The sequence below is a fragment of the Meleagris gallopavo genome, chromosome 29 (assembly GCF_905368555.1).
Source record: "Meleagris gallopavo chromosome 29, MGAL_WU_HG_1.1, whole genome shotgun sequence".
Taxonomy (NCBI): domain Eukaryota; kingdom Metazoa; phylum Chordata; class Aves; order Galliformes; family Phasianidae; genus Meleagris; species Meleagris gallopavo.
The window spans coordinates 1-58,780 of record NC_139432.1 but is presented as its reverse complement, the minus strand read 5'-3'; the positions used below and the strand labels follow the sequence as shown (position 1 = coordinate 58,780).

Below are 58,780 nucleotides of genomic sequence, written 5' to 3'. Positions count from 1 at the left end.
TTTTTGGACCAGAAGTTGCGTGGGGTTTTTGTTAGTGAATGTATCACTGTGTCAACATCCAACTGGAAAGTTATCTTTGGAAGTGGAACACAGCTGATGGTGAAACCTGGTAGGTAGAAACACAACCTGAGTGAGAAGTGATGGAAAAGTCAAATTCTCCTTGCTGTGTGAAAGCTATTCAAATTCTGCTGTCCTCTCATTTTGTGGATGATCAAAAGTCAAGTTTGACCTTGAGTCAGGAAGAAAATATCTTATATAGCTGAATAGGTGTTTAGAGGTAATGGGAAAGTCTTATAAGAACGTCCAGTTTTCAGTTTTTCTGTTCTATTGACAGCTAAATGCTTTGTTTCGTTTGCAAATATTCAAAACAAGTTTAATACAGGTTACTGAGCAATGCTTTTCTGGGAAGCCTCTACTAATGCCCATTGTCAACTGCAGGACAGAGAGCATCCATCCCAAAGGTCTGCATGCTGGATGTTTCTTTTTCTATAGAAACAAATCAGTTACAGATTTTTATATGTATGGAGAGGAGTCCCATCTTCCTTACTGCTATCCTTCAGCACTTTATGTTCCTCGAAATCTCAGGAACTCCAGGTACCCTCATTACCCTTTTATTTCCATTCTCCAGAACCTTGTCTAGATTAGAAGCTGAAGTTTGTGCCCCTGCTGATAAACAAAAAGTTTACAAAACTAGTGGATTGTAAAGGAAGCAAAATGGAATAAGCAGGGTGTATTTTGGGGCAGATCAGAGAATTGGAATCAGGAAAGATACTTGGAAGGAATGTGCAGTGTGCAGGAGGGCCATTTGAAGGTTGATCTGATGTTGAAAGTGCAGTTTGCTAGTAATTCTTGCATCTTTTTGTTGTATGGATGAAGGAGAAAATGCACGGTTAGTGGCGGTCTCTGTCAAAGTTTAAAGGCCAAGCAGGAACATCTTCAAAGGAAATGTATGATGAATTTCTCAAGGAACTCACTTGGGAAGACTGCATGTTTGTCGTTGTTGTTTGAAGCCACGTAAAAAAAGAAACCTCGAGGTTTTTGTTGTGAAAACAAATACTGTGTGAATTCTGCCTATGGAGGAAAATTCACCTTCATAACTGGAGTTCAACTAAGAGTCAAACCAAGTAAGTTTTAAGCCACTTTCTGCTCAGTGATGAATAACTTTAAACAAACAAACACACACACACAAAAACCTCACCAACCCCTAATTTACTGTTTGTTTGTTTTTACATTCTTTTAAAAATATTAACAATATATGCTTTTGATTTTGAGAAAAGATGCAATAAAGTGGAATCACAATGATTCAATTCTATCTATTCTCTAGCCACGTAGAACAGAAAAACCCAAAACACCACTTCTAGAGAAAAAGCTTATGAGCGGTGGCCATTGCAACCTGTGACATTTGGGCTGGGTCAGATGGCTCTCTCTCTAACAAGTTGGGTGTGGATGGCCTTTGCACTGTTGTAGAATAGCCAGAACAGTCATGCTCTTCCTTGAATGCAATCCTCTTCCCTCCCATAGATGGGATTCCCCAAGAACTAGTGGTAAGAGTGCTAAACTCATGTTGGATTCCACTACTCGTAGCAGCAGTAAGTGTTGAAATTTCTAGTGGTTTGTGATAAAGTTGTGAGAGGTGATTGCTTTTAGTTCATTCCTACAACAGGCTTGTGATGGTGACAGACAATTGTTGGCTGCAGACAGCTGGTTTTGATGGGAAGGAGCTGTTCTATTTGAGATGCTTTGTGCAGTCAGTGGCATGAGAGCCAATAGTTTTTGCTGTGGGGTGAAGGGCTGTGAGAATGCTGGAAACTACAAAGTGGTGCTGGGCACAGGGACGCGCCTGGTCGTGAAGTCCAGTGAGTACAAGTTCTGTCCTGCTTTGTCATTCTGCCGTAGAGGTCAGCACTTTCCAAGTCCCCCAGCATTCCCTTTATCTGGTCAGAGCAGGAATGTTTTTGTCTCTGGCAGCCTCCTGAATGCCCGCGGCCTCTCCTGACCTGAGCTCAGCTGGGCCCTTCTTTCCCAACTTAAATTACTCTTCCTCGACTCGTGGATCAGCACCTGTTTTGTCAGGAGAGTGCACCATGGAATGGGGACAGGTCCTGCCTCAAAAGAGCCAGGGTGAGCTTTTTGTTAGGGAAGGAAATGCTGTGTGCTTATAACTACAACAGCAAGCCGACCTTTGGCTCAGGGAGCAGACTCTCTGTCCAGCCACGTGAGTGTGCAGCTTCCATAGGTCTTCCGTAGGTGCCTTTTCCATTAGATGTAAACCTGTGTTCTCATTATAATTTCACCCTTGCAGAGCTGAAAGCAATTCTATAATATTGCGGGTTCTGAGAATGCTCTCACTGCTGTAGTAATTGAAATTGGGGATGGTGGGAGCCAAGCTGAATTGGAGGTCTGCAGGCTTTTGGGAAAGGCTTACCTGAGTGTTGCTGGAAAAGCTTTTGGCCAGTCGCACAAAGGGTTTTCTTGTTATGGGGAGAGGAGAGCGTTTGCGTAAGGGCTTGCATTGCTGTGAGCGATGTCCTGAGCAGGATCACCTTTGGAGCTGGAACAAAGCTTTGTGTAAAGCCCTGTGAGTACTGCTGGTGGTATTTTGAATCCTTAGAGAGTAATTGGAAATACCCAAGTCAATTGGGATTGATTTTCCACTTGGTGCGTGTTCTGGGGTGTTCCCTTCATGGAGAGGTCAGAAGAGCATGACCAGAAGGGCATCCGAATTTGGAGTCAGGGGCAGAGGGCAAACATCTGCTGTCCTCCTGCATTTTTCTGGGGAACCTGGTTCTGTTTCTGGGAGTGTAGGGTTGTCTGTATTTGCCATTGGGTGAGTTCAGCACCCAGCAGGAAGGTGACCTTTGGAGGTGAGACATGACTGACGGTGAGACCTGGTAGGTAGAAATCAACCCTGAATGAGAAAGGATAGGAAGTTTGCATTCCCTCCTTTGCGTTAACTAGCTGTAGAGTGTGTTGGGCATGCTGCAGTCAGGCGTTAGAATGACACACGCTGTGAGCAGTATGTCCGGGTGAAATGGTCTGATTGTAACGCTGATCCAGATCTGAGACTGAAATGTCCGTGGCCTTCCCAGAGCTGAGCTCAGCTGAGTTCTTCTTTCCAACTTAAACTATTCTTCCACAACTCATCAATCCGTGACTGATTTGTCTGGAGAGTGCACCACAGAGTCAGAAGAAGTGCTGCCACTCAAGTGCCTGTGTGAGCTTTTTGTTAGGGAAGGAAATGCTGTGTGATACTGGCTTTGGCTCCAGCAAGCTGACCTTTGGCTCAGGAACAAGACTTTCTGTCCAGCCATGTGAGTGTTCTGCTTCCACAGCTCTTCCGTATGTGCTTATGAAGTAGATCTACTTTAGTGTTCCTCTTTTTGATTTCACCCAGGCAGAGCTGAAACCCATTGCAGGCTGTGAGAAATGAAGGGTGTGTTGTGAGCAGAGCTGAACTGGAGGTCTGAGTACTTTTGGGAAAGGGTCATCAGTGCTCCCAATCCATGCTGTGTCACACTGGCATTCTCACATCTTGCCCTTGAGATGGCAGCCTCTGGGACAGCATGGACGGGTGGTGATGAGAGGAGAAGAAAGTTTGGGAGTGCCCCTCAGTTACAGCTCCAGCCTCACCCCGTTCTACATGCCTGATAACTTCCACTCTTGCTTTGGGATGAGGAGGACCCTCTTACCCTTCTGCTACCTCTCCATGACTTAGGTTGGTCAGACTGAGCCTTGAAAGCACTGTTAGTTCACAAGTGACTGGATGGGCTTTTTGTTAAGGAAAGCAATGCTGTGTGAATACAGGATCCAGCTACACGAAGCTGACATTTGGCACAGGGACCAGACTCTCTGTTCAACCCCGTGAGTGTGTGGTTTCCATAGGTTTTCCATAGTGCCTTTTCCAATAGATGTATTTTTATGTTCCCATATGTATTTCAGACTTGCAGAGATGAAATATCTTCTCTGCCATTGCAGACTCCCAGCATGTCTTTGTTGCTGCAGTTATGGTGGTTCTGTGTGGTGGGAGCAGATCTGACCTGCAGATTTAAGCTGTTGGAATGGATCACCTGAGTGTTTTTTGGGAAGGGGTTTGGCCAGCCACACTAAGGGCTGCGTGCTATGGAGTGAGGAGAGTGTTTGTGTAAGGGTTTGTGTTGCTGGGAGTGATGGCGTGAGCAGGCTGTTGTCCTTTGGAGCTGGAACAAAACTACATGTAATGCTGTGTGAGTAGCGTTGGTCCTGCTTTCAAGCTTTGCAGGTTGATCCAGAAATTCCCAAGGCAACAACATTAGCACGTTCATTTAGGACAGGCTTTCTGTGAGCATGCATGATCCTGTGCCTGCTGTCTGGTTATGGAAAAGGAGCTGCAGTGTGGTGTGGGAAGAAAGGGAGACAGAGCAGAATTTTATATTTGAGCAGAGAAGGCTATTTGCAAAGCAAGGTCAGTGCCGTGGACTGAGAGAAGATTCTCCTCAGGAATGTCCCAGGCAGAACTTGCCACTCCTGAATAAGCACAAGGGCAAATATATCTCCTGGATAAGGGCAGTGTTGGTGGTAGAGCCACTGTTTTTGGGAAATAGTTTGTTAGAAAGGATTTTGCAAATCTAATAGGAATGATCTGCTTTGTCCTTCATCATTTATTCCATGCCCCATCATGATTTATAAATGTCAGCCTCTTCTGAGGGTGACTCTTTCTTTTCTGAGAGCTGAGAGGTTTCTGTAAAGCAGGCTGTGACTGTGGCAATATGGAGGCTCTGGTACTGGCAAGCTCACCTTTGGGCACGGCAGCAGACTGTCTGTGAAACCCAGTGAGTACCTCTTAGTTACCTGCACATGTTAAACTGAGCTGCTGAGGTGGGGCAGGCGGTCATTAAGGTGAAGTTCAGGCTGTCCCGAAGGAACATTTACGTGCTCCCAGAGGGTCCCTGTGAAGTTACTAGCACGGCATTCCTGAGGCCACACTGTCTGCTCAGAGCTCCCCGCTGCTGCTTGTGCTTGTTGTTGTGCAGCTGTAAAGCCTTCTCTACCTCAAAATGTTGATCTGTGCCTGTATTATCAGGAGTGTGCACCACAGAATGGGGTCAGGTGCTGCTTCGCAGGTGCCTGCGGGCCTTTTTGTTAGGGAAAGAAATGCTGTGTGATTCTACCTACATCTCCAAGCCGAGCTTTGGCTCAGGAACCAGACTCATTGTCCAACCACGTGAGTGCAATGCAGTTTCTGTAGGTCTTCCCTAGGGGCTCCTCGTGATAGATCTTGTGCTGTGTTCCTCTTTTCCTTCTCAGAATTGCACTGCTCGAATTTCTAATCTGCCATTGAAGACCCTGACAATGCCCATGCTGTGGAATTTAAGGATGTGTTGTGAGCAGAGCAGAACTGGAAGCTGAATGCTTTTGGGAAAGGGTCTCCGGTGTTCTCGGACAGTTCTCTGCACTCACACTGGTATTCTCATAACTCATCAGGGAGTTGCATTTGAGATGGCAGCGTAGAGGACACTTTGGATGGACTGTGGGGTCAGGAGAAGGAGGAGAATGTTTGGCAGTACCCCTCAGCTTCAGCCCAACCTCACCCCATGCAACCAATCTGATAACTTCCACTCTTGCTTTGGGATGAGAAGGACCCTCCTCATCCTTCTGCTGCCCCTCCATGACCTGGCATGGTCAGACTGATCCCTGGGGACCAGTGTTGGTTCTCTAGTGTCTGGATAGGCTTTTTGTTAAGGAAAGCAATGCTGTGTGAATACAGGATCTGGTTTCACAAAGCTGACCTTTGGCACAGGGACCAAACTTTCTGTACAACCATGTGAGTGTGCATCTTCCAAGTCTTCTATAAGTGCTTCTCCAAACTGAGTATAGTTTCATGTTCCACTTTTTGATTTTGTGTTTGTTGAGCTGAAAGGCATTCCAGCCACCACCAGGCATCGAGGGTGCCCTCACTGCCAAAATTAAGAATGTGCTGGGAGCAGAGCTGAGCTGTAGGAGGGAATGCATTTGGGATAGAGTCATCTGTACTCTTGACCTCTGCTGTGTCACACTGGTATACTCACCTCTGGTCAGGGATTTGCCTATCTGATGACAGCATCTGGGACAGCATGGAATGGCTGTGATGTGAGGAGAAGAAAGTTTAGGGTTGCTCCTCAGTTACAGCTCCAGCCTCATCCCATACAACCAGCATGGTAACTTCCACTCTTGTTTGGGATGGGCAGGACCCCCTTACCATTCTGCAGATGCTGCATGACTTAGCATGGTCAGACTAAGCCCTGGGGACCAGTGTTTGTTCTCAAGTGTCTGGTTGGGTTTTTTGTTAAGGAAAGCAGTGCTGTGTGAATACAGGATCCAGCTATGCTGGCGTTAAATTTGGCTCAGGGACCAGACTCTACGTCCAACCATGTGAGTACACAGCTTCCATAGTTCTTCCATATGTGCCTCTTCCAATAGTTTTGATTTTGTGTTCCTGCATTTGAGACTTGTGGAGCTGAAATCGTTCTCTGCCATTGCAGGCACCAAGAATGCCCTCACTGCTGCAGTTAATGTGTTTCTGTGTGGTGGGAGCAGAGCTGAACCACAGGTCACAGTGCTTTAGGGAAAGAGTCATGCAAGTGTTGTGGGGATCGTGCTCAGCCAGCCACACTGAGGGCTGTTGTGTTATGGGGACAGGAGAGTGTTTGTGCAAGGGCTTGTGTTGCTGTGAGTGTAGGCTGGGACAGCTTCACCTTTGGAGCTGGAACAAAGCTTTGTGTAAAGCCCTGTGAGTACCGATGGTGGTATTTTGTGTCCATACATGGAAATCCAGAAATACCCAGGACGTGAATGATAGTATGCACGTTATGGAAAAGCTTTCATTAGGCATGCACAAACCTTTCACTTTTGTCTCGTTATGCCAAAAGAGATGCAGGGTGGTGTGGGAAGAAGGGGAAACAGACCAGTATTTTAAATTGTGTCAGGAATAAGACTGTTTACAAAGGCAGGTCAGTGCTGTGAATTGAGAGATCATTCTTCTCCACAGGAATGTCCCAGGCAGAACTTGCCACTCCTGAATGAGAACAAGGGCAATTATCTCCTGGATAAGGGCAGTGTTGGTGGCAGAGCCAATCCTTTTCAGGGCCGGTGTGTGAGAGGGGATATTGGAGATGACTCATCAATGGTCATCTTTGTCCTGTATCATATAGTTCATGCTCCATCACAGCTTACAGATGTCAGCCTCCTCTGAGGGTGACAGTGTTCCTTCTCTCTGAGCTGAGAGGTTTCTGTAAAGCAGGCTGTGACTGTGGCAATATGGAGGCTCAGGTTTTGCTGGCAAGCTCACCTTTGGGCACGGCAGCAGACTGTCTGTGAAACCCAGTGAGTACCTCTTAGTTACCTGCACATGTTAAACTGAGCTGCTGAGGTGGGGCAGGCGGTCATTAAGGTGAAGTTCAGGCTGTCCCGAAGGAACATTTACGTGCTCCCAGAGGGTCCCTGTGAAGTTACTAGCACGGCATTCCTGAGGCCATACTGTCTGCTCAGAGCTCCCCGCTGCTGCTTGTGCTTGTTGTTCTGATATGAAGCCATCTCTTTCTCATCACATCCACCTGTGCCTGTATTATCAGGAATGTGCCCCACAGAATGGGGACAGGTGCTACCTCTGAAGCCGCTGTGTGGGCTTTTTGTTAGGGAAGGAAATGCTGTGTGATTCTGGCTATGGCTACCAGCTGACCTTTGGCTCAGGGACCAGACTCATTGTCCAACCACGTGAGTGCAGTGCAGTTTCCGTAGATTCTTCCACAGGGGCTCCCTGCCATAGATGCAGGTTTGTGTTCCTTCTTTTGATCTTAAATTTTCCGAGCTAAAACTCCATCTCTGCCATGGAAGTCTCCAGTAATGCCCGCAGTGCTTCAGTTAAGGATGAGTTCTGAGCAGAGCTGAACTGCATGTCTGAATGCTTTTGTTAAAGGGTCACCTGTGTTCTCGGACAGTTCTCTACTGTCAGATTGGTAATCTCATGCCTTGTATGGGATTTACCTTTCTAATGGCAACAGAGATAACAGACTGGGTGGACTGTGGGGGCAGGGGAAGGAGGATAATGTTTGGAAGTGCCCCTCATCTTCAACCCTGCTCACCCCATACAATCAGCATGGTAACTTCCACTCTTGCTTTGGGATGAGAAGGACCCACTTCACACTTCTGCTGCCCAGCCATGACCTGTCATGGTCAGACTAATCCTTGGGGACCAATGTTGATTTTCAAGTGACTGCATAGGCTTTTTGTTAAGGAAGGCAATGCTGTGTGAATACAGGATCTGGTGTCAGAGAGCTGACCTTTGGCACAGGGACCAGACTGTCTGTGCAACCCTGTGAGTAAACTGCTTCCCTGGGTCTTCCACAGGAGCCTTTTCCAATAGATGTAATTTTGTGTTTCACCTTTGGATTTAAACATGACAGGCTAAAATTTCTCTTCTGCCATTGCAGGCACTGAGAGAGCCCTTGCTGCTGCAGTTAATGTGTTTCAGTGTGGTGGGAGCAGAGCTGAACTGGAGGTCTCAGTGCATTAGGGAAAGGCTCATGAAGTGTTGTGAGGATCGGGCTCTGCCAGCCACACTGAGGGCTGTTGTGTTATGGGGACAGGAGAGTGTTTGTGCAAGGGCTTGTGTTGCTGTGAGTGTAGGCTGGGGCAGCTTCACCTTTGGAGCTGGAACAAAGCTTCGTGTAAAGCCCTGTGAGTACTGATGGTGGCATTTTGCATCCTTGCATGAGGATGCAGATATATCCAGGGCAATAATCTTAGTCTGTTCATTATGGAAAAGCTTTCTATGAGCATGCACAATCCTTTGTCTTCCGTACTGTTCTGGCAAAAAAGATGTAGGGTGGTGTGGGAAGAAGGAGAGTCAGAACAGAATATTACATCTGACCTGGGAATAAGATTGTTTTCAAAGGCAGGTCAGTGCTGTGGATTGAGAGAAGATCATTCTTCTCCACAGGAATGTCCCAGGCAGAACTTGCCATACCTGAATGAGAACAAGGGCAGTTATCTCCTGGATAAGGCTTGATGTCAGAGTTAATATTTTTTGGGACTGCCATGAGTGAAAGCATCTTGTAGATCTCAAAGGACAGATCACCTTTGTCCTTCATCATTTATTTCCTGTTTTATCATGACTTACAAATGTCAGCCTCCTCTGAGGATGACAGTGTTTCTTCTTTCTGAACTGACAGGTTTCTCTAAAGCAGGCTTTGACAGTGGCAACATGGAGGCTCAGTTTTTGGCAAGCTCACTTTTTGCTTTTACTCCATTTTTAAAACAGTTCCAGACTTGTGTTCACTCTTTAATTTTGGCAGCACTATTGCTTTCAGCTGCAGGCAGGTGGGCTCCAGCTGAAGTCTCCTGATGTGTTGTTGAAGTCTATGGCTGCAGCTTGGTTGTGTAAGGAACATTCCCCAGCCCAGATAATTGTTGGTTCCAGACAGCTGGTTTTGATGGGAAGGAGCTGTTCTATTTGAGTTGCTTTGTGCAGTCAGTGGCATGAGAGCCAATAGTTTTTGCTGTGGGGTGAAGGGCTGTGAGAATGCTGGAAACTACAAAGTGGTGCTGGGCACAGGGACGCGCCTGGTTGTGAAGTCCAGTGAGTACAAGTTCTGTCCTGCTTTGTCATTCTGCCGTAGAGGTCAGCACTTTCCAAGTCCCCCAGCATTCCCTTTATCTGGTCAGAGCAGGAATGTTTTTGTCTCTGGCAGCCTCCTGAATGCCCGCGGCCTCTCCTGACCTGAGCTCAGCTGGGCCCTTCTTTCCCAACTTAAATTACTCTTCCTCAACTAGAATGGGGACAGGTTCTGCCTCAAAAGACCTGGGTGAGCTTTTTGTTAGGGAAGGAAATGCTGTGTGATTATAACCCTGGCACTAAGCTAACCTTTGGCACGGGGACCAGACTCTTTGTCCGACCCTGTGAGTACACAGCTTCCATAGGCTTTCCTTACGTGTCTTTTCCAGTAGATGTAATTTTGTGTTCCTATTTTGACTGCAGACTTGCAGAGCTGAAACCAATTCAGCACCACAGCAGGTTTTGAGAATGCCCCTTGCTGCTGCAGTTAATGTGCTTCTGTATGGTGGGAGCAGATCTGAATTGGAGGTCTGCATGTTTTCGGGAAAGGCTGAGATGAGGCTTGCTGGGATAGGGCTCAGCCAGCATCACTACGGGCTGGTTGGTCACGGGGAGAGGAGAGCGTTTGCATAAGGGATTGTGATGCTGTGAGTGATGGCTTGAGCAGGCTGACCTTTGGAGCCGGAACAAAGCTTTGTGTAAAGCCCTGAGAGTACTGCTGGTGTTATTTTCAAGCCATGTATGTTGATCAAGAAATACCCAAGACAATAATGTTACTGTATTGGTTAGCACAGTCTTCTAATAAGCATGCATGACCCTCTGTCTTCTGTATGGTTATGGCAAAAGAGATGCAGGGTGGAAGGAGAGACAAAGCAGAATTTTACATTAAGTTCAGGACAGAAGGCTCTTTGCTAAGGAAGGCCTGTGCTGTGGATTGTGAGTAGAACATTCTTCTCTACAGGAACGTCCCAGGCAGAACTTGTGTCTCTTGAATGAGCACCAGTGCAAATATCTGCTGGAAAAGGGCACATGGCAGTGCCAATATATTTTAGGACTGAGGTGAGAGGAAGGATCGTGAAGATTTCACAGAAATCTTTTTTCTTGCTCCATCACAGCTTACAAGTGTCAGCCTCCTCCATGGCTGACAGTGTTTCTTTTCTGAGAGTGGAGAGGTTTCTGTAAAGCAGGCTGTGACTGTGGCAATATGGAGGCTCTGGTACCGGCAAGCTCACCTTTGGGCACGGCAGCAGACTGTCTGTGAAACCCAGTGAGTACCTCTTAGTTACCTGCACATGTTAAACTGAGCTGCTGAGGTGGGGCAGGCGGTCATTAAGGTGAAGTTCAGGCTGTCCCGAAGGAACATTTACGTGCTCCCAGAGGGTCCCTGTGAAGTTACTAGCACGGCATTCCTGAGGCCACACTGTCTGCTCAGAGCTCCCCGCTGCTGCTTGTGCTTGTTGTTGTGCAGCTGTAAAGCCTCTGCAGTGCTGGCTGGAGTGTGGGCAGAGAACGGGAGAGTGAGCTCTGGGCATGGCACAGAGCTCTCTGTGAATGCCCACGGGGGTGGTGGCTGTTTCCTTACCCTGCTGCCTGAGCACTGGATTGGTTTCCCACTTGGTGCGTGTTCCAGGATGGTTCCTGTGCGGAACGGTCCAAAGAGCATGACCAGGAAGGCATCCTAAGCTGGAGTCAGAGGTGGAGGGCAAGGGTAACATCTGCTGTCCCTCTGCATTTTTCTGAGGAACCCGGTTCTGTTTCTGGCGTGTAGGGTTGTCTGTAGTATTTGCCATTGGGTGTGTCAGGGTGTGAGTTCAGCATCCAGCAGGAAGGTGACCTTTGGAGGTGGGACACAACTGGCAGTGAGACCTGGTAGGTAGAAAGCAACCTTGAATGAGAAAGGATAGGAAGTTTGCATTCCCTCCTTTGGTAAATCCAGCTGTACTGCTTTGGAAACTGCCCTGCTCAGGGGTGGAGTCTGTGTGTGTCTTTGCTCATTCACGCGTGTGCGCTGGGCATGCTGCAGTCAGCTGTTGGTAAGACACACACTGCGAGCAGTATGTCCAGGGGACATGGTCTGATTGTAACGCTGATCCAGGTCTGAGCGTGGATCATCCTGGCCTTCCCAAGGCTGAGCTAAGATTTAGTTTAAATATCAGGGAGAAGTTCTTTACTAAGAGAGCGGTGAGGTGCTGGAAGAGGCTGCCCAGAGAGGTTCTGGATGCTCCATCCCTGCAGGTGTTCAACAGCATGTTGGAAGGAGCCCTGGGCTGCTAGGTCTGGTGTTAGATATGGGTGTTGGTGGTCCTGCATGCTGCAGGGCGTTTGGAGCACGATGATCCTTGAGGTCCCTTCCAGTCCAAGCCATTCTATGATTCTATGAATCACTGATACTTTCTCAACTTAAACTGTTCTTCCTGAAGTCATGGATCAGTGCCTGGATTGTCTTGAGAGTGCACCACAGAATGGGGATAGGTGCTGCCTCTCCAATGCCTGTGTGGGCTTTTTGTTTGGAAAGGAAATACTGTGTGATTCTAGCTCCAACACTGGCAAGCTGAACTTTGGCTCGGGGACCAGACTTTCTGTACAACCATGTGAGTGTGCTTTTTCCAAAAGTCTTCCATAGGTGCTTTTTGCAGTAGGTGTATTGAAGTGTTAATCCTTTTATTACAGCTTTGCAAGCTGGAACCCTTCTCTGCCATTGCAGGCTGTGAGAATGCCATGGCTGCAGAAAATTAGTGTGTGCTGTGAACAGAGTTGAACTGGAGGTCGGAATGCTTTTGGGAAGGGGTATTCAGTGCTCTCAGTCTGTGCTGTGTCACACTGGTATGGATGGGTGCTGATGAGAGGAGGAGGGAAAGATGAGTGCCCCAGCCTTATCCCGTACAACCAGCACGGTAACTTCCACTCTTGCTTTGGGATCAGAAGGTCCCTGCTCATCCTTCTGCTGCCCCTCTGTGACTTGGCATGGTCAGACTAATCTTTGGGGACCAGTGTTGGTTCTCAAGTGACTGCATGGGCTTTCTGTTAAGGAAATCAATGCTGTGTGGATGCAGGATATGGTGCTAGAGAGCTGGCCTTTGGCACAGGGACCAGACTTTCTGTCCAACCCTGTGAGTACACTGCTTCCATAGGTCTTCTATAGGTGCCTTTTCCGATAGGTGTAATTTTGTGTTTCTTCTTTGGACTTATAACACGACAGGGCTAAAATCCCTCTTCTGCCATTACTGATAATGCCCTCACTGCTGCTGTTAAGGTGTTTCAGTGTGGTGGGAGCAGAGCTGAATTGGAGGTCTCAATGCATTAGAGAAAGGGTCATGGAAGTGTTGTGAGGATCGGGCTCTGCCAGCCACACTGAGGGCTGTTGTGTTATGGGGACAGGAGAGTGTTTGTGCAAGGGCTTGTGTTGCTGTGAGTGTAGGCTGGGACAGCTTCACCTTTGGAGCTGGAACAAAGCTTTGTGTAAAGCCCTGTGAGTACCGATGGTGGTATTTTATATCTTTACATGGTAATCCAGAAATACCCAGAACAATAATGTTATTTTGTACATTTGGCGATTTTTTTCTGCATATCAGCATGCACAATTTTTTGTCTTCTGACTGGTTATAGCAAACAAGCTGGAGGGTGGAGTGGGAAGAAATAGCAATTGAGCACAATTTTACCACAGTAAAATCCATTTATGATGGAAGGTCAGAGGCAATAGACTGTGTACATGGATGGACACAGACTGTGAGCAGTATGTCCAGGGGAAATGGTCTGATTGAAACACTGATGCAGGTCTCAGAGTAGAATGCCCTTGGCCTTTCCAGAGCTGAGGTCATCTGCATTCCTCTTTCTCAACTTCACCTTCTCTTTCTCAAGACACCAATCAGTGTCTGTTTTATCATGAGTGTGCACAATCAATAGAGATGTGTGTTGCCTCCCAGATGTCTGGGGGGGGCATGGGAGGCTTTCTGTTAAGGTAGGAAATGTTTCATTGTTCTAACTATGACTCCAAGCTGACCTTTGGCTCAGGGACCAGACTCTCAGTTCCATCATGTGAGTATGCAGCTCCCAGAGGTCTTCCATACAAGCTTCTTTCCATAGATGTAGTTTGGTGTTCCACCTTTTGATTTCACATTTGCTGAGCTGGAAGCTCTTGCTTTACATTACAGGCTCCGAGAATGCCCTCACTGCTACAGTTATTGTGGTGGTGGGAGTAGAGCTGAACTGGAGGTCAGCATGCTTTTGGGATTAAGTCACCTTTGGGTATGCAGTGTGCTCTGTGACACTGATTTTTCTAAAACTTATGAGGAATTTACCATTGTGATGGCAACCTAGGGGATAGTATGGATGGATAGGGAATAGGAGGAGAAGTCTTGCTGAGATGGGGATCAGCCAACCACACTAAGGGCTTCCTTATTATGGGGGGAGGAGAGCATTTGCATAAAGGCTTGTGTTGCTGTGAGTGATGGCTTGAGCAGGCTGACCTTTGGAGCTGGAACAAAGCTTTGTGTAAAGCCTTGTGAGTACTGTTGGTGGTATTTTGTAGCCTTGCATGATAATGCACAAATATCTAAGACATTAATGTTAGTACGTACATTAAGGACAGCATGCACAATCCTTTGTCTTCTGTCTGGTTATGGCAAAGCAGAAGTTTCTCTCAGGACATAGGAGAGTATATTTGCAAAGGATGGTCAGAGGTGGTTAATTGAAGGCATGAATTAGAGTGGACGTGAGCCAAGACTTTGGGGTTTTTGAGGCAGCAGGAAACACTGTGGGTATAATGTAGCAGGTGGAAAGATGACATTCGGTGAAGGAACATTGCTGATTGTAAAGCCCTGTGAGTACAAGCACTGAGTCCACTCTGGCACTTTGCAGCCTATGAGGCTACCAGGTTCTTTCTTTCCCTATGGCTTTTCCTTTTTTTTTTTTTGCAAACCAATGTAATTTAGGGCTTCTCTTTAATTGGTAAAAATCTGTCTGTATGGCCCCAGAAAATGGTGGTGGATCAAATTAAATCTAGGCTGCAATAGATAGTGCTCCCTAGACTTCGGTACTGGAGCTCTTCCTGTTTAATATCTTCACTGATGATATGGACCAGAATGCACCCTCAGTAAGTTTCCAGATGGCACAAAGTTGGGAGGAAGTTTTTCTGCCTCAGGGTAGGAAGTCTCTACAAAAGGATCTGAATAGGCTGGATGAATGGAGTGAGGCCAATTGTACCATGTTCGACATGACTAAGTGCTGGGTCCTGCATTTTGTTCCCAACAACTCTGTGCATGGGGCAGGGTGACTGGAAACTGCAGAAAGGATCTGGAGGTGTTAGAACATAACATCAACCAGTAGTGTGCCCAAGTGGCCATGAAGGCAATTGACTCGCATCAGAAACACTGTAGCCAGCAGGAGCTGGGAAATCATCTTCCCTTCATACCTGGCACTGGTGAGGCTGTGCCTTGAATGTTGTTGGCCCCTTATTAGAAGAAAGACATCAAGGCCCTGGAGCATGCCCAGAGAAGGGCAATGAAACTGTTGAGGAGTCTGGAGCACAAGTCTTATGAGGAGTGGCTGAGGGAGCTGGGATTGTTCAGTCTGGAGAAGAGGAGGCTCAGGGAGACCTGATTGCCCACTACAGCTACTTGAAAGGAGGTTGTTACGAGGTGGGGGTCGGCCTCTTCTCCCGTGTAACCAGTGCTAGGGGCTGGAGGAAATGGCCTCATGTTGTGCCAAGAGAGGTTCAGGTTGGAAAATAGGAAAAAATCCACTCAGAAAGAGTAGTGATGCATTGGGATAGGTTGCTCAAGAAGCGGAGGTGTTCAAGAAATGTGGAAATGTAGCACTTTGGGACATGGTTTAGTGGGCATGATGGCAATGGGTTAATAGTTGAACTAGATTATTTTAGTGGTCTTTTCTAACCATAACGATTCTGTGATTCTAAAAGTAGGGGCTTGGGTTCTCAAGGAGATGGGGTTGCCTTTCTCACAAAGGATGCAGAAGGGCTTATGTTCTTGTGAAGGTGAAAACCACTGTGGGAACTATGGCAAGCTCACCCTTGGACAGGGGACACAACTTCAGGTTCTGCCAAGTGAGTTCAGCTGCCTCCCACTTCCTTGGCTTCCCATGCAATATGTTATGGCACTTAAACTTCCTTATGTGCTTGTTTCTGCTTCTCCCTTCTCTCTGAGCATAGATGGATGTGTGTTCTGTCCTTCCTGGCCTTGGCATTTGCTGGCCTTGAGCCTTGAGGGCTTATGCTGCTTCTCAAGATATTGGATGAGCTTTTTGTTGTGGGAGGAAATGCTGTGTATTATAGCTCTGCATATGGCACAGTGACCTTTGGTTCGGGGACCAGGCTGTCCATACAGCCCAGTGAGTGTTCAGTTTTTCTGTGTCTCCTTTGTCATATTGCTTATGTATCCACTGTAGATATCTCTGTGGCATCCATCTCACCTTACAGAGGTAGAGGAAAAAATAGGTGCTATTTCATTTTATGTAGATGATCTAGCCATCAGAGGACTCTCTGGGAATATGACCTTGCATGAAATCCTACCCAAGTTAGAGATTTGAAATGTGGTCTTGTCCTTAGAAATGTTTCAATGAGGTGGACTTATGCTGTTGAGAGAAAGATGCTTTGAACACCTCTCTCCTGGTTGCTGATAGTCTGTGAGCAAGCAGGAAAGAAGGCAGAGGAACAGGTAGATCAACTTATGCCCAGTGTCTGTATGTGGTAAGAAAGGTGGTGGGGGATGCAAAATTGGGTTTTAGGTTCTGTTTCTTACTTTTTTCCTTTCAGGTATCTCAGGCAAGGCCCAGAATTTGCTTGGTGCAACTCTTTCCTGTTAGTTAAGCTAGATAGCTCTCAGTACGTAGACTGTTTTTCTGAGTATAACTGGAGTGGAAAGCACACCACAGTTGCTTTCAGCCTAGAGAAGTGTGGACAGTGACAAAGGGCACCTTATGTGGGTGAGCAGACAGCCATGAGTGGGAGGAGAACTTCCAATAAAGCCAAGCAAGTCCACTGTCAATCCAGCCTTCAGAAAGGCAGACTGTTTCTACCTGAATGTGAGCATTCTACTTGCCCAGGGTGTAAGCAAGGAGGCTACCACTACATCCCCAGTGCTGGTTTCATCTGCTGGCAGCTGAACCCTCTGGGTTTCTGTCAATTGCCATGCTGTTGTGACAACCCTCTCAAATTCACCCTTGGCTCTGTGTCTAAAGCCACCATCTTGCCAATTAGGTGAGTTAATGGTACCATCTCATCTCACAGTCACGTCCTGTGGCTTTGCTCTAGCAATAACACAGGAGAGAAAAAGTAACCTGAGCCCTCACGGAATGCATGTTCTGTTGGTAAATCATAAAGTAGATGGCAAGAACACTACGTTTCGTTTGGCGTAACAGCACGAGTCCAAGCTCTTTTGGGACTCTGGTTGAAAACCAGCGTCAGTGAATGGATGGTATTCTCAAAGAAGCCCCAATCAGATGAACAAGTGTATCTGAAACATTGTTTGGGGAACAGATTCCACTGTGTTCCAGGTAATTACTGTTTTTGAGCATGTTGTGACAGAGCTTTGCAACAGCTTATTGAACAAGGCCGTGCACGAGGCTGAAGTATTTTTGTACTGAAATATGTTGGAGTGTGTATATTGCAGACAAAGTCACATTTGGAAAGGGAACTTTGCTTTCAGTTGTAGCCCGTAAGTAGCCAAGTAGACTGGAAACTAGTATTTGGGTCACTTTTTCTCTCCATACTTTTTGTTTAGTGGAGATAAACTTGTGAGCTAAACTGTGAAATTCTCCAGAAGCTCTTAGAAAATGACCATAGACATGTCTACCATGGCCTTGGCCTCTCTGCAGTATTTCATAGCGTTTAAGTTAACAGAAAAAGACTTCTCCCTTTAATCTAAACTTAGTGGTATGTGGTGGAGATAATGGCATTCCAGATAAATTTGGAAACCTGGTCCTGTTGAAGCTTAAGCAGATTTTGGAGGCTGCAGTGGTGCAGTAGGGGTGGCATTTTCAGAACACGTTCTGCAGAGCTATGTGCCTTTCAGCTTCTATGTCTGAAAAATTCCGGGGTAATTTCTGTTAAGCAATGAATAAGCTTTCTAAATTTAAACTGAATGGTTGCGTTTTCCTTTTCTTGTGATGTCTGAAGTTTACGTGTCTGTGTATTTTAAACCTCATTTTCCAGTGATCCAAAATCACTTGAATTTGGAGATAATATATCTTCCTCAGTATCCTTGATGCTGCTTCCACAGGGCTTGCTGCAGATCCAGATCCTACCCATCTCTCTGGACAAATTCATTGCCAGTTCTGACACTTCACATTTCAGGATAACCAACATGTTGACCTCATCAGAAGAGCTGCTATGTTTGCTACCTCCTTGGCCACGATGTGAATGCTGGTTTGGGAAGGTGGTGTTTGGCAGGAAGGGTAATTTTAACCCTGAGACCTGGTAAGCATTGTAACATGTAGAATAATCTGTAATTTACATTTTCAGTACTGAGCTGGGCACTCAGCTCGATAGATCTACATGTCTACAAATGCAGCAGAATTTTTCCAAGGGCCTCAACTCCTCCACAGTGTTACAGGGGCCTACAAGGCAACAAAACAAAGCAAATACCAAAGCCCTTCAGTGCTTGCTGCCCTCAGGCTCCAGATGATTTTGCTGTTGTCCTTCTGGTACTTGAGTACTTTTTCTGGTACTTGAGCTTGAGTACTTTTTTATGAGATGGCAATAAAAATGGATCTGGAGCCTAAGTATACAGAGACAGTTTGGCATCTTTACTCCCTGTCTGTTGATAAATAATGGGATTTGTGGAGGAAGTGATGGTGTCTGTGCAAAAAGAGATTTTGACAGAGTGTATTGCACTGGGTGTATGATGCAGGAAGACGGGTTCTCTTTGGTTCTGGAACAAGGTTGGCAGTGCTTTCTTGTGAGTACACAATGTCATTTTCTGGAGAAAACGGTCATGAGTGAGCCTGCAGAACAAAATGTGATATTAAATTCAGGGGTAGGGATGCAGATGCATGATGGTGTGTTCTGTCCATAAACATATCCTATAGTCATCATATATTCAAATCATGTTCTGGTAAAAATAATAGTTATATAATTGGGTGTGGATCAATTTGTCCTTTACATGCTTTCTTCTGAACATACTTCTGGTTTATCTTTTTGAGAGGTCAGTTACTGATCCACTGGAAAAAATTAAAGAGTAAGTGGAGCTAAACTGAAAGTTGATCTTAGTAAGTACATATAACCTACAATTTGACCTTATATAGAGAGAGAGGGAATGAACAAGAAATGCTATACCTGAGCAGGGTGTTAAGCCTCAGTTTTATTCTATTCTGAATTATATCCACATTGCTGTGCAATCCATTAAATTGGGAAAAATCAAAATGTCTGTTTTAAAAAAAGTCCAAATGAAGTTGACAAATTCCTGCTGAATTCTGTGGTAATTAATGTAAATTTACAGACAAAATATTCAAACATAGGTGGGAAAAGATAAGAGGGTATAAGAAGTAGATAGGTCCGGTCCAAATACCAGTCTTCACAAAAACAAGAGCTAACTTGTTAAAATGTCTTAAGTGTATTGAAAATATGGACAAAAAATAATTTTTATGCAGTAGAATATTGGAAGAGTGTCAAGGATGAAATGCTTAGACTTGGAAATTCAAATTAAAAAAAAAAAAAAAGCCTAAAAGAAATTTAATATAGTTCACTTTCTTTAAAATGTAGGGTTGTACTGTTGTTTACTTTTTCTATGACTTTGGGCCATTATTGCATCAGAGCTGTATGTGGCACAGTGGATTCTGGATGTGCTTGGACGCTGTCTTATTTCTCATACCATCATTTGAAAATCCCTACACATCAGAACATCTGATAGAAGAATAACAGCTGGATTAAACATTTAAATTCCCATATCAGTCTTTCCATGAAGGAACTGCTGTATTTCATGTTTAAATTTCCTGAGATAGATCAGACAAACTGTAGTTGTGCCTGTGGATGTGATGGCTTCAGGGATGGTTTTTGTTGGCTTGTTTTTCATTGTGTGAACACTGGCTATAAAGTCATCTTTGGAAAAGGGACAGAGTTTACTGTGAAACCAAGTAAGAAACATGTTTATGCATGCTTCTGTTTTTTATTGTGGATTTAGACTTGAATAGCAGAGTGGCTTTTCAGATTGTGACTTGGTAGTGAAAGAAACTGTCTAGTTGAAATGCGTAGTCCTGATCTGAATTACTGTATTTTTTCTTGTGTTATCTACCCATTTGATGTATCATGGAAAAAAAGCTGTGGAGGGAAAAGTGGATTGATAGGAAGATGGTCCTCATCAGTTACTCTGATCCTAAACCATGGTCATGTTCTTGTTCCCATCCTTTTCTAGCCCGACAAGGCTTTGTGCGGAAGCTATGGTACCACGTCTAACAACAAAGTCAACAAATAGTTTTGTTTCAGCAGGGATCATAAGCAGCTTCGTTACTAACTATCTGTTGGTACAGTTCAAAAAGTTCTCATCCTTTACTGGTTGTGGCAGGGAACACCAAGGATGAGGAAAAGGTGGGGATACTCAATGTCTTCTTCTGACTTTCAAAGTCAGAGTAGTTATCCTCAGGGTACTCAGCCTGTGAGTTGGGAGGCAGGGATGTCGAGCAGAATACACTCCTCACAATTCTGGAAGAGCATACAAAGATTTTTGCTATACCAGACAGCACTGTGTGTCTACGAATACCTACCAGCTTACGTTTGGAGATGGAACCACACTTGTGGTAAAACCAAGTAAGATTTCTGAGGCTCGGGACTTTGAGTTGTTTGGTGGAAAAATCCAGCCCACCAAAAATAAAGTGAAAGCTTGCTAAAAGAGTAATAAAATCCAGTTCAGATGCAGGTTGTTGCGAAATGAGAATTGCAAGGATTTCATTCTTACTATAGTGTCTGCTAGATATTATAGGACAGAGATCCTCCTCAGTGCAATTATTTAAATTTCACAAGCTATGGAGTTTTGCTATGGGGGAGCATTTAAAATCTGGCAACATAGGTGCATGCAACTTATCTTCCCACTGTGAGTAGTTCCACACTTGCACCATGGTGCAGGCAAGCTTTGTGTCCTGGTGTTTCTCCTGGAAATTTTAAAAAAACTTATATTTGGAGTTGGAGATAACTTCCTTCTGTTTTTCTCCAGATATGTGAACTTTTTTAGCTTAGGTAAATACCTAACTATAAGTATGCTTAGTTTGCAAAATATTCACAGCAGACTCTTTAGTCTATTCTTTCACTTCATCTGAAATAAAATTAGGAATTGGTTCCTAAATGTAACCAGACAGAGACTTCCTTTTAGTTGCTTGAATTTGGAGACATATAATAATACTGATGGAAATTTTATACATATATTCCCTCCTTTGAAAATTGTGCATGTGTTCTCACACCTAACAAACTTTCCTGGGCATTTCCTGAGTCAGAAACCTCATGTTAATTTTTTATTACTTCAATTAAATATCAAGCAAATTTTCAGTAGTCCTGTAGATTCATCAGGGAATTTCTAAATTTGGAAAAGAACTATATAAGAAAAGCAAAGTTGTTCAGGAAGATAGTCAATATATATATATATTTTTTTCCATTGGAGGATAGTAAAAACAATTAAAAATTCTTTACCTGTGTCTTAGATTTTATCTATAATTTCTTAGAAATTCAGTCCCACTTTCCTTTTGGGATGGAGAGTACATTTAATTATGGTCTAGGTTTTGCAGAGGGAATGAGAGAGAGGTGTCACTGGTGTCTGGATTTTGTTCACATTTTAACTAATGATTTAATTATGATCTCATTCTCCATTTAATTTGCAGCAGGGATCTCTTATGGGTTGTATTCTTAAGGAAGGATTCTGCTTGATGTTAGCCAGTGGGTGAGGTTTTGATGTGCTTTGCCCTCATGTCCACTGTGGTGTGAATGTATTTTTCCAGCTACACAGAACATGATACTCAGAGCTTTCATTATGTTTAGCCCACTTTCAACATGCAAAACTAGATAGCCCTGCAAACTGGGAGCATGTTGGTTTATTATGTTATTTATTGTGTAATTGTCTTATTTTTACTCCTTTTTTTTTTCTTTTTTCTTTTTCTTTTTTTTTTTTTTTAGCCCAGATGCAAACTTCCATGAATATATGGCCTGAATTCAAATTCTGATATTTGATTTTTCTGTATTTTTTTTTTTTCCAACCCTTCACATTAGTCATACTGTTCAGTTTTTCTGCTATCTGGGACAATTGTTGTTTCTGGCTCTTGGTAATGGAAATGGGCTATATATTGCACTGAGAGTGCTTATTTGTGTGTGTGTAGTTGAGTACTCATCAGAGTTCTGCCCAAGCTGCCATGGCAGACCTGGTTCTGGAGAGAATGGAGGGGAGATTTCTATTGTGTTCTGAAAGGCTGTGAAGAATTCAGGGCAAGATCCAAGCCCATGTTTGGTAGTGGCACTCATCTTTGGGTGAAACCCAGAAGGTGTTAAATAATACAATGTAAAGTGCAGCCTGGAAGAGGAGGATAGGCAGCACAAGTGAACTGAGCAGAAAGGCAGCACAGACTGGTCAGACTCAACAGCAGTGGTCAGAAGGCTTCTAAACACTTTCTGGAAGGCATATTCTAATTGACACACATAGGAAATAATAAGCAGATGTCTGATTAGACTGTGGGCAAAGGCCAGAACAGTGAGTGGCAAAAATGATAGAGCAATGGGTCTAACATGTTTATTTCACTGTACATGTTGAGGAGATGGCAGTAACTTGCCTTCCTTAGATTATTCCAATAAGCATCTTGCATTGCCACATGTACAGTGAAGCATATGAGCATACAAAGGCTCCATTTTGCAAAGCACGGTGTCACAGTGTAATACTGGGGGTTACAGCGAACTCGTATTTGGAACTGGAACCAAACTTACAGTTTCTGTAGGTATGTCTGAATTCTCAGATGTGATTTCTCTCGGAAATACTTATGTCACTTTAGAAGTTATTTTGTCTTTTAGTTGCTTTACAGTATAATTTTCAGCTGATGTAAAAGTTACTCATATGACCGTATATATATTTTCCCCTCCCTATGCTTGATGATGTACAAATCAGACATTTAAAATATTCAAGTTGAATTTTCTTGAAAAGTTGGAAAGAGATGACTGTTTCTGGGCTAACAATCCAGGATAACAGAAATCTTTATGTGGAGAATAGGCAAAGGGAAATGGAAAAGTCAGCACTGGTGAGCAAAATCTGGAGTGGTGAGAATTGTCCCATAAAGCTGTAGTATGTAAAATGGGCTTTTCTGGTAGGTGGATACTAATGCTTTAAGAAAAGAGGATCCTGATGAAAAGTAGGAGCACATAATGGGCTTCAGGAGATCCTGAACAAAGCTGTAATGATAGGGCTGGGTTTCTGCCATAATGTGAAGTGCAAATAATTGAAGCTCAAGAAGCAAGTTTATCTTTGAGAATGTGTCATGGCCAAACCATGACAGAATGGTACCAAGTTTGTAGTCACAGCCAATTAGTGGGGAGTACTGTGAGGTTGCTTCAGCATTCAACATCTACATGAGCATTAGAAGTTGTAAGAGATTATTCCTTTTGCACCTTTGTCTCAAAGCTTGCGATTGCATGAGAATTTGTGGTACAAAAGGCCTTAAAAGCTAGGGGTGAGATAGATAGCCAGACAGAGGAGAAGGAGTTCAAGAGGATGCATTAGTAAATTATTTCTGTGGAAATATGATAAATAATTTGGTGTGGACAAAAGTACATGGAAAAAAAAGTAGTGTTTTTGCTAGTTGCTGCCACAAACTGATCTCCCAAAGTAATTTTAAGCAGTGACGAGTGAGCAGTTACGAGCTCTGCATGTTCTTAGGTGGCAAATGAACATGATGATGTATGGAAAACTTCCAGTTCAAAATTCACAGAAATTTAAAGAGGTCTGTAGGGGAAGAGTACAGTCTGCTCTTGCATGTATGCTCTGTTTCTTATATTCTTTCTCAAGTAACTTGTAATCTGTTATCTATGGGCATGGCATTAATACAGTTTAACATAGAAATGCCTTTGGATCATTGACTAAGCTCCTGTTTTCTCAAGTATAGTTAATTTTCCAAACATATGATGTATGGGTCTTTTTACCCATACCCATTCCCCTGATCAATTTTAATGTTTTTCGGCAATGTCTGAAAAAAATAAATGTTCTTCTCTTGTGTGAAACTTCTTGGAGAAGGGAAAGAAAGGAAGGCAGATACTGTGAAACCAACCTTTTTCTTTTTTCTTTTTGTAAATGTGTCATTTTTTATAAATTTCTTTACGAGACGTTTAATCTAAATTATTTTCTTTTTACTCTGAAAGAGTAATGCTTCCATTTGCTAAAATGGTGTCATGTTTAAGATAACTTCAAAGTGATTTTATTCTAAAAGTAAAAATACACAACAATATAAAGAAATGATCAATTCTGAAAATCACTGGGAAAAAATCTTATATTTCAAACGATCTTCTGACCCTGTTGAAAAATATAAGACAAAAATAAGAACCTCCAATTTATATGGAGCTATTAGCAAGCTAAAGTAGTGAAGATTCAGAGCACTCCTTGAGTTTGTTTGTCCTCAGATTGACTTGTTATGGCCATATCTGTATGCAACTGCTACAGATCTAGCTCTGTTCACAACTAAGACTTTCCTGAATGCATACCAAAAACCTCAGCGTTTTTTGGCAGTATAAGCAATGGTCTCCCTGTAAAAAAAAAAAAAAAAATTGCATACTGAAAAGCATGACTTCTACTTAAAATCTAAATGGCAAATTTGAATTGAAATCACTCTTGACTAATCCAGATAGCAAATCCAAGAAAATGGGATGATGGAGTTGATACTATCCCATTAGACCCTATGTAAGCTTTGAATTAAAAGTAGATACATTAAATTTTGAGAGATTTATCTGGCTGACAGTGAGATTAAGTAAATGAAGAATGAAGGACAGATTTGTGATGCAGGTGGTTTTGTGGAAACAAAACATAAATAAATACAGGGAAATATTCAAGAGAAGGAGTTCGAAAGTTTGAAAAACATGGAATATGACAGTGCTTCATAATGAAAATATGAATAAAGGATGGATGCAAAGTCCTAGATAGACTGTTCTGTCTAACTATGGAGATCCATGGGATTTCCTTTAGTGGACTGTTTCATGGCTGAAGGTTCCATTCAGTACCACTCCGAATATTGTAGAGGCCTGTGTTATTGTGCGACTATGGAAATAGTTACAAACTCACATTTGGATCTGGGAGAAGAATTCTGGTTCTGCCAGGTAAATGCATCCCGAATTTTTGCCTAACTTGCAAGCTTGTTGAGGATACACATTAAGATCAGGGAAAATGCTATAGTAGCCTGAGGTGTCACCCTAACTGGTGGAAGTTATTGCAAGGAAGATGTCCAAGCAGTATTTCTTGAGACAGCTGAAGAAAAATGTGCTTACAGTGCTCTTCAGTCAGTTGCGTTCCTGTAATAGCTAAGACAAAGACTAATTCTGTTCTTTTGACAAGTCACTAGCATTCCTCCTATTCTAAGGGTAAATCCGTGACGCTTCCATTGGCCTCAAGCCAAGTCATGGACGATATGTCAGATGAACAAACATTGAAATAAAAGAATTGCTATAATATTAAGAAAATATCTACTTCTGTACCACCATTTTATCTTTACTTGCAGGAGAATCCACCAAGGTATAATATACTCATTCCTTTTTAAACTGTCAGTGTCAGAACGGGAACTGACCTATCTTTTGTCTTGTTGGACAACAGTGGTATTATCCACAGATAGCACAGGTGGATTCTGTACATGACTGGGACATGAATCCAGATTTACCAAGCTGTCAAAGCCACAAGTCCATCCTTAATCCTTACTTCTGGTACTGCTTACCTGAGTGAGAGTGTAGGAACCTTGATGTGCAAAGGCTCAGATGGCTTTACAGCTCCTCAGTGAATCTGCAAGATCTGGATAGGATATCAGTGTGCCATTGAAACTGAAAGGAGATAAATTATAAGCAAGGTCAGAGGTTTCCTGGAACATGTGAATTATCGGGGTGAAGAGGATACGAGCTGACATTATCAAAAGCAGCCCTGCTGATGATTAAGCCAGTAGTAAGTAATAGGCAACGAAATGTTAAGGAAAAAAGTTCTTAACCACATGGTGTGCTGAATAGAATTTAGGCAATTTTACAAACAGATTACTCAAGCATCACTCTCAAAATCTGCAATACACAGCTGTAACCAAGGAAAGAATGATAATTTTTTTATCCCCCTGTTCCTGACCATTTTTCTTGTAGATTTCTTTTGTACTTTGACAGTGTTTAAAATCAGTGTATTTTGCCACTGCTCCCTTAAGTTACTCCCTGCTCTAGAATGCCATTGATCTGGCTGTCAGTATGAGTTTGGAAAACGTGCCTACGTTTTTGCAGAGATTGGCATCGGTGTGCCAACCAGGGATATGCAGAACTGGCATTTGGAGCTGGAACCCAACTTCTTGTCACCCCGAGTATGTTTAAACTTTTTGTACCCTATTAGCACCAGGAGTGCAGTTACTTGTTCTTTAGGCAGGTGGACTAGGGGATTACATGAGAGCATTTTCCCATCTTCTTTTAGACCGCCACTGACAAAAATATGTTGAAAAAGAGATGCTGTGTTGAAAGCCAAGGAGTGCTTGTATATGGTGTGACAGTGACTCACTACAGGAAAGAACAGCTAGATAAGGTGGTCATGTTTCTTATGGTTTTCTATGGCTAAACAGCTTACTGATGCTTAGCATTCACAGCGTGGTGTGGTCAGGCATACAGCACGGCAAGGAGTTTGCATGCTGCCAAATACTGCATAACAAATTTAAGTTACATGAGTTGAGTTTTTGGTTATTAGCACGTTCAGATTTGATTTATCCATCTTTAAAATAACAACCATATGATGTTTTGGAGTCATTCAGCCTAATGACCTTATGATTGGATTTTCTAACTCTTAGCCTAAGAATATATCAAGATTTTTTTGTTTTAAAATCCGAAAGTGTAGTCCTTATTTGTCTAAACTAACGTTAGAATGTGAGCAGTTAGGAATTAGAAAATTTGTATTTGCAAAGGAGACCAAATTTCTTGTGATGCTTTTTAAGCCTCTTTCCTTTCCTCAGTAAAATTTTAAAAGGCTTAGAAACCTGTTAAGATGGAAAGAAGTTTCAAACAACTTTGTGTCAAGTAGACAGTTTTCCTACATACTTTGGATGAGAAGACACTGAAATACGCAGCTACTAGGCAACAACTGATTGCAAAGTCTTATTGTTGAGTGAGAAAGATATACTACATTTGTAAGAGGAAATAGATTTAAAGTCAGCTCAGGTGCTTAAGATATGGAGAAGGACAGGCTATGAAAACAGGAGCAGTGACCACTAATTTGTGTTTCTAAATACAGCTACCTTTATGGAGAATGAACATACCCTCTAGATGAGGGAGGGAAGAGAGGCTGAAAGAAAATGAAGGCAGGATTATTTCTCAACATTGTGATGGTGAAGATGCATCAGGGATCCTGGGAATACTGGGAAATGAGATAGCATCATTAATTTCTTAGACTAATGACATTGGCATGTCATTGACCTTAGCTTACAGTCTTGTCAGACAGTGTGAAGGCTCATGCTGTCATTCTGAAAAGGAAAATGCTAGCCTGGGCTAACTTTGTTGCACGAACACCAGAAGTTGCATTTTTTTACTTAGGAAGGGGAAAAATTCAGACACTTCTGAGTTCATATTTAAATCATAGTTTCACATTAAATAAGGAAGAAATTTCCCAGGTGACTTAAGCTATGTCATTTGCAATGATTTGAACTTGGATGTATGGGATACTGGAGCCACAGGAGTAATTTTTGGAAATTGCACAAGGCTGTCTGTAATCCCAAGTAAGTTTATCTAATTAAAAGTGTTCATTAGATAGACTGGTCAGTGAAGGGTATCAGTTTGTTGCAAAAACACATCTATCTTTGAAGCAATATCACAAATATAAAATCAAAAGTTTCTTTTGACAACTGAGTTTCAACAAAAAAAAGTATTTTCTTCCACCTGTATTTAGAGAGGGATTTCAGGATTAATTACTTGAATACTTTTGTTCTTGCTCACTATAAAAATTGGATTTTTTAAAATTCATTTCTTTATTGGCTGAATGGATAGTTAATCTCAGTTCAGGAAGTTTATTGTTTTGAGTTGAAATTATTTATTTCCCCCTATAAATGAAATTTCTGGTGTAAAAATACTGAAAACTGTTTCTGACAGTTAAAACCCATGCTGGTTTTGGAAGAAAAAGCCTACACAAACGTCTTAGGAAAATGATAGCTCTCAGAAAATTAATGGACTGCCTTCTCAAGCCTTTGTTTCCAGGGACAATTATTGCACAAATGGTTAAACTCTAAATGGTCATCAAACTCAATTACACTAATTCCAGTCTGACCAAACACTGAAAGATTCTGCTTTGGAGGGAATGGATAATGAGATAATTCTTTATAGAATATCAGTTGTGTGTTAAATCAGTTCAGCTTTCTGTTTGGGGAAAAAATAAAAGACATAGATCTTTGATGTTGAAACAAACTTAAGCTGCTCTCCCACTGAACTCTACTGGAGTTGGCCTTCATTGTAGAATGGTCAGGGATGGTATTTAGATAGCTCCTCTTCATCCACCTGGAAGATATGCTTCACTGAGGATGCAGTTAGGCAAGGTTGAGAGATCAGAGCATCCTTATTTACTTCTCAAACTTTTCATAAATAAAGGTCATAGATACCAACACAGCAACTCCAACACATCCACCAACTTGTTAAGACAGAATAACAGGAAATGTAGGTCACAGTGCTGTAGTCATATTAGCTGGTATTTACCAAGCTTGCTATCTGCAGACTTTCAAAACAGCATGCAAATATGCAAAGGAACAAATTGGAAAATGCTTCTAGTGACAGAACGAAGCCAGCAACCACTAAGAGCAAGAATGAGAAATGAGTATTTTGCAAAGCAGGCGGTGCTGAAGCTGCCAGCAAAAACAAAAAACATTTTTAAAATCTGCACTAGATAAAAGCATTGCAAAGGCAGTGAGGAAAAAAACATACACTAATTTAGAGAGAGAGTTGGATTTGCAGCTCTTCTGATAGCAGAGCACTTGTTGTGAAAGAGAAGAACAGATCTAGCTATTTCTCTCTTTTTTCTTTTTTTTCTTTTTTTTTTTTTTTTTGTATCCTTGCACTCCATATTAACAATACAGGCTGGTTCATTTGTATTTCTTTTTTTTTGTTGTTGTCATTTGCCTTTTAAATGGGGTCTACCATCCATGTCCCTTCCAGGCCTACCATCAAGGTCCCTTCCAGTCCCCGATATTCTCTGATTCTGTGATTCTGTGATCCAGCTTTTTTTAAATCTGAATATATTGCTGAAATCTATTCCCAAAGGAATAACCATACCCCCCCCCCCCCCAAAAAAAAAAATAATAATAATAAAAAAAAATCGTACTGTCAGTTGGTGAAATGTAATGAAAATTTTATTTATTTATTTAATCTTTCTTTCCCTAAATGGGAACATATGTTGCTACTTTGCAGTGGCTTTCATATCTTTTTCCCATAGGAGCATTGTTAGCTAGACTGGCAGTAAATATGGACACATTTAAGACCTGGCATTATAACCAGCATTCTTCAAGTCAGCTGGAGGAAGTGGGATTATGAATATCAGTGGTGGATTCGACAATGCATCTGCAGAAAGCAGAGAATGCCCCTGGGCCAATCTGTCCTCCCCAGACATGAATTCTCACGGCTGTGAAGCAGGAGGAGGGTGGTCTCTGCCTGTTTTACACATCTCTGACTGCAGTCAGGTCATGATCCTAAAGGAATACCAGGCGGCAGTGTAGAGTTGAACAAGCTTTACAGAGAGGGATAACTAGGTTAGATGTAGACCTTTAGGCTGTGGGTGGCCACATGAGTATTATTTGAGATGCTCTAGGGATCCAGGTTGACCACCTGTGGCTCAACATATGTCAAAGAAGCCTCCTGTAGCTCCGTGAGTGCCTTGGTTCACAAATGGTGTCCAAACTCAAGATCCCTATGATCAGACGGCTTCCCATTTGAATCATGGAGGGACATCCATACCTGAGGTGTCAGTGTGTCAAGATTGACACATCTAATGTGTGTCACCTAATATTCTAATCTCACCTAATGCCTCTTCTCCATTTTCAGATATTACTCCATCTCCTTCAGTCTACAGACTGACCTCTGAAGATGACAAGAATTTGGAAATGTGCCTTATCACGGATTACTCCCCTGAAAAGCTAAAATCAATTCGCTCAAATGTTAATAAGACAGAAACTGTTGTGGAGGTGGCAACATCTGAGAACAAATATGAAGCGAGCTACCTGTCAACCTACTGGGCCAAGAAGGGTGAAATGGAGTGTGGTGCCATGCACGAGGGACTTGAAGTACGAAGCGATGATCCTGAAGCTGGTAATGTTGGTTGTGTGTTCAGAGCTATACGTGGTCTCTCTGCTATTAGTATGAACAGGACTTGTTCACATCTCCTAACACTGTAAGCAGTGCTGAGCTGTGCTCCAACTCTCTAAAGGAATGCTGTCTTGTTGCATCTGCTTTCTTTTGTGTTATTCCTTGGTAGAAACAAGATGAAGGGTCAGTAGGCTGGGATAGTCACAGCAGAGAGATCTCAAAATCACAACATGGGAGATATAAAGCTTGAAAATCCTTTGTCTGATGGGACACTAAAGTTGAATTACATCTTACTATATGCTTGCATTGAAAGTAGCGTATGTATTTATGGTTTAATGGCCAGAAACTCAAATTCAACCCTTCTAGATAGAAACACCTTTGTGAACTTCTGACAAAGTCAATTTCTGTTATTAATTAAATTTCTTGTTACTATCTGCAGGTGCCAGCACTCTCTGCATTACAGGGATGTCGCTGCACTTCAAGACAGGTATGAACACAGCATTTTACGAGGAAAGCTTGATTTAAGAAAATTCTTCCTAATTTTTTGCTAATGTCCCCTGTTTGTTGATGTAAGGTACAGGTATGTCAGCTTGACTGAAATCCTGTCCGTGTTTCAGAAGAGATGTTTTTCGGGTGCACACCTAACAAACCAAAAGATGAGGTGGTTTCTGCAGCATGTGCGCACTGCAGATACAGTGCACGAGAGTAAGCTCTGCAAGTTCAAAGGAGCTGAGCCTGCCTCTGCACAAGCTGGGTTTGCAGAATAGCTTTACTCTTGCAAACACGCAATCTTGCTGGGGAAAAAAAAAAAAAAAAAAACACCAAGTGGAAAAACAAGAAACAAAAATAACAGCAAAGCACACCAAGAACCAGTTAGCCAAATGTTTCCAAAACAGTACTTCAAAAAAAGCACTCATAAGTAAACTTGGCAGATTGGACCAGATGTTTCAGAGATAGGTTTTCAAAGAGAACTTTAAAATGATGTTTTGGTGACCACATCCTGCTTCTCCAATATAGATCAGTATATTTTCAGGTGAAAATGACATTGTAGCTAAGATTTGGGTGTTCAAGAAATGTGTAGATGTGGCATTTAGGGACATGGCTTAGTAGGCAGTATCAGTGGTAGGCAGAAGGTTAGACTAGATGCTCTTGGAAGCCTTTTCCAACCTTAATGATTCTATGATTAGTAGAACATCCAAGTAGACTCTGTGTTCTTTGGACAAAATTTAACTTGTTTTTCCTTCTGCCGCTCTTAAAAAACTGGGGGGAGAGGATGGGTAGACTCTTCCAGCATCCCTGTGTCATATACACTGTTAATAACAACCAAGTGGTTGGCAGTCCTCCTTGCTGTAGAATTAAGCTCATACTGACTGAAAGCCTGGCCCTTGAAATAGACTCTCAGTGGGGTGGTTCTGTTCATTGCTTCATTAGTGCCCTACCAGCTCAGCCATGCAAAGTGGAAAAAGCTTCATTAAGAAGTACTGTTAGGTCTGTCTAGAAGTGGGGATGTCACAGTGCTCTTATGACTTTCATTCCTTGTTACTTCAACAGATGAGAACCTGAACACGCTGACCTTCTCACAACTGGGCCTGAAAATAATTTTAATGAAAGCAATAATTTTTAATGTGCTGATGACGATGCTTATGTGGAAAAAAAATGTGAGTATATACCACAAAAGTGGTAAGGCCTCTGAGAAAGCACCTGGATCAACTCATTATCTATGTTCGCTCTCTATAACTGTTTGTGCAGTTCATTCATACACCTTTTACCTGTAAACTCCCTCCACTTCTTTGCAGATCATCGTGCTATCATTTTCCGCACTCTTCCAAACTAATTACCCTTCTTTATCCTCATGCAAATTTAACTTCTTTCTAAACATCCCTCCTTTTCCTGCAACATTCTTCTCCCTTGTCTGCACTCATTCTTCAGATTCATCCCCTCACTATCTCCAGATGTGAAAGTTTGATGGGCACTGACTCTAAAGTCCTCAGAACTAATATGTTGGTTTTGGCCCAGTGTCTTTTTCCTCTTTCTATTGCCCAGATGCTTCAGGTGTGCTATTATGTAGCTGTGACTCCACCTTAAGTAATGACTTAACTTACTTTTTTTGTTTGTTTGTTTGTTTATTACAGGAATGAAAGTAACCAGACAGTGCAGATGTGAGGTACCAAAAAAAATCTGTTGAAGAATCATCATTGGAGCATTGGGTGCAAGAGATTCTCCTACTGCAATAGATATCATTGTTTTTTCTGTATATCACACCAGCCATTATAGTCTAAATTGCTTTATGTGCATTTTTATAAAGCTACTCAGAAATATGTTACAATTCTCAGCATTCTACTCATTTAGCATGACAATGCCTTTTTTTTTGTTTTGGTTTGGTTTGGTTTTTTTTTTTTTTTTTTTTTGGATGAAGCAGAGATTGCTGTAACTGTGTATTGTCAAACATCTCTATTACTTGCATTAAAATGATATAAAATTTCTGCCTGAATTGAGTAACACTCACTTCTCAATCACTCACCTCTCTATCACAGAAGAATGCTTTTAGCAAAATTTTAAGGTCGATGTGGCATTTCTTTAGGCCTATTAAATAACTACTACTGATAATAAGAAACTTGTTCAGGTTTTTTGTATCTCTCATTGGAGGAACTTGTTTTATCTTTCACGTGAGCTTTAGGATCCGGGTTAGCCTTTGGGATGAAGGAGGGAAGGGGTGCCAGGAAAGGCAGAACAAAAGTTAGCCACCAGGTACTGTGTGCAGCAATCAGCTTGATTCACTGCAGAGGGAACGTCTACAACTCTCAGGACATCTACTTCCTTGCTGTGTTTGAGGGAGGACATCATGACTGTCCCAGAGAGGGAGGAAGAGAGAGGAGAGGAACATTTCCTCCAAGTCTAGGCTCTGTGCTATGTGAAGACAATGGTGAAACACAGCTTGCTAACAGTGAGAGAATTAGAAAGAGATCCAGGCACTTGAAAGATATTTGCTGCCATAGGGAATGCAGCAGTCTGTAGCATCCCATTCTAAATATCCTCTGTTCCCAAGCACACCCTGTAGAATAAGGTGTCTGCCTTGTATTACAGACATCACTTGACTGGCCTGTCTCTCCAGATTCAGGCTCTTGCTCACAAGATTGAAAAGGCTTGAGCCTTGCTTGTACCTCACATCACTGCCCATCTAAGTGGTAGGGAAAGTGTTACTATACTGAGAGGCATGATTCTCATAGGATAGCATAATATCACCAAATCATAGTATGGCTTAGGTTGGAATGGTCCTTAAACACCATCTACATTCAATCCCCTGCTGTGGGTAGGGTTGCCAACCCCTACATCAGGCTGCCCAGAGTCCATCCAACCTGTCCTTGAGCACCTTCAGGGATGAGGCACCCACATCTCTGGGCAGCCTGTGCCCCTCACCACTCTCTGAGTAAGGAACCTCAATCTCCCCTCTTTTAGTTTAAAAGTTCCCTCTTGTCCTATTGCTATTAGACCATGTAAAAAATTAGTTTCCCTTTCATTTATAAACTTCTTTCAAGTGCTGAAAGGCTAGAATAAGGTCTCTCTGTAGCCTTCTCTTTTCCAGACTGAACAAGCCAAACTCCTTTAGTGTGTCTTCACGGGAGAGGTGCTCCAGCCATCTGATCATCTTCATGGCCCTCCTCTGGACCTGCTCCCACAGTTCCACATCTTTCCTGTGCTGGGGGCCTCAGGTCTGGACACAGTACTCCAGATGGGTCCTCACAAAAGCAGAGGAGAGGGGGACAATCACCTTCCTTGCCTTGCTGCCATCTCTCATGTGATGCAGCCCAGGATACTGTTGGTCTTCTGGGCTGCAAGAGCACACTGCTGGCTCATGTCCAGCTTTTCATCCACTAGAACTTCCAAGTCCTTCTCCACAGGGCTGCTCAAGGAGTTCTTCTTCCAGTCTGTATATATATCTGGAACAGTTCCAACCCAACTGCAACACTTTGCACTTGGCCTTGTTGAACCTCATTAGGTTCACATGGGCCCACTTTTCAAGCCTGTGCAGGTCCCTCCAGATGACATTTCTTCCATATTAACTGCACCACTCAGTTTGGTGTCATCAGCAAACTTGCTGGGAGTGCACTTGATCCCATCATGTACATCATTGATAAAAATGTTGAAGAGTGCCAGTCTGAAAACAGATCCCTAGGGGACACCACTTGTCACCAGCATTCACCTGGACATGGAACCACTAACCACAACCCTCTAGCTGTGGCTATCCAACCAGTTCCTTACCAACCTTGTAGTCCATCCTCCAAATCCATCTCTTTCCAATTCAGAGAGAAGGATGTTGCGTGGAACCACATCAAATGGCTTGCAGAAATCCAGTTGATGTTCTGTCTTTCCTTGTCAATTGACACAGAACATTTCTTACTCTGATGGATTCACAAGCCCTTACAGGGGTTTCTGATTTTGGAACAGCTCATATTTCAAATACTTTCAGTCCAAAGTGCTGATGGATAGGGTCCCTCTGTACATACCTTGTCAGCACGTCTGCCATGGGGTCTGAGTCCACAGTTCTGAGCAGCAAGAAAATAAACTATCCCTGATCTCCTGCCATGGCGCTGCCACCTGACCTCTGTCATGGTTCCTTGCAGACGGCCTGTCACTGAGCCACACTTACTGGCTACTGCTACCCAGGGACAGCATCGAAGTTTTCAGGTCTGTAAATATCTATTAATAGAGATGTTCAGGGACTCATTCTTGACAAAAAGCCTCAGCTTCCTTTCCCTCCAGCTGTAGAAAACCCATGGCTATTTTAACTCTAAATTCCAGCCAGTTCTTGAACCTTCCATTTTGCTCATGATGAGGGCTGCTGCATCAAAAGAAAGCCGCTCTTGATGAAACTGTCTAAACCATTTCCCTGTTACAAAGCAAAGCAGTCCCACTTTCATACATTTTCAACAGACTAACCTCATTCTGAAAACCTTTAGAGATGCGGAAGGTAAGTTTCCATGCTCATTTATCTTTAACACCACTTTTTAATATTATTATTATGTTGTAATTAGAGCTCTCTCCTAGATGTAAAGACAGTTTGCAGCCTGTGTTTCCATATCTCAGTATTTTCCAGGTTAAACAACCCCATTTATAAGATTTGCTGAGTGAGGGGATGAGTACTTAGCTGAAGTTGTGTTTTGACTGAAATGACTCCTAACATTTGATCTCCAAAGCACTGAATTTGTAGGTCTAGTTCAAAGGTACTTTCAGAGATTAGGGTTTTGATCTCCCACCACCGCTATGTACCTTCCTCCTACTCTCAACTTTGTGGTTTCTTGTTTATTTCAAGAGAGAAAAACCACAGTGCAAAGCAAAGGCAGGAAATAATACAGTGAGACAGGATGTGGAACGGGTCTCATGGCCCAGGTGGGGCAGGAAAGGGCACACTACTGGTTCCATGACGTCAGTGCCGAGATCTGGGTCATCTTTTGATGCTCCTCTATACTTCACCACAGAAACCTCTTCCTCTGCAAAGTGGGGTGTAAAATAGTGTGGGGGAGCAGGGCTGGTGTGGCACGTGGCAGGAAGGAGGAGAAGCATGTGGAAAAGAAACAGCAGACGTTAGACCACAAGCCAAAGTTGAAAGAGATAAAGAAACCCCCTCTTCATAGCCCCCCACCAGAGCCTGCTCTTCAGCGTACGGGGGGGAAGTTGTTCTGGGTACAACAGGAAAGACTGAGCTATGTATAGCACAGAAGGAGGAAAGGGGGGGAAAAAATGAATTACAAAGCTTGGTGGGCTGCAAGGGGAGATATTAGAAGAGTGTAGTATTTCTGAATTTGCCAATAGGTTTCTGTACCACATTATAGAGGCAGTGAATCAATGGAGGAAAATCCTTCCACTCCTGACATAAAAGACAAAAGCAGGAAGATGGGGGAGGCCAGAGTCCTCTGATATTGCCAGGAAAGGAGATGTTTCCACAACCTACAGTACATTATCTCCTGTGCAAGCTCCTGCTCCCTAATGCCCTTCTATAGATTGGAGATAAACTTGCATCTTTTCTAAGGGTCTTGGAGAAAACACCCTACCCTGTGTTTGTTATCCCTCACTAAACATGGCCCCATACACAAAACAACCTCTCTTCTTGCCTTCTTATTTGTGGTGAGCAGTGACCCCAGGAATGGCCTTTCTAGGGAGTAGAGGCTGAAGATAACCACAGACTTGTTGAAATCATTCAGGTGTGGGAACACTTCAAATAGGACTTGAAGTTTTGGGCTTAGTTTGTAGCAACAAGAGACAATGAAAGCATGTAAACTTAGAAGAAAACAAAAGAAAATAGAACAAAAAGTGTTTTTCTCTTCCCAGGGGCTCCTGCTCAGTGATCAAAGGAGGGCCGGAGTCTCCTGTTCTCCCCACAGCCAAAGTGTGAGGAAAACCAGGCAGAGACCCACAGGGAGGCACTGGTGTCTTGCAAATCATAGAATCATAGAATGCCCTGGGTTGAAAAAGACCACAATGATCATCAGTCCCAACCCCCTGCTATGTGCAGGGTCGCCAACCAGCAGCCCAGGCTGCCCAGAGCCACATCCAGCTTGGCCTTGAATGCCTGCAGGGATGGGGATCCACAGCCTCCTTGGGCAACCTGTTCCAGTGCCTCACCACCCTCTGGGGGAAAAACTTCCTCCTCATATCCAACCTAAACCTCCCCTATCTCAGTTTAAAACCATTCCCCTTGTCCTATCACCACCCACCCTCACAAACAGCCGTTCCCCCTCTTGTTTATTTGCTGCCTTCAAATACTGGAAGGCCGCAATGAGGTCTCCCTGGAGCCTTCTCTTCCCCAGGCTAAATAAGCCCTCAAGTTCCCTCAGCCTTTCCTCACAGCAGAGCTGCTCCAGCCCTCTGACCATCTCAGTGCCCTCCTCTGGACCCGCTCCCAGAGCTCCACGTCCTTCCTGTGCTGCTGGCCCCAGGCCTGGACGCAGTGCTGCAGATGGGGCCTCACAAGAGCCGAGTAGAGGGGGACGATCACCTCCCTCTCCCTGCTGGCCACCCCTTTTTTTAATGCAGCCCAGAACACTGTTGGCCCTCCAGGCTGCAGGCGCACACTGCTGGCTCATGTCCAGCTTCTCGCCCACCAAGACCCCCAAGTCCTTCTCCACAGGGCTGCTCTCAAGGAGATCTTCCCCAGTCTGTATCAATACCTGGCATTGCCCCGGCCCAAGTGCAGCACCCTGCACTTGGCCTTATTGAACCTCATTAGGTTCACATGGGCCCATTTCTCCAGCCTGTCCAGGTCCCTCTGGATGGCTTCCCTTCCTTCCAATGTATCGACTGCACCGCTCAGCTTGGGGTCATCTGCAAGCTTGCTGAGGGTGCACTCGATGCCATAGTCCGTCGTTGATGATGTTGAAGAGCACCGGTCTCAAGACCAATCCCTGAGGGACCACTGAGGGACACCGGCCTGACACAGAGCCACTGATCACAGCCCTTTGGCTGTGTCCAGCCAGCCAAGTCCTAATCCATCCTACCACCCCTTCAAATCCACATCTCTCCAATTTAGAGAGATGGATGTGATGATGGACCATGCCAAAGGCCTTGCAGAAACCTTTACAAATACAGCAGCTGCAGTGACAAAGGGGAAACCTTGTGTATGCTCCTCCTTCCATAATGACTGTCTGCCATGGGTCTGGATCAGAAGGCCCTTCTTATGGGAAAAAACAGACAACAATGGCTCATTTACAATTTCTGCATGCTCAGAATTCTCTGCCTGCTTCCAGCACCCTATTATTGGTACAGAGCTGGTACTGCTATCATAAATAAACATCATGTCAATGTCAGTCTAATGCAAGTATTCAGAGCTGGCATGAACTTTCTGCTCATGCCACAAACTGACAGTATCTTTCAAAACAGTAAAGACCCTGCTTCCTCATACCTACTGTTGAGTCTATGCTAAGCAAGTGCTTGGGAGCTCCATGTTTCCATTTTCACTGGTATAATGGCTGTAGCACAGCTGGAAATGCTAGATCAGAAACTATGGTTTAACAAACCACAGTCAGTGGTAAATGCTGAAGCTATTGGATCATGCTTGAACACCTCAGTGTCAGTAGACAAGCATTTTTTTGTCACATACTGTTACTGTACATGTTTTCTACTCTGTGTTTCAGCTGCAGAACAAACAAAACAGGCGTGAAGCAGAAAGATGGAGTCTCAAGCCTGAAGATGACCCAGGCTCACTCCTCATCCAAAGATCTGGATGGGGTAGCTAGAGTTAATACGCCACCCTGTGCCTGATCTGATCATTAAAGGGCTCTAATTTCCATCAGAACTAAGAAACAATTGGACTAAAACAGACACTATCTGAGATCAAGGTCCAAAGCCACTGAATGTAAGCATTGCACAAATGACTTGGAGGCAAGGGATTGTTAAGGTTTAATTTGGGATGCCTTTGTCCACTGAGCCAGGACAGCTCAAGTAAAGCTGTCACCAAACCGACAGCCGGGCAGCCTCTTGCAACATCCTTGGGTTTATCAGCACTTTGAACTGCAGAAAAACGTAGTCCTAATTACTACTGAGCCTTAACGAGCCTTTAGTTTCAACTTGCACACCTAGCTGTGCCCCATATGGCCCTGAGGGATATGGAAGGGCCTGTGAGAAGATGGGTTCATGTGAGGATGTGCTGGAGAACATCTGCAGCTTCCCTTCATTCATGACCACTAACCACAGTCTAAAACAAGTTCTCCATAGCTTTGAAGCCTGGAGGCATGTTGGCGATGTACTCTCCATATGATAAAGGGGCAGAAAACAGGGATATGAAAAGGGATGATAATTCAGTTTCCATGACAGCTTGTTTCTTGCTTCCCTCTGAAATTAGAGAACATTAAAAAAAAAAAAAAAAAAGCCCAAAGGTTACAAAGGAAGGGAAGGAGAAAGGGAGGAGGAAACCTGAGCAGGAACTTTAGCATCACGAGAAACTCTCTATTTGTCACAAACAGGTAAAAAAGACTGCAGTATTATGAAGGGCTTTATTTAAAGAAATAATTACAGTAACTGGAATGAGGCAGCAGACCACTCCATAGGACAGTCTGTGGGAATAATCTTTGACTTCTGCTTCTCCCCTTTCTCATCAAAGCAGCAGCTACTGCTGGAAAACAACACTTCCCTCTAACAAGATTTGGCATTAGAGTTCTAGAAGAATTCAAGACCTGGAAAGAAAGAAAGATAACATGAAGAATGCATCTGCAAAGGGAGAAAAAAAATACACCACAAACTTTAACAACAGAGCACGCTCTCCCCATTCTTGTATCAAACTCTCCCTATTCTTAAATCTCTTCTCTCATCTGCGGATAAACTTCATAGTTAGACACCAACCATTCCACAGCCTCTAAACAGGACACCCTCAAAGACAGAGCCTCGAAGTCTCAGCCCAGAAAGTTCCTTCTGCATAGAAAAATTGAGGTATTTTTAATCTAAGAGTGAAATATAGTTAGATTTCTGTGACTCACCTAGTTAAACTAACTTTTAAATAAGCAAAAAAAAAAAAAAAAATCATAAAAACAAAAAGCAGTAAGTCTTACCCCTATAAAGAACAATGGATTAATTGTTACTTGCCCATGAGAAAGCTTGGGAGCTTTCTAGTTTTCTCCCAGACCAACAAAGTATAGAAAGCGTTGTCCCTTTCTATGGCCCCATGGAACAGTACCTCAGACTCTTCTAGGGTTCAGCCAACAAAATTGATAACGACGAGATGCAGGATGGTGTTGGCAAAGAGGAAATCGGCAAATGCCCGCTCTGGTGAAATGCCTTGGAACTCGGCTTTGTTCTGAGGGTTAATCTGGATCCGGAGACAAACTGTATGGCAAAGAGAAAATGATACATCAGAGATCACAAAGGGAATTCATGGCATGAAGCAGGCCTTGCTAAGGCAGTCCACCCTGGTCCAGGTCATTGTTCCTCCAAGATATAACAAGCGAAACAAACTTTATCATTGTTATAAGAAAAGCAGAACATTGACAGGGGATTTGCATGCGGCTGATAGGCAACCAGTTCTCTCACAGCACTACACTATCAGAGATGGCCATGGAAAACCTGAAGGAAGTGGACTTACAAGAGGATTGGCTTGGCACAGACAAGGAGCCAGCAAAACACCGTTAGTTGTGCTGGGAAGGGCTGCGCAGGGACAAGATGTTTTTAAAAGGGTGCATTATAGGGGAGCACAATCCTGAAGCAGTTATTACTAGAGTAATAACTCTAGGATAGTGTTCATAGAATGAACGCTAAGGAAAGAAATCAATACACAATGGTAAAATGGAAGATTCCCTGACCACCCTGGAGAAGGAGGGACACATGGGGCTCATGAGGAGCTGGGTTCTGTGGTACACTAAAGTAAGGTTCAGTCTGCTGCAGACCATCTTGCTGGGGGGCAGGACCAGCCGGCCAGGACCAGCCCTCAGTGACGGGGTGCAGATCTTGGCACTGTCAGACAGACCTAGAAGGGTATGCAGGGAGCAGAGCTGGTTGCTTTAAGGTTACCAGGGAACATCCTGGAATTCTCAGGTTTTACCCTTTCTCACGTTTTTTTATCTTTGCTATGGCAACTTTCTGGTTTATAGAGAGGGTCTGGAATTACCCAAGGAATGCCAAGCAGCAGCACTGCCTGGTTGCTGGGCAAGCTGGGGCTGCTGATCCCTGGGCTGTGGGTTTGGCCAAGGGGGGTCTGCAGTTGGCGTAAGAAGTGTCATCCAAAGAGACCCTGACAAACTCGAAAGGTGGGCCCACATAAACCTAATAACATTCAACAAAGCCAAGTGCAAAGTGCTGCACCTGAGTCAGAGCTATCCCAGATATGTACACAGTCTGGAAGAACTCCCCGAGAGAACCCTGTGGAGAAGGATTTGGGGGTCCTGGAAGAGGAAAACCTTAACATGAGCCAGCAGTGTGCACTTGCATCCCAGAAGGCCAGCAGTTTCCTGAGCTGCATCAAAAGAGGGGGGCCATCAGGGTGAGGGAGGTGATTGTTCCCCTCTGCTCTGACTTTGTGAGACTCCATCTGGAGTACTGCATCCAGGTTTGGGGCCCCAACACAAGAAAGATGTGGAGTTTTTGGAGAGGGTCCAAAGGAGGACCATAAGTATGCTCAGAAGGCTGGAACACCTCTCCTATAAATTCAGATGGGGGGGAACTGGTCTTGTTTAGTCTGGAGAAGAGAAGGCTGCGGGAAGACCTCATTGTGGCCTTCCAATATTTAAAAGGAAATTATAAACAGGAAGAAAATAAACTTTTTACATAGTTAGCGATAGACGAGGGAAAATAATTTTAAACTAAAAGAGGGGATGAGATGTCAGGAGAAGTTTTTCACAGAGAAGGTGGTCAGGAGGTGGAACAGGCTGCCCAGTAAAGCCATGGATGCCCCACCCATGGATGTGATCAAGGCCAGGCCGGACAGGGCCATGGGCGATCTGATCTTGGTGGTTAGCAACCAGCTCACACAGAGGGGCTGGAACTAGGTGATCTCTGAGACCCCTTCTAACCCAAGCCGCTCCGTGTTTCTATGTGGCCGTTACTGAGGGAACTCCGATAGCTATGGGGCTTCGTGCACTGCGGAGAGCTCCCTGGGTGCTGCGAGAGCAACCGCGCGCCCTGGGTGTCGGGGGCAACCGCGCGGGGTTCTCACTGACCGCCGAGGATGAAGCTGCCGACGGCGGAGATAAAGCCGCTGAGGAAGGAGTTGAAGGGAAAGGTGCCGACACCCAGGCAGTAGCCAAACTGGAGCGCCCCGGTGAGCATCACGTACAACAGGTATGCGTCCAGCACCTTGAGGCGGCTCGACGTGCCGCTGCCGTACTCCGCCAGGAAGCGCCGCACCACAGAACCTACCGAGCCCGCAGACCCCGAACCCGCCGCGCCCGACATGGTGCCCCCCCCAAGAAAGCTGAGGTGGCCGGAAGCAGAATGGAGAAGCTTCCGGGACACAACAGAGCAACGCGGGCGCGTGGCCAGGCCACTTCCGGGTTAGAGGTAGTGCGCAGGCGCAGTTGTCCTGCTCGCAAAAGGGCGGAACTGAGGTTTTTCTAGAGATAATACGCATGCGCATAACTACGTGCTGGATTGGCTGAAAGGTGTTTCTGACTGGCGCGTGCGCAGAAGCCTGCCAGTCTCCGTAGCCGTCCTTGTCTGGGCTCAGCTGGGGGCGGGCGGTGGCGGTTTGTCTGTGTTCCTTGTACGGCGCCTGGCGTGCTGGAGTGCCAGCAGTCCTGCAGAAAGCTGAGTGAGACCTGAGCGTGTGGGTTTTCCCCGTCTTTATCTGCAGTGCCCAGTATGGGACCTGGGACTTTTCTCCCAAGCCAGGTGTCTGTTTTTGGGGCATCTCTGGGAATATTCATTGGGGTACCCTTTCTGGTCCAGCACAGCAGCGGCGAGATGTCTGGGAAGATGTCCAAAAGCCTTCCTTCCTCAGGTGCCCGCAACTGTTACTTTTGTGTAGGTCCCTTCATATTTATGTCCAGCAAGAAGCATTGTGGTGATGGGGTGATGGTTGCAGTAGGTGATCTCAGAGCTTTTTCTAACCCTAATGATTCTATGATTGTATGATTGAGAACTGCAGCATTTCCTCTCCACCTTACCCTGGTCTCTGCAGCAAGATACAGAAAACGTATCTCTTCCAGCTCCAGTAAAAGTTCTCCTTGGGCTGGTTTATCATACCTGGACCAGGAGCCTCCTGGATTGTTTGCAGACCACCGTGTTGCTTTCCCAGCAGATATCCAGATGGTTGAAATCCCTCATCAGGATTAGAGCCTGTGAGGATGATTCTTGTAGTTGAAGCAAGAAGTTCTCATCAGTGGGATTCCCTTCATCAGGCAGCCTATAGCAGGCCATGACCACAGATGTCCTGTCTTGGCACAGTCCCTAATTTTTACTCACATGCTCTCCACCTATTTATGGCTGTTTTTTTTAGATGCAGTTCTTTGTAATCTATCCACTCCTTAACAGAGCGCAAAACCCCAGCTTCTCTTTCCCTTCTGAAAATCATGTGGCCCTTGTTTGCAGTGTTCTGCTTGTGCGATTGTCATGCCTACATGCCATGGTCTATGTAAGCTGTTAAAGATCACTATATACATAACTTCATATAGTCACAATTTCTTTCTTCACTGGCTAATGCTTCACGTTTTCCTCCTCAGCTGATGATGTACTGTGGCGGATTCCCATTCGATCAGAACAAGAGTTGATAGTGCAGATATCGAGTATGTTCACTTGTAGTTTTGAGTCTCTGCTCTCAGTATTACCAGTGAGTGGCTGCATGAGCAGATAGTGAACTGGGGAAGGAGCATCATTTAGCGCATGCTTGTGGTAAACTGCTTGCTAATGGAAAGTCTGTGCTTCAGGAATAAAAGTCTCCCATACCCCTTCCTAGGGTTTTCCCAGCATTGCAGATGAGCACATTAATATATCTTTCTCATTACTTTAGAATCTTTTTAAAGAAATGAAGATGCTTAAGGAGAGCACCTAGATGGTCCACAGAAATCCTGGGATGGACAGCTGCTCAAGGTGATGATTCACCCAAACTCAAACATACATTTCTTTTAGGCTGGGACTGTGGCTGGAGATGCTGAAAACAGGCACAATTAGAAAAGCTTACACCACTATATGCTGTGATGACATTCCAGACTTTCAGGAGGGAAAACTTCTAGGCAGGAGTAGATCTAAACCACATCTTCACCTCTAGTTCCCTGTATGTAAGGACCTACTGGCTATATCAGAATACTTTGGAATACATCAGAGTATCTTGAGCAAATACTGCACTTTCCTCTAATCTTCAGGATAAAGCCATGATTTTCCTGGTGCCTGGGAATGAGAACCCAGGTCTGAGTGTCACTTTTTTCACCCCATATGCCTTGTCTCCCTGTTCATTCTGGAAAATCTTAACTCACAGGAAGACCAACAGAAAGTTTGGCTCTTTCACTTTTCCTTCCATAAACTGAGCTCTGGATCTAAAACACTGGAATGCTTTAGCCACTTCCAGCTTTCCTTGTGGTATACAAATAATCCATATTTTGGGAAGTGTCTCCTTTGACATTTCAGGGAGGGAATGATGCATAATTGTTTCTCTGCACTTTGCATTTGTCTGTTCCAGAAAGAAAAGATGAGTCTTAAAGGAAGAACAGCATTTATTTTGGGAGTCACATAGTACAATGGAGTGCAAACGTTAAAGCTATAAAGGTAGATCATTAACAACCCAGTAACTCTTTCCTGCTATAGCTAGAATAAGTCAGCCATCAGCCCGGGCAGATGCTGCTACAGCTAAGATCAAGGCTTTGTCACATGTTGTAGCTTGCAAAAAATTCACTGTTTATTGGAAGATGAACCAGAGACTTTGCCAACATGGACAGCAGGAAGTGTGGTGCAGCACATTCTCAGTGGGAGCTATGGTTACTATGTCTTTTGTTGACACCCCTAAACATTCATCTTTTCTAGTGTGCATGGCACTTCTGTATCAAGAGAGAAGCCATCTGTGAACAGGCCAGTAGCCCATTTTGCCAAAGCTGGATTTGGAAAGGGCCACCACTCCATGAAAAATGTTATGCTTCCCTTCCACTCCCACCTCCAGCTAAAACAAGCATGGTGGAGGTTGTGAACTAGGTTTTCTGTTGTGCTCAGCGTGAGGCAGATGCAGCCCAGCTAGTAGGAGACATCTCACAAATAGTGAGAATTCATCTGTTATCCTAGTTGGTAGCAACAGTGAGGTTACAGCATGGCAGGTAAATTTAAGCTATGCTTTGTGGTCCTCTTTTGTTCCACAGGTGCTGTTGTTCTACATGCTGATGTTGAGCTCATAGCCTAAAGATGCTTGGATTCACAGTGCTCCCAAGGAGGGTGTTACTTGCCTCCAGGCACTTGTCCAGCTGAGACACTGCAATGAGGGAGAGATGGGGAGTGAAGCAGGAAGGAGGGTCCACAGAAGGAAAGGAGAAAGAAGGCATAGGACTATTTCACCTGCCCTCAGGAAATTGAGGTCCTGTAAAAGGGTAAGGCAAGTCCCATGGAAAGAACGGGAAGGAGGCTATGCTGTGTAGATCTGCAGGAAAAGGACCCTCAAGGCTTACCAGCTTGGCTGCACAGCCAGGTTACAGCCTTTGCCTCCAGCAAGTCATATATCTCATGGCAATGCCTGTTGTGTCTCTGCAACCAGGTCACAGCCAGCACTGTTGCCCAGAAACTAGGGTCCATGACCTGTAGGAGAACAATGAATGACACTGCTGCACATTCTCCCTGACCCTCACTCCTTCCCACCCCGTCCTTTGTGGCTAGTGGTTTCTGATCCTTTCACTAGTTCTCCCTCTTACCTCACCAGGCATCTTTCCCTTGATTTCAGCCTCATCAACCTGTAACACAGAAGCTAAATCTGAGCTGAGGGTCCAGGAGCCATCTACATTCTGCAGTGCTACCAGCTCTCTGCACTCAGCAATGGCATCATTCATCCATGGCCCAGAAATTGTAGAGCACAAAACAAATCTCGTTGAATCCACATACTTGAGAGAGGAAATTGATGGTGGCATCTGTTTGGGTGCTGTGAAACAAGACATGAACAGGGAATCACAGGAAGATGATTCCTCTCCATTCCCCTGTGCTACACCCCAGAACACATCTCTCTACTCTTCCTCAGGCAGCTACCTGCAGACTGAGACCCTCCCTGCATGTCATCAGTGTAGTCTTGTCCCCAACTCTTTTTGGACATCCCTTACTCATCCCTCTTCCCTTGACATTTCTGCCCAGCCAGGTGCCCCATTGGTCTCCTGACATCCTCAACACATATCGTCCAAATGTGCTTTCATGCTGAAGCACTGGCCCTGACACCTCCATGGGCATCCTTGACCTGGATCCTACAATTGCTGAAGGACTTTCAGCTTTAAGAGTAATTAAGGGAAAGATCAAACTTCAAGACTAAGAGCAAGACATGTAGAAAAGCAGTGTAACACTCCTATCAGACATTAATTAATCCCTGTATTTTCTGTCTGTATCAAAGTCCCGTACCTTCTTTGTGAGCCCCTTGCTGGAATAAGTTAGCAATGCCATTGGTGAGTTGCTTGATGGCAATCCATGACTCCTGCAGTGCAGTGTGCCAGCTAGGTGGGTACCATATGGTCTTAGGAAAGCAGGAAGTACCATTGAAGGAGCCACGTAGCAAAAGGATCTTGCAGGGAACAAATGACTGGCGAGGTGGCAGCAGTGCCAGGGGCCCTTTGAGAACAAGGAGGGAAAGGGTCTAAATTAAGGTCATGGGGAAAAAGCACCTGTTGATGATGGGGCTTATGCATATTGTGGCTGGACTTCTGGCTCCTGTGGAATGAGAACAACGCATGGAAATACCTCTCCAGTTCTTTTCCCCAAGTGTCTTTCCTTACCATGGTACCAGGGGGCCCTCCGTGATGTACGAACACCCACATAGCTGGTGAAGGGGCAGATGATCCCAGATGTGAGACTGATTTCAATGGCACGTTGCATTGGTTCATCCCCTGATCCACTTGCAACCTCTGGCAACAGCTTCTCCAGCAAATATCTTGCAGCCAGACGATGACCAGCCATCCTGGGGACAGAGTGGGGTGAGGCCTGACAACCTGGGGAAGAAGAGGCCTGGGTTCTCTCATTTCAGGAGTGAGGATGGGCAGAGGGAAAACCTGGATGCATGGACCCTTCTGTCTTGAAGGAAGTGATGCCCATGTACCTGGGTCCTGTCCATGTGGGTTCAAAAGAGGGAAGGAGACCGTGCTTGGACAACTGAGTTCTCTCCCAGTTTGGCATGGTGTGTGGAAGCTGTGAATGTGCGAGCTATCTGTGTCCTCCCCCAGCTGGAGTCCACATGCAGAAAACAAAGAGATGCTCTTACCGGCCATCTCCCTGCGGGCATAGTGGGAACTGGATCTTGTGAGTGAGAACCTGGCCATCCAGGCTGAACTGCAAGGTCATGACACCACTGGCCTCTTTCATATTCTGGAAACACATGTGAAATTACTGGAGACACAGATGGCTGCTGGAGGATATTTGGAAGTATCTGGAAGATTAGCAGTGGTTATTGGGAGGTCATTGGAAGATAACTGTAGTTAAAACTGGGACAGTAGCTCCAGCTCTCACCTTTTCCTTTCCATGGATCTGTGCATAGAGGAAGATGTGCTGGCTCTGAAATATGAACTGAGGGGTGCCTCCCAGCACCTCAACCTCCAGGCCAGAGGGCAAAGTCCAGTCCAAAGAGACTCCCTCAGCTACTGGCTTGAGGGCCTGCTTCAAGCATTTCAGCACCTGGGGAGAAATGGCAGAACACCACAATCTGGCAACTCCATTAGAGTTCAGCATGTGGCCCCTTTGGGTTCTTAGTGGACACTGGAATATGATTGGTGGTGTTCCAGTGTTGGCTGGGATAGAATTAATTTTCTTCCTAAGAGGCGGAACAGTGCTGCATTTTGGATTTAGGATGAGAGTAATGTTAATAACACATTGATATTTTTGTTGTTGCTAAGCAGTGCTTCCACTAAGTCAAGGATTTTTCAGTTTCTCAGACTGCCCGGCCAGCAAGAAGACTGGGGAAACACAAGGAGCTGGGAGGGGTTAAGACCAGGACAATGAACCCAAACTGGCCAAAGGGATATTCCATACCAAATGGCATTGTGCTAAGTGATAACACTGGGTGGGGGGGGGCTAAATGATAACACTGGCTGCGGCAGGGAGAGATTGCTGTCTGGGGACTGGCTGGGTGGTGAGCAACAGTATTGTGTATCACTTGTTCTGTATATTCTTTTATCATTATTATTATTATTATTATTTTCCCTTTGTTTTCTGTCCTACTAAACTTCCGTTATCTCAACTCATGTGTTTACCTTTTCTTCCAGTTTTCTCCCACATCCCACTGGTGGAGGCTGAGCAAAGGACTCCATGTTGCTTTGCTGCCTGCCAGGTTAACCACAGCAGATGGCCTGCACCAGGTAGCTTTCCTGGGAGCAGTCAGGTCTGCGAGCTGTAGCAGGGAAGAAGCCTGGGCACTGGGTTTCTCAGTGGAGTGAGGCAGTTGGGTAGAGTCAGGGAAGCCTGGGTGCCTGGGTTCCATGGGGCAGCTTGGTCTTGGCTGCCATGAATGGGTTGTCCAAGTATCCAGAAGGCTGTGCATTTGTGGAACAGAGGGCAGCAACCAGGGCTTCTAGGTTCCTACCTGAACTATTGCATTGTCAGAAGAAACATAGATAGCTTCACCCTTCGTCTCCCTGGCAAGGGCTGTGGCCAGGGTAGCACTGTCCGTGGAAAAACAGAAGGAGAAACACCTATTGCAGAAGCAAGGAAAGGCTTCAGAAATGGGAGCCAAGCATAGATGCAAGGATGCAGGGAAAAGAGCTGGAGAATACTGGAGTTGTAGCTGGGGATACAAATCTGGGGTGCAGAACAAGGCGGCAGGAGGAATATCAGCGAGTGGACTAAAGGACAGGGATTGGAGCTGGCATTAGACAGGGAACTGTCAGAGGAGAGCTGGAGCTTGGGGCAGATCTGGGGCCAGTCTAGTGGGGCTGTACAGGAGTGTACATCCCCTGTACCTCAATCTCCCTGCTCACTTTGTGAAGGGTGCCTTGGGTATGGGAGTATTAAGCAAGGACTCCCCCGTGGAGGCTTGACACAGGATAGAGCTATGCAAGGTGAGAAAAGTCTCTGGACAGTGAATGGGCCTAAGGAGTGAGACAGGTGAACAGAGACCCTCATCAATAATGGGAAGAGATCACGGACTGACTGAAAGACTGAGGGCAGAGCCCCCATTACCGGTGGCTGTTGCGATGACGGCAGACCTCAGCAACAATGGCTTCCTTGTCAGGTGGTAGCCCAGACATGAAGATGAAGAGCTGGGGGACAGGAGACATCAGTGGTGAGCCTTTGCACAAGAACCCCCAAATGTGGACAGCAGGTCCCTGGAATGGGGAGAAGGGCCCAGGAGAGAGTTCCCCTGAAGAGAAGCTACCCCCAGAGAGATATCCACTCAGGGACAGAGACCCCTTGAGATACAGAACCATTTTTTCTGCACTCTTCTACACCTCAGTATCCTTCTTATTCACCTATGACCAGCATTCCCCTTAGGTTGCTCAGTCCACACCTCCCTCCATCCCCATTTCCTATCGTCTCTTTGTATCCCTGGGACATCTGTCTTTCCATCCTTCCATGGCCCTGTGCCCAGACCTGGCGTGCATGTCCGCAGGGGCGAGGAGTGTTGTAGATTGTGCGGAGTGTTCCCAGCAGGTCTGTGTCACCCAGCCTGGAGCCAATTGTGGGAATATGTTGCATTGCCTCATTCAGGTTGTCCTGGGTATATTCAACACTCTGCCTACAGCAGACAGAATGTGTTTGGAGAGCATATTCATAGAATCAGAGAACGGTTTAAAGATCATTGAGCTCCAACACCCCTGCCATGAGCATGCTTGCCAACAATGCCCTGTGCTGGTCCTGGTGCTCTCTCAGACCCACTACCATACCTGTACCCCATCATTTTCTGCAAGACCCTGCCCCCTACTAGTTCATAGAGAGATCTGGAGTCCTAGTTCCTACAAGACTCTTCTCAACAGAACCACAAGAGATGCTCTCCCATACTGCCACAAAGATCCCCTCCCCAGAATCCAGCCCTGCCCTCCAGTACTGCCTCCAGTCTCACCTTCCAGTACCCAACATTGCCCCTATCAGCCTATTTCAGAGCATCCCGATCTGCCCTCTGACATCTCATTCTGCCTCATAACATCTATCATAGCCCCATAGCACCCAGCCATGCTCTACAGTATCAAGCCCTTCTCACCAGCTACATAACACTCATCCTGCCCCATGTTTGCTTACGGATAGATGCCCTCAGATGTTCCTCCATAGCAGTAGATGTTGAAGTAGCAGCCCAGGGGTAGACTTTTGAGAAGGAAGAGCATGGGGTCCTGTGGAAAGACATAGCAGGCTTGTCTTGGATGATACTGGTGGGGGATACGGATGCCCCAGTCCTTAGATTTGCCCTGCTAAATCTCAGGCTCTGCTCCCTCTCAGCCTACTCCCTCACTCCAGTTTGGCCCCAGCTTTGTGAAGGTACCTGTGTGTGCTCAAGGGAACTGCTGTCCAAAACAAAGATGAACTCTCCAGATTGGCACAGGCCAGGTTTTGCATCAGGGATGTTGGGTGCCAGTGTCACCAACACCAGGGAATCACCAAACAGGGAGCCTGGAGGAGATACACAGTGCAGTGAAGCCCAGTTTGGGATCACTTTCCTCATCCTGGTTCTGTTCCTCATTGTTCCCTCAGCATCCACCATCCCAGAGACCCTTATACCCAACACTGGTGCACTGATACTCTACTGCACAATCCACCAATTGCAAAGCCCAGTGTCCCATCAGCTCAGTGCCTCCAATACAGTTACCCAGTAAGCCCTAATATAAAGTTCCTTGTACCCATCCTGGTAGATCTAATACCACACCACAGTGTACCCAGCACCCCACCCTGCAGCCCTAAGACCCCCACCAACTCACCTGAACATCTCCCATGCAGTAGTCCAATGAAGCCTCTCATCCCACAGTCCCCACTGTCTCCCTGTACCCCAGCATTTCCTGATACCCAGAGGTGCCCCTGTGTTCCCTCTTCAACTGAACTCACCTGCAGTGGCAGCAGGGTTTCCTTTCTCCACCACAGCACTGACTGCAGTAGGTTCTCTGTAATACACGAGCAGCTCCAAATGGTGATTTGGAGGAGTGCCAGCCAGTGAGACCTGGAGAAGGGTTGCCTGGTCTTACACAGGAGGAAGTGACTCAGGCCCAGCATTGGACTGGGAGCAGAGCGCTGATCCCAGTGCATTCCTTTTGGCTCAGTAGTGATGCCACTTGACAGCTCTCCCCAGAATTCTGGAATTCAGGAGGGTGTACCTGTGCAGCACTGTGGTCCTGGGCAGTGTAGATCAAAGGAGTGAGGGCACAGTTGGCCTGGACATCAGCCACACCACGGGGTGATTGCAGGCTGACAGTGAGCAGGAGGCTGTAGTGCAGCTTGTCAGTGCGACAGTTACAGGCTGTGGGCAGAAATATGGCATAAAGGAGAACATTGGCTCTCTGTGCAGTGCATGTAGGATTTGGCATCTATATATAGGACATGTGGAGAGAACTGGGAATGTCAGTAAATTTTTGGAAGTGTTTATTAATGGGGAATTCATGAGGGAGGTATGGATCCACTTCAAAGGACACAAGGAAGGAAGCACAGATCTGCGCAGGGGCTGCATTGTGGCAACATATCAGTGGGTGCAAAGGAGGTTGCATTGGGTCTGTTCATAGAGTGTGGTTCTTCTCAGTCATGTACCCTTCTCTAGGGCACGTGACTGTCAGGGCAAGTTTCTTTTAGGATTACTCACTGTAGTGAGTCTTGTAAGGATGCATTGTGGATGGCAGCACAAACTGAGCTGCTCCATCTGGCTTCCGTGATAGCTCTTGGACATAGTGTAAGGTCACAACCATTTCCTTGCCAGGGGACAGAGAACCCAGGAAGCAGGCAAACACCTCGCCTGATTTCTCAACCCCATACTGAAGGTAATGAAAATTCTCCTTCTCCGCTGTAGCCTTGTGCAGCCACTGGGTCTGGATGGGAAGGAGAGGAACAGAAAGCTGATAGTTAACCAGGCCATGGGCTGCTCATCCCATGCTGCTCTCATGGTTCTCCCATTCTTTCCAAAATGCTGGTACCTCATCCTGCAGCACAGCCTTGACCTTGGCATCCTCGCTGCAGGCCTGGAAGGAATAGATGGCCATATGGGGGTCCAGAGGGAAGACGAAGGTGACTTCTGAGGATCTCAGACTCTCGTTATGGTAGATCAGTTCAGAGACCACATCAGCTACATAGTCCTGGATAGCGACATCCACCACAGCACTACAGAGGGGCAGTGAGCACAGGGGTACGTAGAACTCCTTTCCCAACAAAAAGGATCCTGGCTCTGTTGAGAGAGTTGCAACCTTTCCATCCAAACCCACGAACAACACACTGCTTCAAGTGTGGGGCTGTTCACATTATGGAGACCGATACAGCTGACAGTTCAGTGTTGCACATTCTCCCCCCTCAAGGGCAAAAGGGATCATAAGTTGTTGTGCATGAATTAGATATAGCATTGTTGAGGATCTAGTATAAGCCTGCCATAAGAAATTTCATCTGCTTGTGCATCCCAGTTTCTTTTCCCCATCAATGCCTCTGTTCCCCACCCCAATCCTGTAGACCCCTTCACCATTCCCATCTTTGTTTCCCTTCACAAGATCCAGTCCAGACATTTCCCACTACAGCAACCTATCCTCCTCCTTTCTTTACCTCTTTTTGAGAGCATCCCCTATCCCCTAAATGTCCCTCAGCTGTCTGATCCCCCCCTCACCATTGATGTCGCTTTTTCCTAAAAGTCCAAAACTCTGATGCCACATCTCTGGAGACCTGCAGACAGGAAGGGGTCTCATGTAGGAGGAGAGATCCACAAACACCACCAGGCAACCTCTGTGTGGTCAAGATTCCTTGTAATTTCACCATGCTTACATACAAGCCTGGAGGCCCTAAGCCACCATGCATAACCAGAGCAAATCCAGGGATTCAGAAATCCCTGTTCATAAAGACTAACCAGGACTATCATTGCATTAAAGAGGTCTGCACCCCATTCCCATCATGGGAGAATTCTGAAGATAAATGAAGAATAGCAAAAGGAGATAAAAGGAAAGAAGAAAAGAAGATGTGAAAGCAAGAGTGGATGGATGGATGGATGGATGGATGGATGGATGGATGGATGGATGGATGGATGGAAGGCAATTACATATCTGCATGGGATATCCACTTGGGGACAGGCAGATGCAGAAGTATACAGAGGCAAGAATTTTTGTTAAGTAGATGGATAGATGGATGGATGGACCAACAAGTGGATGGAAGAATGGATGGGTGGATGGGTGGATGGGTGGATGGGTGGATGGATGGATGGATGGATGGATGGATGGATGGATGGATGGATGGATGGATGGATGGATGAGAAGGTGGGCAGATCCATTTTAGAAGAGATGCGTGGGTACTCATCATAAACAGTATAGTGTGAATATAGCTGCACAAGAGATTGCACCTGTGAAGTATATTCTTGGAGTAACTCACAAGGGCAGACTGAAAGGCCAGGCAGTGTGGAGGAACATAGTGGAAAGAGAATTTAAGCCAGGGTCAGCTATTCCATGGTGGCAGAGCAAATAAATCCCAGAAAGGCACCAGTGGGAGGGTGTTGTTAAATAATGTTTTGCTGCCCTCTGGAGCATAATGTTTTGCTACCATCTGGAGGTGAATGGGTTTCCTCAGCTCTATCCCAAACCCAACCATATGTCTCTCTGATACAGAAACATTTGACTCTCTTTCCACAGTTCCTGCTCTGAGGTGGCAGGATGAGCAGCATCAGAAAAATTCCCTCCTTGCCATCGTGCCAACAGTGGACAGGCAGAGCAAATAGGGTGCACATCCTCTGGGAAACAGGGATGAGGAATGGTCAGAGGGATTAATTGAATAGGGTCAATCTCATCCCAGTGAGTGGGGACAATGAACAGAGAACAGAGAGAAAGTAACAAACTGAAGGATAAACAAGCAGACACTCACCAGAATAATGGCTTAGGTCATCAGCTGGGACGAGACAATCAGATGTAGGGAGGGAGAGATGGGAGAAAAAGAAGGATAGAGAGTAAGAGGCAGATGGATGAGATTTGAGGCGGAATGGAGAGGGAATAAGAGACAGAGCAAGAGATGTTCAGGCAGATAGGAAGATGCAGGGCTACGTAAATGCAGGGACGTCTACAGTGAAGACAGTGGAGAAAAGGGCGGAGAGACGAGTGGACAGACAAGGGAAGGCGGGCCGGGGCGGGGAGGGGCTGGGGGTGGGGGGAACGGAAGGGGGCGGATCTCCAGGGCGGGGAATCTTCCTCTGCTGCAGGATGCTCCGTGCACACAGGCTGGTGCCCATAGGCATGCCCAGCTCTCGTTCCCCAAAGGAAGCTGCTGCACATCACTCAGCAGGACCGCTCCTGGCCAAGCAGCGTCTGCCAAACCTCCTACCGCCCAGCTCTTCTGTTGTGTCCTCGCATCTGATGCAATTAACATTAACTGCCAAGGGCGTCTGCAAACGGAGTGGTGATTGGTGTGTGCCTGAGGCAATGGCATTCTTCCTTCTGCAGTCGTGTCTCATCGCCAGACTTGGAGGCTAGGCTCAGGTCCGTGTACTTATTAGTGCTGGGCTGTTAGTTGAGTGAGGGATTGCAAAGCTGCAAGCCCAGCATTCTGTCCAGCTGAAAAAGAGAGGGAACTGGTAGATGTACCCAAACTCACAAATCTCCTTTTGACTTGGGTGTCCTCTGTCCTTGCTAGACTGGAATACTCTGTCTTCAGCTTCCTCGCATAAGCCAGCTCCATACTCATGTCTTCTTGGCAGCAGCTTGAGACAATCCACCTCATTTGTGGTCTACAGGTGCTCAAGAGGCCAAATCATATCTGACTTTCAGATGCTTTTATCCCATTTGGCTTCAACATGGTCTGCAACCTTCACAGGAATCCCTGTTCTGGCACCTGGAATACCTTCATTCTCTACTCATCTTGGTGTCTGCAACAGTGTTTTTTACACATTTTTTTTCACTCCTTTCTCTCTCAGCTACTGCACAGCCTTTTTAATGCTTTCTTAACACGTTATCACCGAGAAGCCACCAGCATCACTGATTAGCTCAACTTTGGCCAGTGGCAGATCACTTTTCGAGCCAGCTGGAACTGACTGTCTGATGTGGGGATTGGTCCTGGTCTCTTCTTACAGAGGCCATACCTGCAGCCTCCTGCTACCAAAACCTTGACATAAACCCAGGAAGCAGTCAAAAATCTATTTATTTTTACATATTGTCTGCTTGCAAGAATGCTTGAATATGTCCTGGCCATAACTTACTGCATATTTTTTTTAACCAATAAATGGTTAATTCAGCATTAGACCTTCAGTCCCCCAGGCCCCCAAAGATGCCCATACCCCATTTGGACCTCAGCCTCCATCAAAACCCAAATTTTCAACATTAAAAATGTCAAAAATGATTATCGTTACTCAATTGCTCACTCAGATTAAGAAGTACATGATTCACCTGTCTGTCTATCTACTCTCTGTTACCAAGGGACTTGAAACTGCCACTAATGTCCCATACTGATTGGAGGGGGGGCTGCTGCAGAATCAAATAATGCATTCCTGCCATAAATTTAATTAAAACAGACTCCTCAAAGTTATCATGAATTTACCATTCATTACTAATTCTTGGGTCTGATTTTATAGCTCTTCCATCATGATCCACTTTTTACTGGGCATTGGTAAATCACTTTGATTTGCCTAAGCAGCCCTGCATGCAGCTGTAAGCCACTGCAAAAGTGAGTTACACTCATCCTGATGCTGAACAGCAGCATGCTCTGTCAGAGTCTCATCAGGGATACATGGCTCAAGGGAGATCTTACTGCTCTCTATAATGGTCTGAAAGTGGGTTGTTGTGAGGTAAGTAATGATAGGACGAGAGGGAATGGCCTCAAGTTGTGCCAGGGGAGGTTCAGGTTGGATGTTAGGAAAAACTTCTCTGAAAGAGTGGTTGGGCACTGGAACAGTCTTTGTAACAAAGAGATAATGAACATTATGTTCACTATGTTCTTGCTTCAGTAATAATGTGGAACTTTGTAGTTCCTTTCTTGGAACATTCTCAAAAACAGTGAGGTAGGTGGACATCAAGGACAGCTGTTAAGCCCCTGGTTTTGGTTTCATGGAGCAGAAAAGGAGACATTCCAGTGCTAATGTAACAGAGGACTGGGTCTGAGGTGCAACGCTTAAGCCTGTATGTGTCTGGATCCAGGGACGAGCTGGATCAGGGTGCAGGGGAGGAAACTGTAAGTTAGCATGGAGCCTGTCAGCAAGTTTGTGGTGCACGACCATATCAGGCACATGTACTGTTGTCACAATGTTCTGACTGGTCATTATAATGACGGCCTGGAGAGCATGGCCTGTGCATCTGCTCGTCCCCTGGAAGCACAAGGTATGCATCATAGGTGGATCCACAGCACTTTCTTTCCACATTCTGCATGTGGGTATTGCTGACTGAAAGGATCACTTTTTCTGATGCCTGGAGACTGCTGCTTGACTTCAGTAAGGGAAGTTTGTTACAGAATTCTGTCTTTCTGTTCTGTTTGTAATTAACACCATTGAGTTTCTGCTCTAATGAGCCCCAGTGGGAACATGTTGTCCAACTCCATTTCCAGTCTTGCATCTCGCACTGGGCCCCATTAAAACTCCAAGTAACTAGTTTTGTGCCACTTCCTTCAGCATTATAAACATTGTGCAGTCAATTAGGGACCTCTCAGGAGTGTTTCAGTGAATGCATACAGTACATGCATACAGTTGATTGGTCACTTGTTCTAATCATATATTATAAGAAGAATGGAAACAAGTACATTTTGAAAGGAAATTATTCTGTTTTATATCCTGGTGGGAATCAGACAGAGAAAGGAAAAATTTCTTTGTGATCAAGCGGTGGGTGGCCAGAGATATCCTTTGATTCATGTGCTGGGAATAAGACAGATTTTTTTACAGTTTGTTCTCTTGCCACTGCAGCCCACAGCAGCTATTTGCAGAGCCTTTGCCTGCTCTAATTACAACTGCCTTTACCTGTTTTCCTAACTATGCACAGAAACCAGGGGAATGTTCATCATAATTCCCCTCAGATTTCAATGCTTGTTTTAATGAAAGGAAGAAAAGTGTTTATTAAAAATAAAAAATTATGTTGTGTGTTAAGGACATTATTCCTAGATGGTTGGAGAAATGCTTGTCCTGCTTTCCTCTATACTGGTACAGCCTCGATTTGAGCTCCAACTGTGCACAGTATAAGAAGTGCATAAAACTATTAGGGAGCAAATGAATAACGACTAAAGTGGGCACTGGCTTCAGTCTGGAGAAGACTGAGGGCAGGCCTCCTGGCTGCTTATAGCTTCCTCATGAAAGGAGAGGAAGGGCAGGCATGATTCTATACAATACTTGCCGAAAAAAGCTACTTTACTTTATGTTCTGATATAGGCACTGATACCCAAACCGAAACGTTATAAAAATTTCAATAATAAAAGATAGAAAAAAGCAAGAAACCTGGGGAAGAAATAACATTTCTTTCTCAAAAAGAGGTTTTTCTTTTTTTTTTCTTTTTTTTTTTTTTTTAAATCAATCTATACCATTTTAATTTTAAGAAAGGTTACTATCTACCTCTTTACCAATTTTCTGTAATTTTACTTGTGGCTGTATTGTTTTGTCTAGCTGACAATGGCTTGTAGTGTTCTTTTGACTAAAAACAATATACAAATTTTAAATGAAGTTTCACCAAGATGGACATTAAAAAAATAAATCATCTTTCTGAGCATTTAATCATCCTTGTGAGCATTTAATCTGAACATTACATGATGCACCTGTGGCCCTCTATTTGTGTCTGTGCATGGTTAAGGCCTTTTCTTTTTCCTTTTCCTGATGAGAAATCTTGATGAGAACCTTGCTTTTTCATCAGTGACCAGTATAGAACTGAGTTGACATTGGCCAGTGGATATAAAGGGCAACAAAAACTGCTTCTGTAAGTATCTCAGTGATGAAAGGAAGACTAGGGAAAATGTAGGCCCATGCTGGAAGAAGATGGGAGTCCTGGTTACCTGAGATGTAGGGAAGACTGAGGTACTGAACAGGTTTTGCCCATCTTTACCAACACATTCTTCAGCCACACCATGGAAGTTGCAGAAGACAAAAGCAGAGACTAGGAGAATGAAGAACTACTCACTGTAGGAGATGTTCAGGTCTGAGACCATTTAAGAAACCTAAAGGTGCTTAACTCCATGGAGCCTGATGAGATGCATCTGAGGATCCCAAGGGAACTGGCAGATGACATTACTAAGCTACTATCCATCACATGCAGAAGTTGTGGCAGTCTGGTGAAATTTCAACCAAATGGAAAAGGGGAAAAATAACACCCAGTTTTAAAAAGTGAAAAAAAAGAACATCCTGGGAATTACAGTCTGATTAGACTCATGTCTGGGCCCAGCAAGATCATGGAGTCGGTGTTCTTGGAAACTGTGCTAAGGCACATGGAAAACAAGGAGCTGACTGATGACAGCCAGCATGGCTTCAGTAAGGGCAAATTGTGCTTGACAAATTTGGTGGCCTTCTTTAACAAGGTTACAGCATTAGTAGATAAAGGAAGAGCAACTGATGTCATTTACCTGGACTTGTGCAAAGCATTTGACACTATCTCTTATGACATTCTTCTCTCTAAATTGGAGAGACATGGATTTGATGAGAGACATGGACCACTCTGTGGACAAGAAGATGACTGGATGGTTGCATTGAAAGACTTGTAGTCAGCATCATGATGTCTAGGTGGAGACCATTGATGAGCAGTGTTCCTCAGAGGTTGGTTCTAGGACCAATATGCTATTTGACATCTTTGTCTGACATGGACAGTGGGATTGAGTGAACCCTCAGGAAATTTACTGACAATACCAAGCTGAGTGCTACAGCCAACATGCTGGAAGGAAGGGATGTCATCCAGAGGGACCTTGGCAGGTGTCGATGTTTTTAGTCTGGTTCAGCCCAATTCCATGACTAATTGGGGTGGAGGGACCCACGGACCCATGCTCCGGGAGAAGGGAAAGGGGGTAAGGAAGACATAGGGAGATGGGCCTGAAGACAAAAACAGTGACAGTGAGCTAAGGGAGAAAACTAATTTACTGAA

At 44.8% G+C, this 58,780-nt stretch overlaps 2 protein-coding genes, 1 long non-coding RNA gene and 1 gene segment (V, D, J or C); 2 read left to right on the top strand and 2 right to left on the bottom strand.

The window, feature by feature from the left end:
* The first annotated feature begins 3,184 nt into the window (after nt 1-3,184).
* LOC104914550 (M1-specific T cell receptor alpha chain-like) lies at nt 3,185-32,520 on the top strand. The segment is given in 5 exon segments: nt 3,185-3,311; nt 29,769-30,032; nt 30,469-30,516; nt 31,581-31,687; nt 32,162-32,520. Coding segments are annotated over 5 exon segments (498 nt in total).
* A 6,477-nt stretch (nt 32,521-38,997) lies between these two features.
* DAD1 (defender against cell death 1) lies at nt 38,998-41,961 on the bottom strand. Its single transcript, XM_003212988.4, has 3 exons — nt 41,669-41,961; nt 39,694-39,842; nt 38,998-39,196 (listed from the first exon to the last, which is right to left on the bottom strand). The coding sequence occupies exons 1-2, from the start codon at nt 41,901-41,903 to the stop codon at nt 39,712-39,714; spliced, it is 366 nt and encodes a 121-aa protein (XP_003213036.3). The 5' UTR covers nt 41,904-41,961; the 3' UTR covers nt 38,998-39,196; nt 39,694-39,711.
* Nucleotides 41,962-42,001: 40 nt separating this feature from the next.
* LOC146542511 (uncharacterized) lies at nt 42,002-47,844 on the top strand. Of its 4 annotated transcripts, XR_014880030.1 has the most exons (4): nt 42,002-42,470; nt 43,169-43,535; nt 44,789-45,013; nt 45,361-47,844. It is a non-coding gene; the product is annotated as an uncharacterized LOC146542511 (long non-coding RNA). The 4 variants fall into 4 exon arrangements; XR_014880028.1 differs by having other exon boundaries at nt 42,002-42,447; nt 43,169-45,013; XR_014880027.1 differs by having other exon boundaries at nt 43,169-45,013.
* LOC104914549 (von Willebrand factor A domain-containing protein 5A-like) lies at nt 44,760-52,482 on the bottom strand. Its single transcript, XM_085211041.1, has 17 exons — nt 52,381-52,482; nt 51,707-51,954; nt 51,379-51,601; nt 50,900-51,042; nt 50,634-50,745; nt 50,077-50,204; nt 49,839-49,927; nt 49,194-49,338; nt 48,783-48,862; nt 48,187-48,295; nt 47,118-47,282; nt 46,873-46,976; nt 46,391-46,572; nt 46,020-46,226; nt 45,332-45,555; nt 45,092-45,218; nt 44,760-44,898 (listed from the first exon to the last, which is right to left on the bottom strand). Exons 1-17 carry the CDS (start codon nt 52,457-52,459, stop codon nt 44,819-44,821), a joined length of 2,445 nt encoding a protein of 814 aa, XP_085067167.1. The 5' UTR covers nt 52,460-52,482; the 3' UTR covers nt 44,760-44,818.
* Nucleotides 52,483-58,780: the final 6,298 nt, after the last annotated feature.

What these genes read in the sequence shown, in the direction of transcription:
- DAD1 (XM_003212988.4), bottom strand. Translation starts at nt 41,903, where the DNA reads ATGTCGGGCGCGGCGGGTTCGGGGTCTGCGGGCTCGGTAGGTTCTGTG. An exon ending in CGGCAGCTTCATCCTCGGCG is followed by an intron (nt 39,843 to 41,668) that starts GTCAGTGAGAAC and finishes TTTGCCATACAG; the next exon opens with TTTGTCTCCGGATCCAGATT.
- LOC104914549 (XM_085211041.1), bottom strand. Translation starts at nt 52,459, where the DNA reads ATGAGACCCCTTCCTGTCTGCAGGTCTCCAGAGATGTGGCATCAGAGT. An exon ending in CGTCATCGCAACAGCCACCG is followed by an intron (nt 48,296 to 48,782) that starts GTAATGGGGGCT and finishes CTTCTGCAATAG; the next exon opens with GTGTTTCTCCTTCTGTTTTT. An exon ending in TGCCCGCAGGGAGATGGCCG is followed by an intron (nt 46,573 to 46,872) that starts GTAAGAGCATCT and finishes CTCTGTCCCCAG; the next exon opens with GATGGCTGGTCATCGTCTGG.